Source organism: Lepisma saccharinum, chromosome 12, assembly GCF_977018435.1.
Source record: "Lepisma saccharinum chromosome 12, izLepSacc3.1, whole genome shotgun sequence".
NCBI lineage: Eukaryota > Metazoa > Arthropoda > Insecta > Zygentoma > Lepismatidae > Lepisma > Lepisma saccharinum.
The window spans coordinates 35,944,117-36,016,205 of NC_139240.1; the positions used below are offsets into that span (position 1 = coordinate 35,944,117).

General features: G+C 37.6%; 1 protein-coding gene across 6 annotated transcripts; it reads left to right on the top strand.

Annotated features, from left to right (window-relative positions):
* Positions 1-207: 207 nt before the first annotated feature.
* On the top strand, positions 208-49,871 carry Rab7 (RAS oncogene family member Rab7). Of its 6 annotated transcripts, none has more exons than XM_083132088.1 (6): positions 208-313; positions 9,321-9,391; positions 35,795-35,996; positions 38,463-38,681; positions 41,727-41,959; positions 48,178-49,871. In XM_083132088.1, the coding sequence occupies exons 3-5, from the start codon at positions 35,817-35,819 to the stop codon at positions 41,946-41,948; spliced, it is 621 nt and encodes a 206-aa protein (XP_082988214.1). In that variant the 5' UTR covers positions 208-313; positions 9,321-9,391; positions 35,795-35,816; the 3' UTR covers positions 41,949-41,959; positions 48,178-49,871. The 6 variants fall into 6 exon arrangements, with proteins under 6 accessions (XP_082988214.1, XP_082988220.1, XP_082988215.1 ...); XM_083132089.1 differs by having other exon boundaries at positions 261-396; XM_083132090.1 differs by lacking the exon at positions 208-313 and adding an exon at positions 443-639.
* The last annotated feature ends 22,218 nt before the right edge of the window (positions 49,872-72,089 follow it).

A 72,089-nucleotide genomic window follows, 5' to 3' on the forward strand; every position in this document is an offset into this window, starting at 1 on the left:
TTACCGTAATTTTGTTGTCATTGTCGGAAAAATTAAAATACAAGACTTCTTGAAAAATATGTTTATGTACTACATAAAGATATAGTAGTTATTAAAGAGCTGCTCATAAAATACTTGTAGCTGAAAAAATGACATTACGTCTACCTTGTACTTTTTGTGACAGCTGTTTTCTGTTTACTATTTGCTTCACCCTCTTCAAATATTCTGAAATGTTGCATTCTGGGTACGATGATGTGAGATAAGTTCATCGATGACGTACGGAACTCGTGATTTGTGCTTAGAGTGCAAATACGCCATTTTTACTGCTTAGCAGGTGAGCGAAGCTTGGTGTTTATGTGCACACGTTGAAGTAAAGAGTGTGTAATTAAAATTTGACAGTTTATCCTAGTACAGCAGGTAATGTGCTACAATGAGGGAAGCCATTTCTTGCATGCGAACGTGAAGTTGAATGTCTGAAATCAATTTTTCATGTACACTGTGATGAATGTTGTTTTCATGTTATCGAGTTAGTTGTAGTATGGCTATTGTGCATTTTCAGTTTTTAAGAAACTCTTGCATGTTGTCCGGGATAATTAAAATAGTAATTACTTCTGTTCAGACCCTGACGTCCGTGGTTCGATGAGGGAAGATGTTTGAAGGGTATGAGTATAACTTGATTGACTTTCGCACTTATTGATAACCTTCGTCAGTATTTCCTTTATTAAATGTTTCTAATAATAGATTATTACTGAATGTTCTCTGTTCTTTTGCCAAGAGAGTGACACTTGTGCGTAGTTTTATTTTTTTTTCTTTGGTACGTATGTTACCCATGTGGAATTTTGATACAACAGTACAATTTGTGTAGAAGTCATTTGATTGAAGTTGTACGATTGAACAGAGGACTTCAAGCAGCTGATTTTAAGTTCATGGTGAGACTAGTATTATTGGCGAATAAAAAGAGATAGCGACATGTTCTATTTAAGCACCTTGGTTCGTTACGAGTTGGTACGCTATTGAAATTCATTCCTGGAAAGAATGAATCAAAAAGCGTAATGTTTGTTTTACCCTTTCGGGAGTTTCCCTTTACGATCATCACAGTATGAATTCATTTGATGAACTACGTGTAATGAAATAATTTGGAGACAAATAAGTTAAAGTTGTTCTTATGCACACACAAAATAATTTGCATGTAATTTATATGCCTAATATATAGCAACTATATTAGGGGCCCAGGTACTATTATCGTATGGGTGAAACACCTACGAATCATATATTTCGGACTTCTTTACATTGCTAACGCGTTGCGGAACATTTCTTAAGGCGAAATAATGCATTTCTAACTAAGATAATGTTTATTTTCTCTATTTACGAGTACTTACTTTTACTTGTTGTTTCGAATCTGTAACACATATGGCGGGCGACCGCATACTGGTTGTAATGTTACCCAGACGCCTATAAATGATATATTTGGGACTTGTTTACATTGCTAACGTGTTATTTTCAATGCGGAACATTTCTTAACGTGAAATAATGCATTTGTAACTAAGATAATGTCTATTTATTCTATGTACGAGTACTTACTGTTACTTGTTGTTTCGAATCTGTAACACATTATGGTCGTGAGAGCGTACAGGTTTAGGGTGCGTTCTGAGAGTGTTTTGTCGATTTATGAAGTGTTGCAATCTCGTTTACCGAAAAATCTCATTATGCTAATACCTCGCAAAATAAGAAAATATAAAAAATAAAAACACATCATGACATTAAAATTCACTTCTTTACTTACTTATATCACTTCACTTTTTTTTAAAAAAATGAAAAATTACAAACACTTTATGAAATTCAAATTCAATTTTTTTTTATATGACTTAAGTTTCATCACAATCACAATATAAATCGTGTTCAAATTCACTTTCTTCTTTTAATTATATGACTTCAGTTTCAAATCGTGTTCAAATTCACTTTCTTTTTTAATTATATGACTTCAGTTTGATCATAATCACAATATAAATCGTGATTCAACATTCTTGTATATTTAAATATACTTCATTTTACCGGCTTGTTTAAAAAATTCATGCATTCTTCTGTCCAGTGGAAAATTGCTCTTGAAGATGTACTCAGATAAGTAGCCCGTGAAATGATATTTCTTCCGTCCGAAGACTGGGATTGAATGTCGAACATTACGCCACGCTCTCTCTATATTCTGAGAGTGAACAGGAATGTCTTCGTTCATCATTCGCTGCAGGTTCTCTTGATGTATTTGTCCACTTGCCGCTGTATCGATGAACTCCACACTATGGTTAACTCTCAGATGTCTGTAGCCGGCTCCTTGTAAGTTCACATATGCCTTCCAGCAATCGGATATGATAGTTGTTCCAGGAAGGATGAACTTCCGGACGACTTCAAGCAGAGTTTCTTCGCTTCGGTTTTCTACAGGAACCATGAAAAAACGTTTAACGTTCCCCCTCTCTATCCCTCCAAAAACCCACTGTCCGTCAAGAGGACGTGCACATCTATTCATACATTTCTTCGATTTTCCAAATTTGGCTTCATCAATTTCTACAATGACTCCGTGACCTCCTATTGGGGATGAATTAGCAATTACCCATTCCTCACACACTTGCCTACAGTGGTTCGACCAGTCCACAACTGTGTTTGGCCCCATGTCTAATTCATATCGTATGATGTCACATCTTGGGTAAGGCAAAAATAGCCACATATTACAAAAGACTATAATCTTCGATACAGGAAGTTTACTTCCTCCCAAAAATGTGCCCTTTCGAGCAAATTGTTTAAATCCACAGGGTAATCTTTTGAATTTTAACCTTCCACGTCCGTGTCCGTAGACTCTCTTTGTACACATATATATCCACTTCCGATTTTGTCCAATGTGTAGTTTGCATATACTCCCACATCTTCCACATTCCATTTCTTCCTTCAAAATGCCGTGTTGAATTACAAAGTCAAGAACAACTTCACCGTGCATCCTCTACACGTCATTTTGAAGCGACACTCGCTACGGGGTTCACATCATCTTACCCAGGGAACAATGTGCTCTCGTGCTAGTGAAAACACGGCGAACCTTGAATATTGACGTCAGACGAGGAATGCCTACGTGGTTAGGTTAGGCCTGTTGGGTTAGGTTCCATTAGCATAGATACAAAGAAAAATTATTATTTTCGCTAAGAGACGCGTTAGCTTGTATTGCCTAACATGAAAAAGATCTTTCCTGTGACGTCAGAACACAATGTTGCTACAGTGTTGTGCGATAAGTGACACCCATTCGGGTAGGAACCATCTTTCTTTCGTAATTCTCTTCCTTCCAAACTTGAATATTGACGTCAGACGAGGAATGCCTACGTGGTTAGGTTAGGCCTGTTAGGTTAGGTTCCATTAGCATAAATACAAAGAAAAATTATAAAAACAGCTCTCTCCTGTGACGTCGGAACACATTGTTGCTACAATGTTGTGCGATAAGTGACACCCATTCGGAAAAAATGGCTTGTTCCGAACTCGACAGGTGGTTCTAGTGAAAACACTGCGAGGCTGAAACACTGGCTACGGGGTTGCATCGTCTTAACACACGGAACATTGCACTCTCATGCAAAAAGCAAATGGCGTGAGGAGAAACAGCGTGTCGGACAGAGATTTTCGCAGAAAACAACACGCTTTCACATTAAAATGGATCAAATCTACATTCAGGAACTTCCAAAACGCTCAAGATAATGATTTCCGTAAGTACTTTCTCCTGTAAATTTGAAGGAAATTTGAAGGAATCCATTTTACCCATACGATAATGTTACCGGGGCCCAATTCTAGTTGTACGTAATTGTCATACAAGGCTGAAATATTCTTACAATGTAAAAGACTCGTACGAGTGGTTTTGCACACGTACATTTCCAGTAATGTAAAAATAACTTAAAATTCAACCGTACATTAATGAAATGGTAACACTTCGTTATATCAGAGACACATTTCTTCTTTTTTACATAAGAAACCACGGTACTATTATAGTATATGGGAGACACCTATAAATCATATATTTCGCACTTTTTTACAATGCTAACGTACTATTTTGGAATGCGGAACATTTCCTAAGGTGAAATAATGAATTTCTAACTAAGATAATGTCTATTTCTTACATTTACGAGTACTTACTGTTACTTGTTATTTCGATTCTGTATCACATTATGGCAGGCGATAGCATACTGGTTCAGGGCACGTTGTGCGAGTGTTTTGTCAATTTTTGCAATGTTGTAACTCGTTCACCAGAAAATACCTACTTCCGTGTCCGGATTTGAAATTATGCTAATACCTCGCAAACCATTGACGTTAGGGTAAGAATTTACAATATAGAGACATTGTGTAATTACTTTACTAGTTGGTATACTCACTAAATATGCAGTCGTACTCACTACTTACGTATATGCACATAATATTTGGGGGTAGCGTGTTTAAATTGCACATTGAGTTGTAGAACTTGTAAAATAACGTTGTTAATTATCGCGATGATTCCCCATAAACAAACATAGCAAGCATGTTTGATGATGTGAAGAAATGACGATCAACGTCCGTTCCCCTGTTTATAGCGTTGTGACGCTGTTCAGAGCGATTCTCTTTGGTTCATAGCATTGGTTGTGGAAGAGTGGCGGAGAGAAATGAAAAGATTGTTAATGTGCTACAGTTATATAAGTGGAGTATAGAAGAGGGTGGTCGTGGTTTGGTTAACAAATTGATGGAATTTGGTGTTCTGCGTACTAGTTTACTATCCTTCGGACATATTTCTTCATTTCTACAGAATAACCGTAATGAGTTCCTGTAGTATTGTCTAACATTGGGAAGGTGTTTTGTGTGAAATTCAGGTAAGTTTTCCGTATCCTGGAAAATGATTTCTTCAAATTTAAAAGTTTGGGTGCAGGTGACTCCGGCCAATTTCTAACATGCCTTTAACAGGGAGTCTATAGAAAAAGGTTGGGAGCCGGAGCGGAGGTGGGGCCATGTTAGCGGTTGGGGGCGGTAGGTCAATTACCCCAGGGGCGGAGCCCGGAATCGGTGGAAAATTCGGACTCAGAAATTTCAAAATAATTTTTTAGTTTAAATTTTCCACAGATTCCAGGATGGATAGCCCCAAAAACCAGTTGCAGTTGTGTAAGGCAAACATAGTTAACATTTGTGGTTGTAGTATATAAGAAATATGTATATTTCGTTGTGAAACGATAGATCTTGCGATAAATAATGAGCAATTCTACATCGTTGGTTGAGATCATGGACCCCCATATTTTCAGATTTCTAGACATGACCCCCAAATTTTAATTTCAGATTTGTGGTTGTGAGGCCTAAATTAGTGAGTATGCGAAATATTAACAAAATTGGAGAATATCTCTATTGTAAATTCGCTCCGGTTAGGTTAAGTTAGGTTAGGCAAGCATAGTTAAAAAAATATATAAAAAATTTAAAATATTTGACACGTCATGTTCTAGTGAAAACACTTGAGAGTTTGAAAACTGACTATGGGGTTACGTCATCTTAACATTGTACTCTTGTGCAGAAAGCAAATGACGGCAGCAGAAACAGCATGTCGAACAGAGATGTTCGCAGAAAACAACATGTATTCGCATTAAAATGGATCAAAACTACATTCATGAACTTCCACACTACAGAAAATGATTTCCGTAAGTACTTTCTCCTGTAAATTTGAAGAAATCTGTCACCCTACTATAATGTTACCAAAACTACTTACATAAATGGTATTCTCCAAGGTTTCCAACATTCGTCGAGGTATTTTCTTTCATTGTGGAATATAATTCACCAGGAGATGTTGTATTTTTCAAGAGAAATATCTCACCGACACACAATGGCCATTGCTTTCGCTACGTGAACTGCATGCTGCATACGTTTGATGACGTAAGCCCCTGTCAGTGTTTCCAACCCCCCTTTTTTTTTCACTATGCTTGCCTAAGCTAATCAAACCTAACCTTATCGGAAATGGTTTGTGGGGCTATCCGTCAGCTACCGTGCATTATGGTTCATGGGACTATCCGTGAATGGTTCGTGTGGCTATCCGTGAATGGTTCATGGGACACTTGAGTCAAAATGTGCCCGCCATATTGTGCGTTGTAGAAGCGAAGAAAGGAATAAAAAAAATGACACTGTATGTGAAAAATTGTTTGTTTTCGTGTAAAATGCATAATGGCACCTTGAACTATGTTCCACAATACACAATTGGTAAGTACGAACCATGCGATACACAAAATATCCGATTTTAATGTGTGTCCGATATAACTGAACTTTTACCAAGATATTGAAATTTCAATCTCCGTGAAACGTCTCAAATTTGTTTATTTTGTTATTTTTCACATTCGTACTTAGTATTCTGCATTGCTAAGGATTCTTGAAGGTAGGATTTCGCTTTTTTCATGATAACAATTTGAATTTTCTTCACCGAAAAATCCCTACTGTGGTGTTACTGATTTTGTTCACGTAGTGGAAGGACATAGAGCAACATCTTTTCTGCTTCGGAGGGACATTAATGTGGAAAAATACATGATTTACCGGCCAAATAAATTGAACGAAGGGAGAAAACACTTCCACGACCTTTCAAAAGTCTACAGAAACTCTGTTCCGTAAGTACTTCCTCCTGTAAAATGGAAGACATATGTTTCCCGGAGATTGAAATTTTACCAGTTAATTGTTTTGTCTGTTCTGTTAGACCTATTTGTAGAGCAGTGCGTAAGCATGGCCAAGAAGCGCACATGCAGTTTTATTATGGATTTGCAACAAGAATGTAAATTAATGCATCTTGAAACAAACTCCAAAGACAAATTTCACGTTGTGTCAGATATGGAGGGGTTAATTTTTTGGGGAGTGAAGTACAAAGCTGTTCTCATTCACTGCTACACAAATAATCAAATAATAAATACTACTGACATTTCTCATCAGCATAGCACAAATGTAAAAGCTGTTCAGAAGGGACCAGTTATACAGAGATTATTATAATTAATATCTTTTGACATTAGGAGATCGTGTTTTATTTTATTGTATGCATCATTTATGAGACCCATGCTATAGATAAAAATAATAATATGTTAATGATAATAATATAATTAGGCCTAACCAAATTTTCAAGAGGGATTAAACTGACCTTTGGATGTCCCATTTTTTGGTCAAAATATTAATGTGATAAATAATTAGGAAAATGTAGCATGTCTTGTGCATAGAATGAATGAATGCTTTGTTGTTGTTAAGTAACCTCAAGTTGCAATAGACAGTTTAATACAAATTTAATATTGTGCACGATACATTGTTAGTACAAATCAAATTTACACCATAGCTCAATAATATAAATTGTTCAGTGAGTTAGGTTTATCACAAACTGTCATGCTGCATACCTCATCTAACTTGGTCTGGAACTAAACTTTCTCCTAAGTTAATGTGCTTGATAACAAGGAGTGACGTGACGTGGACAAATGTATAAGAGAATTCGGTAACAGTTTCATAGATTGGAGACACATTAACATAGGATATTTTGTGTATCGCATGGTTCGTATTTACCAATTGTGTATTGCGAAACATAGTTCAAGGTGCCATTATGCTTTTTACACGAAAACTAAACGCTTTTTCTGCTAAAACAACTCATTTTTCTAAGTGCTACCGAATGCACGTAACGGTGCGATATCGCTTACTTTGCGAATATCGCTTCCTTTGTTTTCGAATATCATTGTTTCCAACCTTGTTCACCGAAAAATACCTGCTATCGTGTTCGTCAAGTGTGCAAATTGTACATTATGCATGGCTTGCTGATGGATAGCCCCACGAACCATTTCCGATAAGGTTAGGTTAGGTTTGGTTAGGTTAGGCAAACATAGTTAAAAATATATATATATTGAAAACACTGACATGATTTCCCGGTCAAATAGATATCACGATGAGAGAAAATACCTCGACTAACGTTGGAAACCTTAGAGAAACTAATTTCCGTAAGTAGTTTCTTCTGTAAAAATGAAGAAATGTGTCTCCGATGTATGAAACTGTTACCGAGAATTCTAGTTTGAGAATATCTCACTAGGTGAGGTGGGCCAGTTTTTTATGTCCAACCCTGTACATGATGTGCTGTTGGACTGTAAGATCTTTTTACTGTAGTGTTCTACATCTGTCTGATTCTGACTTCTAAATTGCATCCACTGCCACCCACTTGACTGTTCCACCTCTTGGTTCAAGAATCCTTACAGGCAACTCATTAAGCAACTTTGTAGGCAAGAGTTGGAACCTGCTGAAAGTCCAAACCCTAACGCCTGCATTGATAAGTTCCTGATTGGAGGGTAAGGCAAATGGTTTTCATAACTTGGATAAATTAATTTCACTGCCTCTCATGTCACTGTTTTAAAGTCACTGTTACAGTGTTGTTTTAAAACATTTGTAAACTACATTGTGTCGGTAGTAATTAAGTAAATTAGTAAAAGAAATGTTGACTTGAAATCTGGTTTCAAATTATGTGAATGGAGTGAAGATTTAAATTTGTTCTTTCCTCCCAGAAAATAAGTTTAATGTAAAAATAGCACCAAATTACCTTACCTTACCCTACATGTAAAGTCCATCCAGGACATCATTTAGTTCATTGGCATATATACGCTAATAGGCATATTTTATTCTAAATCACAATACAAATACTGGTTACAAACACAAATTAATTTATTGTATATAATGAACAATAAATTGTTGTATTCAGTACTTCTCTGCTAGCAAGACACCTATACATCATATTGAGTTCTTTTGACTTCTAACCACTGTTTTAAATCTTTCTGTACCTACATTTTGGAGAATGATTCTGTCTCCATCTTCAGGGTGGTGTGCTGTAATCAGTTGTTCAATCCCTGGACACATGAGTTTGGGAACAGCATCTATATGATGAAATATTATAAAATCTACTGCCTTGTTAAATTATTTGCGGTGTCCCAGGCTTAACCTTGTCTGAAGGTTGTGGGTTGATAATATTTGTAATCAACCTGAAAATTTTATTGGCAATCTCCTTCAGTGCCGCTTATGTGCAACTGTCTTCCCTAAATGGTTGTGGGCATACAATTCTCCCAGTCTGTGCGCTACACTGATCCTCATTTGTATGCTGACTGGCCAATGCAGGGTTGAAGATGTGTGTGTAAAGTGATGTAGAGCTAGTTAAGTGTTTTGTGTATATAAATAATATATAGAAACTGTTTGTGGGATCTTAGGTGTATGGGTCCAGTACATCATATTTCACTGTGAGACATTTTTTTTTAAAAAAAATATATGTCAGAACTTCATGTGCCAAATGGAACAACTGATATTTTTTTATTTTGGTAATTTTTCAGGAATGAATATCTGAGGAATAACCCAGTGTGTCACTATTCTGTAACAGCAGCTTTAGTTTATCAGCATTAAGGTAATGTAATATTTTGTCTGTAAAGTTGAAATACTTTGAAACTATTTATACTGTTGATCTTTGCTGATTATACCTTGTTATGTGAGGATATGACCCTAGCAGTCCCAATACCATTATCTGAAACATAGTGTGTGGGGAGGTACAAGTAATGCTTTTTTTCCATTGTATAGTTTTATTGACTATTCTGGCGTTCATCCACTGTACCCCCTCAAGAATTATGTTGACTTCTTTTTAAACAACAGATTTCGATGTTTTACTAAATATGAAATTGGTTTTACAGTGTGCGGAAAACACAAATAACAGATATTTGATCCAAAAGTATGGCCGGGTAAGTAAAAACTGTATGTACACTCAATAGCGAAAGAACACATCGAAAATAACTGTCATAAACTGATATAAAATTATAGCTGCTTCTGCTATATTCACTTGCACGAAGACTTCAGGCTGTTTTTCTTCATGGTAAGGTAACAAACACATATTACTTCACAATTACACATTTTCATGAGCTAAAAACGTTCAAAATTTTCGTAAACGATGCAAAATATTTCACTTTCTCAAGGGCATACAGAGGGTTAAAGGTACTCAAATTTGTTAGATTATGTAAACATAAAGTTCATTTATGCATGTTGGTGTATTTTTTAATTTTTAAAAAAAATTCAATGTGAACTAAATTATGAACACTCTTAGAGTAATGTTCCATTTATATGATGTTTTATTTATTATCTCTATAGACATGCATATTTCATTTTTGACAACCATGGACTGTGAAATTTCACACTGTAATGTTAATTTTGTGAGGTACATTTTCCTATCATGTTTTGTCATAGAATAATGCAAAATGAACTGTAAAATTCGAAATAAACTCAAGCACAAAATTCAAAATTTAGTACATTTAGGATTGTATGAAGCCTTACATGCTTTCACGGTTGCTGCATTCAAGGTCTTCAGTGCATTACAAGCAGCCAATCCCAACTTCACTTTTAGACAAGGAAAGCAAATAATTTTTTCTTTGTTCAGTGTTTAACATTCCATGATCTCTTTACATTTTTGTGTGGTATATTCTGCAGGGTTCTTTGGGTAGCCTAGTGGTTAATGCTTTTGTGTGTCTTCTAGGCTGGCCTATGTGCCAGAGTAATTTTCACTCCATGGTAGGAGACAAAGCCAGGGGTAGACAAAACTTAAATTGATTCAGGAGCCAGTTCTTTGTATTTTTTATTTTTTCATTTATTTTTGCAAATACAGTCTAAGAAAATTCAAACTAAGATAATGCTACACATTTGAAATGAGACCGTAAAACATCTTCTAATTTATGAATTAATACCAGATTGGATAAAAAGTAATTATTTTCTTAAGGAGCTGGTATTGAAATAGTCATGAAAACTATGACTTGTTAGTGATACGAGGGTCACTATTTATATTTTGAGCCTAACAATGAAAAAACAGGAATTTGGCATTGAAAACTGCTTTATTGTTTTTCGAAGTATTCTCCTTTATGGTCAATACACTTTTGCATTCGTTCGAACCATTTGCCAAAGCAGTTTTTCCAATCTTCTTGAGACACCTCCATAATATGGTTTTTGAACGCATCAACGGCGTTTTGACCGAAGACCTCTGGCAAACAAATTGTTGTGTACCATTCAGAGTTGACCGTTCTACGTTCCTCTAAAGGCACAGTTGCCACATGATCAGTTTTCCCTAAAAAACAGGCGACCATTTGTTTCGATGTGCTTCGAGCACGAACAACTTTTGTTGGATTGGGTTTATCTTGAAACACCCATACAGTCGACTGCTGTTTATGTTCCGGCTCATATGCATATATCCATGATTCGTCACCTGTTACAATCTTATATACGTCTTTTGAAGCACCACGATTGTATTTATTGAGCATTTGTTTGCACCAATTGACGCGAGCATCTTTTTGAGTTTTTGTCAAATTGTGTGGGATCCAACGAGAACATACCTTTCTCACAGCTAAATGATCATGTAATATTTTATATATGCTGGTGGAGCTAATGCCTATGGTTGCCTCAATCTCACATTATGTCACATGACGATCTTGCAGTATTAGGTTTTTTCACAGCATCAATGTTTTCTTGAACAACAACTGATTTTGGACGACCTTCGCGAATCTTGTCGGTGAGGGAATGGCGGCCACGATTAAATTTGTTATACCAGCATTTCGCAGTGGCAAAGGATGGGGCTTCATCGCCAAATGTGGAAGTAAGTTGATCGGTGCACTCTTGTCTTGATAATCCACGTCGAAAATCGTAAAAAATCATCGGACAAAAATGTTCACGAGTTAATTCCATTTTATTGTTGTCGCGCAATCTCCAAGGCAACATAAACAACACAAATGAAGCTATTGACAAAACATTTGAAGTACGTTATGGTCAATAATGCCAGACGATTCCGTGCAAACGTCAAATCGCGCCTAACTTCAATCAGTGTTGCCAAGGCTCAAAATATAAATAGTGGCCCTCGTATGTAGAAAAAGAAAACACAAGAATGTTGTATATAAAAGGGTTTTTGGAGGCAAGTCATTTAGGTGACATTTTTATAAGTTAGTTTGATACATGTCGTACAGACTAACTTATAAACTTTCCTTTCAATACATGTCATACACCTTTCCCTTCATGAGGCATTTAAGATGTTTTGCATGTTCTTCAGCTGATAAAAGTATGAAAATAACTTTTTAAAAAATATTTAATGAAATTGCCTAGTGTGATAGAATTCCTGAAAGGATATGCAACAGGGTGTCTACCAAAGAATATTAAGAAGTAGTCAAGAAATTAAGCTTTTGGACAAGAATGTTTCCTATTTTTTTTTTCAGTAAAGTGAATTTATATTGTTATGTACCTGTACTGGGAATTGGTAAAATTGAATATTTGGAAATCTAAAATTGTAGAGTTGTGGTTGATTTGTTCACCTTTGTTTCTTAAGAATTACATTCTTGTAAGAATATGAAATAAAGTAACGTGGCCATTCTCCATCCAGGATGAAGTCCGAAGCATACATTTTTAAAGCAACTCTCAAAAATCTCTTGTTAAAGTATAGCTTCAGTTTTCATCTTAACCATCCGTGTGGTAAGAGTTTTTCATTGATTGAAAATATCTATTTTCCTAATTTCCAACTACACCTTAGTAGGGGGGCGATTAAATAAATTTTAAGAAAAAGTAAAAGAAAGGTCAAGAATTTTGGATTTGTTATTTTGGTAGACACTCTGTGTAAGGAGACCTGCTCTTCTCAATCTCCTGAGAGAAGCTGGTCATAATGATTCCATGAAATAGACAAAATGGCCTTACCAGAACCAGAATCCATAGCAGCAAGGTTCTTGAGTTGAGAACTTAACATGTTGGTCCACAGAGGGTACTTATTAATGAATTAGAAATTATGGATACTAGAGTTTGGACTCCAATAAAAAAAAAAGTAGCTGCTAGACCTACATAAAAACAAATTAGATCAAAATTTAGCTTATTTAAATCTGCATTATGCTATGGTAATGGTAACCAAATTCTTTTCGGATATGCCTTCGATTTTTTATCGTTGTGACAACAAAAAAAAAGGTGCCAGTTTTTGGTGTTTTGGAATTCTATAAATCAAAAACTTATGGTCCGATCGTGATGTAATTTAAATACAGTGTGGGTAGAAAGGTTTTAGATACAATACTAAATTTTCAATTTTTTTAAACCCGAAAAAGAAACGTTCTTGTGAATTTTGTGAAACAACTTTTTCTTAGCATTGGATAGGCTTTAAAATACGATCTTGGTCTTATTTTGAAGCTCTTTGTGGCTGTTTTAAGAATATGTGTCAATTCACATTGTGAAACCGATTGTATAGATTTTTATTCAGTGGGGTAAACATGTTTGATGAATGTGGCAACACTGCATGTGTTATCACTACAGCAATGTCCATTGAACTGTAGAAATAGAGCTGTCACTGCATGCAGTGTTGCCACATTCAACACACACACCTTGCAAGCAGGGTGGATAGAAATCATGATTTTTATTTTAAAAAATCATTTATTTTTTTTTGGATTTTTTTAAAAAACACGCTTAAAATTGCTTGTGTAGTTTTTGGCACTGTGCATATACAGAGCACTCCCTGACATTCGCTACAAGACACTGTGGCAAGCGGCCTGGCATCACCACTAGTCTTTTCCGGTGAACGGGGTCTGCGACAGTCGCACGCTACCCTCTGTTTTTTTTCGCTCTCCCTTTCTGTTTATGTTGCAGAATGACGTCAGTATAATTCTCCCTTGGAAGTTGTGTTGTGTCCGTGTGTTGAAGATTGTGGCTTAATATGGCACCACAAAAAGTTTACATTACAACAAAGGATTTATCTTGTAGAGTGTTACTTTGGAAAGAGGAATTGTGGAGAAGTGCGACGACGTTTTGCAACGAAATTTCCTGGTGTTCCCATTCCACATAGGACCACTATATTAAACCTCGTAAGAAAGTTTAGAGTAACAGGGTCAGTTCTGAATAAATGTGGAAAGAAAAATGGGGAAATCTAAAAAAATAAAGTATACAAGGACAATCCGCACACCATCTGAGAGTTAAAAAAGAGTATTGTATTAGAAATCTGGAGAATTACAGTAGACGAACTTGCACTTGTAAATGCAAATTTCCTTCGGAGATGCCAGGAATGTGTTGCAGCAGAGGGACATGATTTTCAACACCTTCTGTAGTCAAGGTTAGTACACAATATGAAAACTGTAATTTTAATAGCCGACTCTAGCGACTGTCGTGAACCCGTTCACCGGGATAGACTAGCGCTGATGCCGGACCGCTTGCCACCCGAGTCTCGTAGCGAATGTCAGGGAATGCTCTGTAGATACATTTTTTTATGCATAGATAGGCTTTTTCTAGTAAATGACCCTGAGAAATATTTGAAGAATTTGATTAAAGCAAATAAAAAAAATACATGTAAATATACTGATTTCTGATCCTGATACGGTATGTGAATCTACTATGGAATTATTTGTTGACTGTGTTAATTGAACTATAATTTCAGTAACTATTCTTCCGGTGGAAATAAAACATTCTGGATGCACTCTATAATTGTAACTTAACCTTTTGGATCCCAAGCGTCTCGATCGAGATACCCAAATGTAAGCCTCACGGTCCCAAGCATCTCGATCGAGATGCTGCGTCAAGGTCGTAGTTTTTACGTTATAACTTTTCTATTTTTGGCTAGAATTTAGATTTTTTTTATATTGTTCCTAACACATGTATTTAACAGAAATGTTTTTTTGCATTTTTTTTGTCTTCATGAAAATGGAGGGGAAAAGGCGGGAAAAGGGACTTCTCTTTTGCGTCTCTTTTCAAGGTCAAATTTTTGCCAACAAAGGAACACTGGCCTTGTTGTTCTAAAGCAATGCTTTTCACTCCCGTCTGTTAACTGCTTTCGAAGGAGGCTTGTTTATCAGTATCCGATGTCAAAATAAAAGTTTTCCGTGAGGGCGCAAGCAGGGGGTGGGGGGAGGGGGAAGACTGGTTGCTGAATCTGCATTGTGAGAATGGAATTTCGAAGCGTGCTGAATGAAACTTTTTTTTTTTTTTTTTTAGCACAAGTGTCCACAAGTTGCGACAGGGGTTACCCTGCATTGTCTAAAAATAGAATTTCAAGCAGCTGCAAGAACCGGTGCTCATTTTTCACTGCTTTCTAGCTTTTCGTCCGTGAATGTTGTGCGTAGGTGTCGTTTTGTGCTCAAGTGAGAGGACATTTTTTGGGTGAAGTGACAATTTTTTAAAATAATTTTTGGGGGTTTTCTCCCTTCCCCCTCCATATATATGCCAAATTTGCATAAATTTTGCATTTTGTGCATTTTGACTTTTTTCGGGGGGGCAGGGGGAAACACCATTTTTTCAAGAAAAGTATTTTTATGGGGATTTCCCCCTTTCCCCTCCATGTGTACGCCGAATGTGCATAAATTATATATCATCTGAATCTGTGATTCATTCTGCGTACAACGGTATATCTTTCATATCTCCAGGGCAAATAGTCTCTGAGCTGTAGTCATTTCAAGGTACCGCTGCATTTTGAAGCTTGAATCAGTGGCGTCCCGACCATTTCTTTTGGGGGTACAACTCAAGTTACATTGGTCATACGACAATGATGCAAATATTTTTCTGTTTCTTACATGCCAGTGATAATTTCTATGTGCATTTTGAACTTTTCATATCCTTTTTTTCGGGGTGGCAGTGGGGAGGCAAAACCCCATTTTTTTAAAAAAAAAAGTATTTTCAGGGGATTTCCCCCCTTTCCCCCACCATATATACGCCGAATGTGCATAAATTATATATCATCTGAATCTGTGATTCATTCTGCGTACAACGGTATATCTTTCATATCTCTAGGGCATTTAGTTTCAGATCTATAGTCATTTCAAGGTACCGCTGCATTTTGAAGCTTGAATCAGTGGCGTGCCGACCATTCCTTTTGGGGGTTACATTGGTCATATGATGATAATGCAAATATTTTTGTGTTCCTTACATGTCAGCGATCATTTCCATGTGAATGTCGACACTGTCGTGTACTTTTTTCTTGGGGGAGGGTGGGGAACCAAATTTCCCCCCCGAAATTTTGGAATTTTGAGAGTTAGCCCCCTCCCCCACCACATATACGCCGAATTTGCATAAATTTCATATAGTCTGAATCTCTGGTTCATTCCGCGTACAACAGTATATCACTCATCTCTCTAGGGCAATTAGTCTCCGATCTACACTCATTTAATTGAAAATCTGCATTTTGCTCAAAATCGGTTCGGGACCGAGAGCCTTACTTATGAAAATGGCCTTGGGACTCAAAAGGTTAAAATATGTCTTATAATCTTTGTAGCTGAATGTTGTCTATTTTTTTAATGATAGCAAAATATCAGCTGCCATGTTTATTTACAGTTTAATGATAATAACAGTGTTTACAGTTGAACACACTGTTTACAGTTTAACATGATTAATAGTTTGTATATTTTTCTACACAAAAGGTTTGCTATTTTAGCCTACAAAAATTATTGCATTTTAAATCAATAGAAATTTAAGTGTGTTTACAGTTTAAATTTCCTTTATGTGAGCTTCGCCCCATCAGTACATATACTGTTTACTGTTTAACATGATTAATAGTTTGTATATTTTTCTACACAAAAGGTTTGCTATTTTTGCCTACAAAAATTATTGCATTTTAAATCAAGAGAAATTTAAGTGTGTTTACAGTTTAAATTTCCTTTATGTGAGCTTCGCCCCATCAGTACATATATTATGTTTCCTTTGTTTTTCGTTCTTAAAGCCTAATAAATACCCTTCAATAATTACGAGATTAATGTACTTTCACCAAAAGTGATTCTGAAATGTACAAAATCAGTAATTTTTTTTTATAAAAAAAGGAATCACCTGATTTAAATCAAACCACCTTGCTTGAATGCCAATGAGGCTCAGGTGTGTGGATCTAAAATCAGTATAGTACTCTGAAGACCTGTGTTCTGCTTTGTTAGGTCCTTGTATTTTCTGAGCACTCATTTAGACCTCAGTTTTTAACCTGAGTAAGGAGATTTTCGTCCTCTCGAGATCAGTGATAATTTTAGCTCCAGTCAGGGACTTGGTCACATAAAATTTTGATGGATTCAAATACTGTAGCCTCATTGCTGACATATCCACAATTTTAATTTCAATCAGTCAATCACTTAAAAACATCATGCTTGCCCCCCTCCTAAAATTAAATTGATAAGATAAATTAATTTATTTTTTTTAATTCCACTTTATGCACAGTAAGACTAATTGGTACCGGACGTACAGTTTAAAAGTGGAATCCAAACCACAAACCATTATATGCAGAGCATGTACCAGTCAAGGAAGTCAAGAAATTGAAAGTTAAGTCAGGGAAAATCAAGAAAAGGTCAAGAATTTTGTTGCTATTTTTTACATTATAGTGAATTTACATTGTTTTACCTGTACTGGGATTTGATAAAATTGAATATTTTGAAATCTAAAATTGTATTGAGTTGTGGTTAATATTTGTTCACTTTGTGTCTTAGGAATTACATTCTTGTATGCATGTAGTTTCGTAAAAATATTAAATAAAACATTGTGGCCATTCCCCATCCAGGATGAAGTCTGAAGCATTATTTTTACATGCATTAATAATTGAAACAAGTAAAGTACAGCTTCAGTTTTTTTCCTTGTGGTAGGGGTTTTTCGTTGAATAAAAATATATATTTTCTTAATTTTGCAACTATACCTAAGTAGGGGGCGATTAAATGAATGTTAAGAAAAAGGGAAAGAAAGGTCAAGGAAAAGTCAAGAATTTTGGATTTATTTTTGTAGACACCCTGTATATGCCTCCACTGGGTATTGAATCCATGACTCCTTGATTACAAGGCGATCATGTTACCACTATGCCATGGGGAGGCAGATGAGAAAAATGACTTAATAGCCAACATACAGGGTGATTTAAGAATAATATACATATTTCAAACCAGTATGCTGTCGAAACTACTGAACAGCAATTGCTGCTAGATTGCTCATGCAGCGCTGTTTGTCCTCACAATCCCACTACTTCACTCAGAGTGAAAATGGCGACTCAGCAGCAGAAAGCATTTTATGTCCTAGAGTTTACTAAGTGTCAAGGACATTTCCGTGTGAAGTACCAAATCGATCCTCCTAATGAATGGAACATTCGCAGATGGTATACACAGTTGATAGACATGGGTTGTTTATGTGAACGAAAGTGCCCTGGGAGGTCGCATGTATCTGGAGAAAATTTCACCAGAATCCAAGCTGCTTTCCAATGCAGCCCTTCAAAATTAACTCGTTGTGCAAGTCTGGAGTTACAACTGATTGAAACTAGACGTCTTCCGTCAGGGAGTGCCGTGCTGTTCAGTGATCAGTAGTTTTGACAGCATACTGGTTTGAAATACATATATTCTTTTTGAATCACCCTGTGTATTACACAAAGAAGAAACAAAATTAGAACAGTTAAATTGGAAATAGTGCATTGGAGACTTGCATAAAGGCAAGAGAACTTAAAATCAAAAAGTGTTAGTGCAGTAAAGAGAGCTCCAACCAGTTTCCTTTTTTTTTTGAAGGACATTGTCTGCATATCATAATGATGAAAGTAGAAGCAGATAAAACTAGAGTCGTTAACCTTCAACAGGTCTTAAGGGGAAGCTGTGTTGATGTTCTGAAGGATTTCTTGTATTTCTCTTTTGTTGATGCTGAAGGAAAGGAACATTGATAATTGTTATCTTGACACCAGACAGTTGTGAAATACACAATCAAGGTCATTGTAATCGTATCTTGCCTGTGCTACAAAAAAATGGGCAAAACATGTCTGAGTCATTGCATGACGTCACATGGCTATGACTTAATAATGGTTGAGAGAGGAATAGGTTTACTCATAAGCATGAAGTTTGTGAATCATTTGCAGATGTTGACACGACTTGTGAATACTTCGATTTCACAGTTAGAACTTATGAAATGTTGACATTAGCTTTTAGAACTGCAATTTTGTTTGCATTTGCCATTTGTTCGTGCATTTATTGCTCTGGATATGCTAGCTAGTCGGCTAGCATATTCTGCTCACCCTCTCTTATGATTCTGGTTTTGAGTCATGATCTTGGCATCTGTGTTTCTTTGCGAGCACCTTTTTGTCGTTTAATGTATTCGCCATTCACCATCAGTGTGACAACCTAAAGAGGTATCAAAGTAAGATGAGGAAAATACGCAGTAATCTGGTCAAAAGAAATTGTCTAAATAGGTCTTATGTGTCAGACAGTGTAGGTAATGAGTAGTATAATTGATACTACGGACAGTGCCACTTACAAGTGTAGAAAAGGCGAGGCTATTTGATTGAACAATCAGATTTGCTTACACTTAAAACAATGCCAAGATGGGGCCTGTACCCCAATTCTTCAGGTGTGATATGCTCTGATTTTTAAGAAATTCTGAGTTTCTAGTGTAGAAAAGGCGAGGGCTCAACAGATAGATTTACTTATACTTAAGACAATGGCAAGAGGGGCTTATACCCTAATTTTTCAGGTGTGGAGGTTTGGGTTTAAGTCCTCATAAAATATGAAGCCTCCCCTGATGGCAAAATGATAATATTGTTGTCTTGTAAACAAAAGACTTAGAAAATATTATGGCAGTTCAAAATCCAATTTTGTCTGCATTAAGGTCTCAGAACCCAGTAAAATGTGGGCATATTCCATATTGAGAAGTGTTAATAGTGTTGCATTGTAATCAGGGGCTTTGGGTTTGAGTCCTGATAAAAGATTGAAATATATACAACTGCCCACACATAAGATATTCACTGCTAGCTGATAATACAGTTGAGGTTTCAAAGCTGGTAGAGTGTCTGGGGCCTCTCTGACAGCAAAGTGTTGGTATTATTGCTTTGTAATCAAGGGCCTCTGTGTTTGAATCGTGCTTCTAGAACTGCTCTGTGACTCTCTCATTTCTCACATCATAAATATATGATTTTTCACCTATGAGAATGACGCTACAAATGGTGTCTTCAGGTAATGCCTCGTGGAATTCACAGATAATTTTAATGTTTGTTCTGTCATTAACCACAACTTGTTTTCTTTTTGAAGTGTTGATTACAAACATGGGTCTCTGTGTTTTGAATTCATCTGGTGTGTAATACATGTCAGTACTGCCAATAGTGACACGCTTGAAAGCCGAAAAAGCCTCATATAATTTGAGGAAATCATCCTTGGACATGTCTAAATTATAATTTTCTCTAGGAAATACCTCATTTCTGCCATTTTTAAGATAAATGTTCTTGATGTTGCAGTTATCAAATTTGCTTGAATTTTTTTCCTGATTATTGTGTCTTCCAGTCTGAAACAATACCACCACAAAATCAGGCATGTCGTATTGAATACTGGAGAATGAATTTGTAGCATCAAACTCATAATAGGTACCAGATGCGGGCTTCTGTACGCATTGATATGTATAAAATTGCAGAGGAATTTGCGGATTTTTTAGGATATCAGCTTTGTATTTGAGAGCATAACTGGCTTCATATTCAACAACTGGGATTCTTAGCTCCATAGTCTGAATAATGCATTTGCCTGCATCTGGTAGGGTATTGGGCAGAGCTTCCCCTGTGGGGTTTATTGCACTGTACCTCATCAAAGCATTATTATCATTGGCAGCTCTTCTAAATGTAATTCTTAAACCACCCTTCCACATAATATCTTTGTAATCCGAGAAGAATCCTGGCAACAGGCGCATGGGAAATAGCACTGTGTGATTTTTAGATAATATCTTATCACCAGCTTCAAATCCCCCTATTTTGTAGTATGAAGCCTCGGTTTTGGATAATTTTAGAGTGGTCAAAGCTGTAGAGGTAATGCCTGGATAATCCACTCTGTTTATAACAACGCCATGCTTTCTGATCTCAATTTCAGAGAACAGATGCGGCACAAAATTATCTACCAATCTTATATTTGAATTTGCCGGATAATCTGTTCCATCGAGCTTTACAACATCAAATTTGATGTATAGATCTGCTCTGTGGGGGTGTATAAAGCCATCCCCTACATCAAGATCAACCTCGATCTCTGTGTTGGGTTGATTTAAATTTGCAAATGTTCTCCTGTTTGGGGGGAATGATTGTAGCTCATAACTCTCAATATTTTCCATTGTATGTATTTTTATTTAAATGTTAATCTCTATGATTGCAGTTGTTGTGGCTCCAGCAAAATCAACTAATTCTTCTTTTTCATTAGTGACCATCAACTCAATGTAATCTATTCTATTATGGCACACAGGAAAATATAATGTTGGGGATGGATTGTAGATGATGGGCTCCATGAATTCGGAATTAGGTTTGAATGTTGCAATGATGCCGGTTTGTTTGTGAGTGCCTATGCCATTTGATTTGGTGATCATACCCTCAGCCACATTACAGTGAATATTCAGAGTCTCTATGGCTAAGAATTTGGGTATATTCATAGCAGTGTGTTTGATGCCTGCTTCAAGTTTTGTGTTGTTCTCAAAGCCTAACAGCTCTCCTATAGTACCCAGATCCACTGTCTCCGTAGCAGATACAATCTCTACTCTGTGAGTGACAGAATTTTGACTTAACACTATACCTCTGGGTAATTGAGCATTTAGAGTGGACAGATTATATTGCCCTGGAGTGATGACAATTTTTTGATCCCCAACTGCAATTGTATTGTTGTGGTGTGTAATATTAGGTATCAAGTACATGCCGTAAAATGCCCTGAGAGCTATTGTTTTGGGATACACTATGTCATCATGCAATTTGAGTTTCAATATTGAATTTTGGCTGGTGAGATGGAATACCCCCATGATGTTTTAAATACCACAAGGCCTTTTGAAAATTTTCAATTGATGGTTTATTTATTTGAGACATATATCTGAGAACAGATAAACACAAATGTCCGCAATTAACATCTTTGAAGTTTTGAACACGGGCATTATTGTAATAAAGATTAGCTGATTTTAGATATTGTACTAAATTTTCAGGAGGAACACCTCCAAATGAATCAAACACAAATGCCTCATCTTTTAAATATTTAAGATAACAGATCCAGTGAGTGCCCTGATTTTTGTACTCATCCAAATTAACAATGCCACACTCTTTGTTGAGTGGTTGTTCCGGTAAAGAATCAGACATGTACACACCTCTAAAATGTTTGATGCCCAATGGCTTGATCAAAGCTTCAATATCTTGGTTTGTAAGCGGCTCTTGTTTTTTTTAAACTTACTCATGGCTCTCTTAACACCTTTGCCTTTTTTCTCCATGGCCAGGTTATGGCGCCTCTGCTCATCTAATTCTGCCTTATTTTTCTTGGCATCTATTACTGTTTTTGCTATGGCAGCTGATCCCCCAGCCAAGCTCCCCACAGCCCCGAGAGCAGCTAAGATGGCCGGGATAGTAAATATGAATCCCCCCACATGTGATTTTTTTTCTGGATTGTTGTATTTTTTTTAATTGGGGGGTACTAAGCAACAATTTCATACCATGGCCCTTGGCAATACAAGAATTTTTTTTCTTGCCCTGCTTTTGGTTAAAAGACTGTCAATAGTTTTAAGAGATTTAAGACCTGCATAAGGTATTTGATACATAACACCCTTGGCCTTCATTGTAGGTTTATTATATACATATTCACAGCCCCCACCCCAGTTTTTGTTTGGTGCTCATAGCTATGGTGGTCCCCAATGCTGCTATTTTTTCACTCAAAGAAGCATCTTTGCTTACAAATCTACCAAATGCAGCCTCTTCTAATTTCTTGTCTGCAACATGTCTCTTGTCTAGATCAGAATGTGTGTTGTATGCTATGTCATGGTCTCTACAAGCAGCATCTAAAGGATTAACACCAGGGTCCCCTCTGTTTAATCTATGGTCCAATTTTGTACCGGGACCACAATACTGATAGCCTGGAATGTGTAGTTCAAATGGCAGCTTGTTTATAATATCATTAACCAGGCCCCGACCCTCAGAAACATTCCAAAATTTGGGTGGTAGAGTATTAATAATTTTTATGAGATATCCAATCCCCTTAGGGTTATTCACTATAAAATTAGACAATTTGGTGCTTATCATGTCCATAATTCCAACCTTTTCATTGTAAAAATTGTGGTTGCCAGCATTTTCCTCCCCAGCTATCACCAATAACCTATCTACAAGTTTCCTGACATCATCAACCCAGACAAATTCTTTAGGCAGGGTGTTGTATTGTTTGATTCCACTGCCAGTCTTGATCTGTGACCATATGGGCTTGATTAAATTGTTGTATTTTGCCCCACTGCTAGACTTGACTCTTTTTTGTGTGGGATCGTTGTTCTGGTATAGAGCATCTGATTTTATTAATATTTCTTTGTAATCCTCATAATCTTGATCTGTATAGCTGCCAGGCTTTTTCCTAGTTATCAGTTCCCACAATCCAGGTGTGCCGGTGTACTTAACAAAAGCACCTTTTTCTCCGAGACGAGATTCTGAATAAACAATGATATCATCCCCCATAAATGTTACTCTGAAATTACCGATTCTATGAATGATGCTGCCATCAAGCTCTGTGTCGGCATATAAGCCAAACACCTCATCTTTGTTGTCTTTAGGTGTGGTTAAATATTTTTGAGCAAGAAGACCCAATTCAATAGGATCCTGACTAGCTTCGATTCTTCTAGGAGCAACAGGACTAGGTGTATGAATACTGGAAAGTGGGGTGAATGGATAATCTAATATGTTCCTTGCAGCTACAGGTACAAGCTCTGTGATCAAATCTTGATTTTGCTCTGTAACAGTTTTGATATTCTTACCTAAATTATTAATAGCATCAATTACAGGCTGTTCTGTTTGCTTGTGTTTTTCATAAATTCCACGGTTCTCTGATTTCCATCCCTTAAATCTTTTTACAAGATAATCTCTTAACTTAAGATCATCAATGACTGGTCGTTTCATGGTTGTTTATTTATGTCTCAACGTCTAGAAAATCGTTGCTTTTATTTCTGTATTTGCCAGTGTTAGGTGTTCTTGTCATATCAATTGTGACAAACCCATAACTGTCCTGGTTCCAGCACTTGCTGCAAAATTTGGAAAAATTATTGTAGCTCAAGTCCCCACCTACATATTCATCATGTATGTGTTTGAGGTTGGTATGATCTTGATGAAACACACATATAAAATTGCTGTTGTCTCGGATCAGTTGCTTCGGAATTTTAGAAAAAGTCTGTGCCAGGTAGAAGCAGTCAATGTTTTTGTGCCGGCCCTGTGTAAAGAAATTCCTAACCTTGTTTTGATTATCCAGTATAATGTCATCAAACACAACAACAGAATTATCGAGACATTCATCAAGTGGCTTAACATCTGATTCAAAAGTGGCAATATCCAATCCATCATATAGCTTCATCAGCTGCTGATATTTTAATTGTTCCAAGCTCTTTGAGAAAACATACAAGTGCCTGTTTTTCCAGTCTAACCAGTTGGGTGCCAATAAAAAATTATCAACTATTAGTGTAGTTTTACCACAAGCAGATGGCCCAACAATAAGACATCTAATATTATCAGGCAGCAAGTTGCCATTTCTCTTATTCTGTTGTTCAGGTTCTGGCAGCCTTTTTATAACATCCCAGGTGCTCATATTATCACTTTGTCTGCATCGATCCAGCTGTTTTCCGGATGACCCAGCCATTTGACAAATAACTTGTTGCCTTTTCTGCGGATGATTTTTTCTATGAGATATGTGTCAGGCTGTTTAGTTTTGTTGAGTTCTTGTTCATAGAATCGGCCTTTGAGAATTTCTCCTCGGTGATCTTTTATTATATATGTGTTAAGGGTCCCGGGTTTAACTTGAACCACTGTAAATAATTCAGTGCTCCAGTTTCTTGTAAAGCCTCTTTTGAATAAGTGCTTATATTTGCTGATTCTTACTTGGTCGCCCACCCTGTATTTGGCCCTTCTTGTTGTTGGCTGGTATCTAGGATAATAAACAGTCCTGATCAATTTTTGCTCATCAGATGAAGTTACTTCAGAGGGTTTCATGTTGATTGTGGAATGGACCGAGTTGTTATATTTATGTAGAAGTTCTGGAAGGATTGTAACCCATTTATAATTACCTTGAAGTGTAAATTGTTTATACATAAGATTTTTTAGGGTTCTGTTGAATCTTTCTACAATTGAGGCTTTGAGATCACTGTAACTCGAGTAATGTTTTATTGACCGGCTTTTAATAAATTGTTGAAACACTGAATTATAAAATTCTTTGCCATTATCTGTTTGCAAATAGCGCGGTGATCTTCCTGAATGATTGATGATTGTCCTGAGGGCTTCTGTAACACATTTTCCAGTCTTGGATTTGAGTGGCACAGCCCAGGCAAATTTTGAAAATGTGTCTATGACAGTGAGTAGATACTTGTAGCCCTTGTTGATTTTGTCTAAGTTTTTCAACTGCCCACTTGCCATTTCAATCAAGTCGCTCTGCCATAAATCATCTATGCCCTTTGTGACTACTGGAAGTCTCTTATAATTATGTCGGGCTTGTCTGTGTAATTCATCAACAACTAGACATAATATGTAAACAAGAATATTGCAACTATGGGGTGTTCAGCAGCTGAGACTACAGGATTTTCTAAATACAGTTTGTCCCCTATTTGTATTTTAAATTCCAGAGATCCATCATCTTCAGCATAGGCTGTTTCTAATGTATTGGGATCTGTAAAATCCTCCAACTCTACACTGGTGATTTTCATTTTGTTGTCAGCATTTGTTATTGATAAGGTAGGGTAGTGGTGTGCCTGTGGCTGATGCCAATATTTGATCTTGATTGGTCTCAATGTGCCCCCAACAAAAAACTGGTAATAAAATTGTGCAGGGGACAGCATATATATTTTGCCACCTGGTGTAAATGGTGAATCATATTCTTTGTTGGGGATGCTGTACAATTCAAGAATTACTGTATGTTTTGGATTCTCGATTATGCCCGTTATTTCCTTTTCTGCTGTGAGCAATCTGCTTGTTACAGATTCAAGGTGCTCATTGATGGTCCTAACAACATCGTCATGGCCTGGCTTGATCTTTATGTCCACAACAAGTTTCTTGTATTGTTGCACAATCTCTTGAAGCTGGGTGGCAAAAACAGACAGAGCATTTGCTTGATTGGATTCCATGGTCCCTAGCTGTTGCTTGATATTAGCTACAATTTGTTGCAAATTTTCAACAACTGCCAATTTTGAATTTTGAGCAGTAAGATCATGGACCTGTCTTCTGATATCCTCAAACAGGGCATGCAATTCATTAATATGTTGATTGGTTGGTAGAGTGGCCACTGTCTGAGTGAGTTGTTTGATCTCTGCTTGGATATTCTTGATATCTTCTGATTTCAATATCCTATTCACTGCTCTCTTAATATTTTTAAGTTCCTGTGATGTGGGAAGATTTGATACTGTATTTTGCAAAAATTCAAGTGCCAATTTTACATTGTTTAATTCAGAAGCATCAGCCACATTTTGCATAGCATCTTGGAGCAGGGCTATATCTGCCTGAGAGGGTGTGGATTGTTGTAAAATTTCAAGCTTTGTTTGGATATCATCGATCAAGTGATGAAAATGAGATAGTTCAGATTCAGTGTTGAGGTTTTCAAGCTTTGTGATCTGTTGCTGGACACTGACAAGTGTATCTACAATCCCAGGCAGGCGAGTTTCTTGTACATTTGCCAAATCACTTTGCACTGCTGCTATTGTACCCTCAAGATGGGTTATGGTACTTTGAATTTTTCCAAAATCTTCATATGTTTCAAGTTGCAGCTTAATATTTGCTACACTCCGAGTTATTGCATTCAAAGCATCAGAAGATGGCAAGTTGTTCATAAAATTTTCAAGTGTCTCAATTTTTTCTTTAACCTCGGCTATGGCATTGTGCAGAGGATCCAGATTAGGTATCTGGAGTGACTGAATCTGTTCTTTTAGAGTGGAAATCACTAGATCAAAATCTTCTTGTGATTTTATGCTTTTGACAATTGTTTGGAGCTGTGCCTGGACATTATTTATCTGCTCTTCCAATTGCTGTTTCAATTGCTCGGAGTTGTTAGCCTGGGTCTTAAATTTGGCTTGAAGAGCTGCTACAGCTTCTTCTAAACTTTGAAAATTATCTAATGTGGCCAAATCAGTATATTTCTGAAGCAGCACTTTGAGTTCAGAATCAATTTTAAGAAGAGGGTCCATGCATTGTGATTGCAAATTTGTAATTTCTAATTGAAGACTGGCATTGAGTGTGGTTTGCAAAGCTTGTAAATCACTTCTTAATTTCTTGACTCTGACATCAAGCATCAGAATCTCATCACTGTGATCTTCATGTCTTGTATGGCCAAATATATCATTAGGCATTTTGTTTTAGTGGTTATTTATTATAGAGTATCTGATTCTTAATTCTATAAAAAAGGGTATAAGCTTGTCATAGGATCCAGGGACCTCAATATATAAGCAGTCACCAGCAGAAACAGTATATACAGTGCCAGAAACCATGTTTGAGTGCTTAATTCTATAAATATTTCTCCCTACTGAAATCTTGACATCACCCTCAGGGGTTGTAATAAATTGCAATTGACCACCTACAGGTAATTGGTAATGATTTAAATTATTGTTAAATATGTACAATATTTTGCCTGTTTCTTCATCATTATCTGTAAGTATGCTGTTCAGATGAATAATTAACAAGCCACTCAGTTTAGACATTACAGATTGTAAATCAGAAGAGGGTTGTGGTGTGGGCAGGTCCATAATAGCCTGTTTTTTGAACCCAAATAAGTTCATAGGCATGTTTATTTATTTCAAATCGTGCTCTGTAATTGGGCATTGATTTCCATTTTTCAAATCACAATGCCCCCAAGGTAGAGTATGTATGTTACATGACAAAATGCATCTCTTGTCATCATGTGGGTCCAGGGCCACTTTTCTTACAACATTTGAAGTCAACAAGTGATCCTCACTCTGAATTCTATTTTCTGATGTTCTGATTGAACTCTGTGATTTGAGGCAATTTTCATAATCTTCAAATTGGAGCTCTTTTTCAACAGTTACTCTGCCAATGCCCTTGGCCTTTTTGGCAACAGCGCCACTACATGTTTCAAAACTGTACATCTTGGCTCTTAACCCAGCAAATGCCACAATAACATCACCAAGTGTCTCATCTTTTAACTTGCCAGGCACCTTTTTGTTGTGGGGTTGAATTCTTGTATGTTCACTGGTATCAAAGTATTGAAACAATTCAGGCTGTGACATATCTTGATAAACATCTTCTGTTTGAATTTCAAGAATAAAACTATCCGTGTCCATGTACAATAATTTTACACGATCACCGTAAAAAGGTTTCAGCACGTCATAATATAATATTAACATATGTAATTTGGACAATTCCAATATCACAGCCCCTACATAAATAGGTTTATCAAACTTGATCTTTGTTTTCATCATGTTGAAAAGTGCCATGTACTCATCATAAATTCTTCTGTAATTGAAGTTGGGCTTTGCAACCAATTTTTTGCTCCGGCTGGGGTCAGTAATTATTTTAACATCGGTATGTTTCCTGACATTTTCAATTGTTTTGCCATACACTGAATTCACCATCAATTTAAACAAGGCCTTATCAAATTGGCTCTTTGCAGATGTTCGAAGCTCCGTGTTTGTATCAATGTATGGTTTCAACCATCTTGAGTGCCTGAACCTCAAGACTTTGCCAACTTTGGTTACTTGAACACCATGTTTCATCAGGAACTGGAGGTTTTTGTAATATAAGACACAACCCTGTTTCGGCTCTAGAGTCATCATGAGCTTCTTCTGTTTAGAGCCAGGTGAGCACTGAACCTCGGGAATTGGGGGCAGATCAGAAAATTTATTGTGCAAATGATCTGGAAATATCAGATCAGCCTCTATGAAGAGGCCACTGTCACTGTCATCAAAATTCTTAAGATCTTCAATATTGAAATTTTCAACCCACTCAAGCCCTGCATATGGCAGTTTTTGCATCATGGCGTGACCATAGAGGTTGTTTGCATCCACATAAAGTATATAATTTGATGGCCGTGCTGGATCATAATCAGGCATGTATTTGTTATTTGCTCTGGCATATCTCTGAGAACATTGCACCACCCCCCCTCTTATACATTGCTCCATAAACAGATACTTATCTTGATCTGGGATCAGATCTAATTGCTTTTTGGTATTGAAAAACATTGCAGACCATGCTAGGCCCGGGGCACTGTAAAAATATATTGGATCCAGTTTATAATTTTGCATGGAAGATTTTCTGAATGCCTGCAATATATCAGCTAAGAGGGTGACATCAAGTTTCAAATAAGCCTTGTGATAATCACCAAATGTCTGGCAATTTAAATTGTTCCACATCAATTGGGCATGGTGATAATCTTCATCAGTGATTCCAGATCCTCTGATTTTGCTGTAAAACTCTTCTTGTGGTGGCAGGGAACACTCATCAAATTTAGAAAAATCTGTAACATAATCATATGGATATACACCCTTCCGCCTAATTAATTTCAGGTCCAGATTTGGAAACATGGCACGTGTGATTTTGAATTGATCATCAGGTAATTGAGTGGCCAGTGTAGCCAGGCTAGCAGGTAAAAATCTGTAAGAATCAAGAAATCTTATGTGAATAGGAACACCATCAACTTTAATTATCTTGCTAATAGATATATATTTTTCATCATTTTCAGCTAAAATGTTTAAATTCTGCTTCTCAAACCCCTCGTACCTGATCAGATGATGGAAATCATAATTGGATGCTCCATGGCAGAATATGGGGATAAATCTTGGTCTCTTGATCTTAATATTACAGCTATTACACAGGGCCATTAAGAATTTACCATCTGTATGAGAATGGTGTTTCACCTTGATATTTGTATCTGAAAATTCAGAATCACATACCGGGCATTTTTCTGCATTGTTGAAATCCTCAATCTGTTTCTCTGTTAAAGGCAGCATGGGTTTTGATATTAATAAGATGTTAGATGCTATGTCACGGCACACATTTTCTATTCTATGTGCAAATTCTTTGATGGCATTTGGTCCCTTGTATGAATATTCTTTAATAACAACACCATCCCGTATAACCACACAACAAAAGCTGGAAGGTTCATGCAGCTGGTATGGTGTAATTGAAGATTCTTCTGGATCTGGGCTACAGAATGCAAGAGATTTGAGGTTCGATTCGAAATCACAGACAATATATACAGGGTGTTCCAACAAGGCTTCATACTTTTTGAATTTGCAATTTTCACTTGGATTGGGCATCACCATATGAACAGGTTTATGGTTGCCACAATATTTCAGATGCTCAATTAACTTGTTTTTTGCAATTTCTGCATTTTTTTCACGAATCCCATTTACCATTTTTTGACCATCAAATACAGTTAAACATCTTCTGCACAACTTGAATATTGTATTGGATTTGTCTAGTTGTGTTCTCACTAAAGCTTGAAGATTATGTATTAGAGTGTAATGATATGTGCCGTCCCCTTCAATTAGGAGCAGATCAATCGGAATTGCAGATTCATCATCAAGTGTACTGATTCTGAGAGGTGCTATCGGGCAATTGCCAGTGGAACAAATAAATACATTAATAGATAATTGTTTGCCATTGATGTGCCTGGCCCTTTTTTCAAATTTATCAATATTCTGAACTGACATTGGATATTCCAAACCCTCCATTACATCGTCAAAAAGATGTTCATGTTGTTTGTAATAACTTATTCTCTCAGGATTCCTTGAAACTGGATACAAAGCAGCTAATATACACCACAAAAAGCATTTCTGGTCGGCATTTTTTATATTGACTACGGCTCTTTTGTTTTTGATATTAGCAGGCAATGGTACATAAGTAGATCCTTGTAATGGGCTGAATTCAGAAATATTAACATATAACTTGTGTGATGAACCGCATAGGCTCCATCCTGATTCTTTTGCCGCAAATTCAGAGTGTTTAATGTTCAGTTGATTTATCAAGCTGCTTATTATTGTGTCTGAATTTGCGTTTGAATATACCGGTACAGTTTCTGTTACGTGGGGGTGTGTAAATTTTGTGCCGTTTGGTTTCTTATATTGTACAAACAATTTGAGGGAGAGCTTATAAGAGCCATTTTGTTTATTTAGAATTGCCTGCAGATTAGAATTTATACTGTTCAAGAAATTCTCAATGCCACATCTTGGCTCTGATACAAACCGGTGATCCCTTAATTGGCCGTTAAAACTGCTACGGATGGGTTCATAGCGTGGCTGCTTTGCTGCTCTAGCATTAAGAGGTGCTTCATGCTTCCTTTTCAGACCAGATGTGGATGGTTGTGAGGGCAATGCTGATGACTGTACATAAGAATTACACTTATGCCATTTGTAATATGCATTGCTTAATATTTTATGGCATCTTGGACACATTTTTGTGGCTTTTCTGCATTTCTTAGAGTTACAAATACGGCAATGCCTAGCCCAATGAGAACTAGATATATTTTTATTGCATTGGTCACAATATTTTTGATTCGGCATTTTTTTTTCTTGTTGTTTATTATATACAATTTCCTGGGCTTCAATTCAAAACTTTATACTTAATAAAAAATATCAGTTGGGTTCAGCAGTTAGTGGCTGAGCTGGTGCTTTTATACCCAAACAACAGCAGTAACTAGGTTTTGGTGATAGTTTTGCTGTTATACAACACACAAACCTCAACTGTTTATCAACTAGCAGTTAATATCTTATGCGTGGGCAGTTGTATATATTTCAATCTTATATCAGGACTCGAACCCAGAGCCTCTTGCTTACAAAGCAACAATATTAACACGTCTCCAAATGGAATATATCCATATTTTACTGGGTTCTGAGACCCTTATACAGACAAAATTGGATTTTGAACTGTGATATTATTCTCCCAAGTCTTGCCTATGTTCATATTATCAGAATAGAATTGCTTTCAGCATGAAGGGGGTACAGTTCATTGCCACTGTGTGAAAATATGTTTTTATCTCAATAATCTTTGTTACACTTTTACATGTTGCATGTTGCATGTACATGGCCTCTTCAGTGAATCATACAGAAAAATCATTAATGCCCCCCTTCTAGCGTGTCTCTTGCGTGCCGGCAAGGCATGGAGGCAAAACATTAGTCTTTTGATAGATTCATGCATTTCCGAGCTATAATTGCTTACCCCAAGCAATAGAATTGATCAGAGATTGGAAAAAAGCAGGCAACAGCTCAAATTTGTATATTAAATTAGATCTGTAAGTTATAGAGCATAGAAATATTGCCAAAAAAGCCATATTTTTGACAAGTTTATAAACAACAATCACACAGATATAGCTTTTACACACATGGCCGAATCTGTCTGAGCAGAGGAGGGAGGGGGGGGTTTCAGATTTGGGGGCTATCAACTAGCAGTAATTATTCAAAATCTCACTTGTGGACATATTATTTTGCCACATGTATTTCAATCTATCAGGACTCGAACCCCGAGCCTTTTGTTTACAAGACAACAATATTATCATTTTGCCATCAGGGGAGGCTTCATATTTTATGAGGACTTAAACCCAAACCTCCACACCTGAAAAATTAGGGTATAAGCCCCTCTTGCCATTGTCTTAAGTATAAGTAAATCTATCTGTTGAGCCCTCGCCTTTTCTACACTAGAAACTCAGAATTTCTTAAAAATCAGAGCATATCACACCTGAAGAATTGGGGTACAGGCCCCATCTTGGCATTGTTTTAAGTGTAAGCAAATCTGATTGTTCAATCAAATAGCCTCGCCTTTTCTACACTTGTAAGTGGCACTGTCCGTAGTATCAATTATACTACTGTAATGTGAAGTTTCCTGTGCACTTTGCATCGTGCCCTGAAGACACATGTAGGGTAGGGGCCCACATATTTTCAATCTTGATCATTTTTAGACGTGATGTGATCAGCACCATGCTCTGGCTACCTTTATCTTCAGGTACTCATTTATTTGAGCCTGGGTGAACCCAAAAGCTGCTGTATACAGTTTAGTTCGTCTGAGGAAGACCCTGATACAGAGTTGAAATGTTACTTGTTAAGTGTTTTTATTTTTTAATAAATCTGCCTTGGTCAGCGACAATCAAAGAATGATTGCAACCTTGAGATATCATTTTTCTTGCTATTTCAACTGTGTTTAATATGGAAACAAGGCTTAATTATATTACTATTATGTATTTAATATTTCGAGGTTGTTTACAGAAATTTCAATTACTTTTTTTTTTAAATAGGTACAATATGTGTTTTTTAATGTTTGTGTGTTTTCTGTATCACATGCATCATTAAATCAGAATAATAAACATACCATTATACCATTAGAAATTTTGACACTGTTGCTAGCCAAATTTTAAAATCTGTGGCGATATGGTAGAGCCTTTTTTGAGAAGGTCACTCCAGGACAAGAATTAATTTCTTTTAATCCAATCTTGCATTAATCAGTAAATTAAGTGTTGTAAGATCATATTTCAAAATGTGTAGCTTTATGTTAGTCTGATTCATGGCTTTCTTAGACCATATTAAAAACAAAAAACCTGGCTCCTGAGAAAAAAGGGTCTAATGCCTGAATTTTGTTAAGTTTTCCTACCCCTGGATAAGACTGTCATGGTGTGATAAATATCCTGTTCCACTTGCATATGTTACTCATTACCAACTATTGATGAATTCTGAACTCTAAATTAGGAAATTGTGACTGGATGGGGTTGACTAGACAAGTACATATTTTCAATCATTACACACGTGTGATGAAATTTATCTAGATTTTTTTTGGTAGTTTTTAGAAACAAATTTATGCCAGTACTGGCTACATAGCTGTAATTCAGCCAGGAATCTTGTTCTATCTGCCTTTGACTACCCATTGCTTTGTAATCAATTAATCTTAGGTTCGGTTCCTGGTGAGGGCACAGTTTAGTGTTATAAGTGTTGGTTCATTGTCAGTAACCGCATAACAAAAACCTGATGCACATTTAATCATGGAACAATTTGTTCAAGCAAGTGAGGGTGCACATTCACTAGTTTAAGCAACCACTGCTCCTACATCCAAAACTTGGATTTCACTGTTGCTGTCTGTACCAAGTTAAAATACCCTTTTCACAGATTGATACCAGGTAGCGATCATTCATCCCCTACCCCTGTCTACCAAAACCTCAGTGGAAGACATGGGAGAGGCCCTAAATATAAGCCATTAATCAACTACACCCCCTAGACTCAATAAGGCCATTTAGTAACTTTCCTAACAATCTCTATACCCCTCCTTCTCATATGCCACCTTCCCCCCCCCAACACCACATCCTACCAGCCTCCCCGATGGCACAGTGGTAGCGTTGTCTCCTTGTAATCAAGGGGTCCTGGGTTCAGTACCCAGTGGAGGCACATAGTGGTTCCGATCCCATTTTAACCTGTAGGTCCAGTCTCGATTAGCCTTACTGTGCATAAAGTGGACTTAAAACAACAAATCACATCCTACCACTCAGGTTTTTACAAAATTCGCGAGAGAACAATATATATATAGAGAACTATATCTTCCATCTGGACCTTGCAACTATGTAGGTATAACAGTCGCTTCTGTTCTTGCCATCTCTTATTTCTGTGACTGAAAATGAGTGTTTCCTATTTCTGTCTCTCACATGCACACACACATGCAGGGGGCTGTATACTGAGGTGGTATGATTTAAATCTAGTGATTTTTTTAAAAAAAGAAAATCACTGATATAAATCCCTAAGAAATAATTTATAGAATAATGTACACAAGGAATTTGTAGATATCAGAATCACTTTTGGTGAAAGTACAGTTACCTTGTAATCATTAAATAGTGTTTATTAGGCTCTAAGAAAAAAAAGGATGGGGTGAAGCTCATAGGAAAGGAAATGTAAACTGTAGCCAAGTTTAAATTTCTCTTGATTTAGAATTCAAGAAATTGATAGGCAAAAATAGCAAAAATTTGTGTAGCATAATATAAAAAATACTAATCATGTTAAACCATAAAATATTGCCGTTATCATTAAGCTGTAAATAAACATGGGAGCTGATGTTTGCAAATTATCATTAAAAATTGCCAAAATGCAGCTACAAAAACTTAACAAATATTTTAAGTTACAATTATATAGTACATCCAAAATGCTTTATTTTCACAGAAAAAGAGCCTCCCCGATGGCGCAGTGGTAGCGTTGCCGCCTTGTAATGAAGGGGTCTCAGGTTCGATACCTGGTGGAGGCACATAGTGGTTCGGATCCCACTTCAAACTGTAGGTCCAGTCCCGATTAGCCTTACGCTGTGCATAAAGTTGGCTTAAAACACCAAATCATTAATTAATTCATTCATTCACAGAAAGAAAAGTTACTGCAATTATTATAGCTTCATTAACATACTCAACAAACATTCCCATAGTAGGTTTGGTTCATATATACATTATCAGAAACCTAAAAATGTATATTTTCATATAATTTTTTTTTTTGATTTAATCAAACTGTTCAAATATTTTACAGGGCCGTTTACCAGAAAAACTCTCTATAAAGATAGATATACAAGCAATTTTAAGTTTTTTTTGTAAATAAAATAATCGATTTAAATAATAAAAACTATGATTTTTATCCACGCTGTCATATACAAATCAACAAATGATTAGCCTAACCTGCATTCCTTGAAGGTAGTAGATTTCAGTTCGGCTGGTTCCACATATTCTCCGTAGAGGTCGATGCATTGTTGCAATCTCTCTGACAAAACCATTGTTTGCTAAGTGTCTTCCTCACTTCCTGACATCATCATGTAAAAAAATCTTGAGTAGGGTGCACTGAATACTAGCATCCAAATTAAGCTCTGATTTGACCAGTTTGGGGTAGCTTGCATAAGTGCCTGTTCTTTATGTGCATTTATAACAAGTGTGGAATTCTTTTGCAGGTTTGCTAGCAAGTATTGAATCATGGCATCCCGCAAGAAGTTGTTGCTAAAGGTGATAATCCTTGGAGACTCCGGTGTTGGCAAAACTTCCCTCATGAACCAGTATGTGAACAAGAAGTTCTCCAACCAATACAAGGCCACAATAGGAGCAGATTTTCTCACTAAAGAAGTTATGGTAGATGACCGAATAGTGACTATGCAGGTGAGTGGGATCCAAGGTTTTCATTGACAATGTTGGGATTACTGTTACAATTGCAATCATTGACTCTTGTCGAAAGACGTAGCAATGTAATGTCCAGAAAGTACACTAAAGCAGATTGCAATGTGTACGCACATTTTGAAATCTGCAAGAGAACAAGTCTCAAGATGAACAAGTGTTTCATTTCCACTTCCATATTCAGTTCTTGTGATTCCACTCTCCAAATAGATTCAGTTCAGAAACTTGTTCATCTCTCGTCCTTAAGATTCTCGGTCTGGTACAATTCCATCGAAATTTGTTGCTACATTGGTTGAGACATTCGTGATTTTATGTGGTATCAGTTATGACATGATGTTGTTATTCGAATGGGTTTTGTGCATGTAGGATGAAATTTGCTTTTGAAAAAATGGTACGAGGAATTAAATGTACGCTGTTGGCACATCAGTACTAAATATTGTGCTTATTCATTTTACTGTTTGGTTATTATTTAATTGAAAAACACAAGGTTCAAAGCAAAACTCATGATGATGATAAACATGTCTGGAAAAATTTATTTTTGAACTGAAAAACTTGTAAATGTTGGGGAATTTCATAATCAAAAAGTCGTAGCAACCCTGAATACGATTAAGACAAAATACTTGCAATGGTATTTCATTCGTCCTTGTTCAGGACGTAAGCAGCTACTCTGAATGCCAACCTCTCTTCCATGTAGTGCACCCTGGACGGAATTTTTCAGATTAATAAGGCTCTGGCATCTGCTCCCACAGTCAGTATAATCCTCTGTGAGTCTTCTGTGTGTTGGTCGTATCACAAATTTCATATTACCATTTATCCTCTTCACGATTTGCCAAAAGTGTCAGAAATAAGAACTAATAACACCATTAAACCTCGTTTCCATGATAACCAAAAACTCCTGTTTTGTACCTTATTTCATTTATATTTGGTACAGAGTCTAAAGAAGAAGACCTTTAACCCAGGTAAGAATATATCCTCCGATATTATAGTTATGTTATATTAATTATACAGTGTATTTCACTGTCAAGTTATCCGTGGAGCGGCAGCTTGCATGCCATGCAGTAAGAGGTAGTCTGTCGGCAAATTGGCTGCAACATCCACGTAACTGGAACCGCTAGCTATGTAATGAAATAACGTTGTACAATTACATTGACCACGTATCTTGTTACAAGAGGTGTTGGAAATTTCCTACTGCATACACACATATATGGCACCTTTTTAGGAAATTTTCACTAATGCGTAACAGTTCCTCTTCCAGAATTGCTTCAGTTTCTCTCCTGATATTTTCTTTCAATTCTTCTCATGTATGGCTTCAGGTTTAAAAGCTTGTTAGCTCACCATGCAGGCATCATGGAAATGTCTGTTTCTGTGCAAGGCGATGGAGAAATTTCATAATGACGTAAGAGTCATCCATAAAAATTTGTTGTTTTGAATTGTACGGATATCGTGGCATTATTAACCTGCAGGAAAGCACCAGCAATACGTAACTAAAACAAAACAATCTTAAACAGTTGTTAACACCTTAACACTTCACGAACGCGTGCAAACTGGACACTAGCTATCTGGATACTGAATCACTGATGCACCCAGTGCCAAGGTCTGCATACAGCTGTAGGTCTAAATGCCGGCAGATGCACTCTCACTGCCTTGTGTACTAGCTGCCTCTCTACAGATAACTCGACTGTGAAAAGCATTGTATTTTAGTTATGGTAAGGGGCTGGACCCCATAAAGTGTGACAGGTGTAAAATAGCCTAAGTACTGACGCACCAACAATTTCAAATCCAATCAATCAATTATTCTATTCGCACATAGGGTGGACTTAAACAGAAAATCCGAAAAAGAAAATCTCCAGGAGTCTCTCCGAGAGTTCGCTCAACCTGCGCACGCGCGCGCGTGTGTGTGTGTGTGTGTGTGTGTTGGGGGGGGGGGGTTAAAGGTGACCAGAGCATGGTGTGCTCATCACATTACCTCGACAAATGTCCTGGATTGTTAGTTTCGGCGCTATACCTGCATATGCTTTCAGGGCATGTTGCAATATACCTTTTTTTTTAGGATTGGTAATATTTTTCATCCAATCCTGCTTCAAGGTTGGTGGGGAAATTGGAAGAAAGGATTCAAATCATGGTGAAACCCTACGGAAGCTTCAGACCAAGGTAACAGGCAACAAACCGGGATTTCACACTGAAGTGACAAGTGACATTAGCCTCTTCAGTCTAAAGCAAAACATTCACTATGTATGTGCAAACAACAGACCAAGGTGACCCAATGCATGCATTGAAAAAAACACCCATTTGGAGCAACATGCAAGTGTTTCTAGTGGCTCCTGTCAGAAATTCCCTACAGGGTAGGATATAAAACCAGCCATGGTGGAAATATTAACATTAATGACCACAACACATCTGCAATTTCTATTACATGATATTTATGTGGTCATTTACGATTCCTCCTTTCAGATTTGGGACACGGCAGGCCAAGAGAGATTCCAGAGTCTCGGAGTCGCGTTCTACAGAGGTGCCGACTGCTGCGTGTTAGTGTTTGACGTCACAGCTCCCAACACCTTCAAGTCCTTGGACAGTTGGAGAGACGAATTCTTGATTCAGGCATCTCCTAGGGATCCTGAAAACTTCCCCTTTGTTGTGTTGGGTAACAAAGTAGATTTGGAGCATCGGGCGGTAAGTTCAATACTCATTATTTGTGATCCTGTATTGTGTTAAGCTAGAATTTAATCAATATAATAACCATGGCTAGACCCATACCACTTTGATCTAAGACCTGTATGAAAAATCATCGTAAGTGGTCAAGTTTAAATTTTTTTGCTAAAAAAAGACACTTTCATAGTAAGTTTCGTGCAAAATTAGTACCAGCCATGTTTTGCTTTGTATGTCTTATGCAGTACAAGGTTTGAGAATTGAATGAAAAGGTTTTTATCCATGGCGAAGTCACAATTTTTCTGTAACCTTGCTGTAAAGCTAACAACATTAATATTGAAAATCATCAGATGCAACTCGATACGTGCTGTATGGAAGAAAGGAATACCACCTGTAAAATAGTTCCAAATTTGCTATGCAAGAACTATATGCTGTAGTGCAAAATAAAGTACACAAGTATTGTGTAATAGCAGATCTAGACTTAAATTGCAGACTGAAACTTTTAGTTCACTACAGTTGTTCATGTTACTCTGCTTTCTGTTACTGTTAATTATGAAATAAAATCAACACTTTGTGGAAAGAAGTAAAAAAGAAAAATAAGAAAACTTTATCCTTATAACTTCCAAGCTAATGGATTCAAATCTGTGAAATTTGATATGGACATACCTTGATGTAGGACAGGCATGATGTTCACCAAAACAATAGGAGTCACTACTCAGTTTCCCTCTGAATGTTTTCTTGCAGTTTCAAGAGAATCTGTGGCTTGTTGTGGTACATTACCTTTTAGCATACCCCATAGGAAGTACACTGGTGAGGTGAGGTCAGGCAATCTTGATGGCCACAGTCTTTATATTTAGTTGTGTCACACTGTGTACTGCAGACAATGAACATGCAATCAGCCTTCACTTTGCTCAGGTGCAAGTAACACATGGGTTGGAGGGTAGCACTACCACTTGTGCCCTTCGGGAACCATGTTTGTTATACATCATAGTATGCCCATGTCAAATTCCACTGAATTACGTCTACTAGTTTGAGAGTTATAAGTGAAAATCCAGAAGAAAGGGCATTTGCAAGTGTTTTGTGGATGGAATTCAGCGTGAACAATGGCAAGGAAGAAATTTAGAATTGAATGTAGTCTATCTAAATTTGAGCGACATGCCATGGACCAGATTGGTTAACAGTATTGAATTTTAGGTGAAACTAAAAATTTGTAAAAAGTGGTGATAGCAGACAGGCTGTTTATTTCGGTAAAACAATGGAGTAGACTCAGCATACGCAGGGAACCCTTAGTGACTGTAGAAATGTGCCCAGAATAGGAGAGTTTCTCATCAAATATGACGTCCTGGTCCTTCTGTGTGGCAACTCTTTGAATGCAATTATATTTTTATGAAGTATTTTGTGTTTAATGTGTTTTCTATAAGGAGAAAGTCATTCTAATACATTTTTGAGGGTTAAGTTTTAAGTTCCATAATTCACTTCACTTTATTAGGGAATCTAAATAGTAATACCAGTGATATCAGCAGTGGAAAGTATTGTTTGGTATTTATTTACCAATACTGTTTGATACTTTTCCTTTAAAAACTGGATTTTGTGATTGCATCAATGTTGGTGATTGGGTATGAAAACAAGGGCAAGGACGGTTTACTTTCACTTGAGGCAAGGCTTACCATTAAAAGGCCATATTACAGGGCAAAAGTGAGAGTAGTCTACTGCCCTGTTCCCCTCAACCACCGCTACTCAGAGGCAGCTCCAGGGGGTCACGAAGGAATGCTTGTGCACCCCTTAAGTTTCTTCTGCACCCCTTTCAGCGCCCTTTTTCAAAATCTATTTTGAGCAGAAAATAATGTTAACTTTTTACAAAAAAGGAAACTTCAGAATAACCAAAATAGTTTCTGGTAACGCAACATCTGTTTAAATAGACTATAAACAAATGATCGTTCAACGAGTACTAAATGCTCTTTAGTAAATGAAAGAATTTGTTCAAAATTATTAACTTTAGTAAGTGCTACTATTTTTTTTTTTTTGACCAAACATGTTTTGTTAATTCAATCAAATCAATTTTTATCTGTGTTGCAGTGTCATTTACGTTGACTTATGCAAAGCATTGAGCGTATAATATTAAGTATTCAAGAGAGGCTACTATGATTGTATACTACAGCCATTGATATTAATCAGAAACTGTGGCCATGTGTACTTCTTTGTACATATTGTGGCCAAAGCATGCAAGCAGAAATGAATCAAGTCATCATCAGCATATTTTCATAGAAGCATACTGAAAGTTGATTGCTATTTGATGTAGTGGCTAAAGCATACATGAAGGTTTCATTTTTCCTTTATTTTGAGCATCGCACCCCCTAAATTTCATTCCGCACTCCCTCAGCACCCCTAGATGGTTAATCCTGGCACCACCACTGCCGATACTGCGTAACATGCATTTTAATATTCTGATGTAATTCTTTTATATTTTAAAGCAAAACTCTTGATAAATTGATGCATGTAATTGGGTAGAATACATTTAACTAATTTTAATCAATATTTTGAACAACTTTTTAATTTGAATTTTCAAGCATTTGTATCTGTATCACTTCAAAGTGGTTAGGGCCGAGTTGATACTACTTTGAACTGATACCTGTACCGATGCTTTAAAATGGTAGTTAAAAGTTGTTCAAAATTCCAGTCCATTAAAAATACCTGTTACGTAATCACACAGTTTTTTTCCACATGATATTGGTACAAAATCCATGTAAACTTTGAATTTTGCTAATTATATGCCGCGAATGTGTAGTGTGGCATTTTTGTGAGCCCTGCACATGATTAGAATGCCGGAAAAGTATCATTTGGTGTCAGTAAATAAAATCCAACCGACGGTTCATCTCAGCTCTATTTATAATTAAATGTTGTTTTTGTGATGAAACTTTTTCTCGACATTTAACACTTCCGTTGAACTGATTACAGGTACAACAACTGTACAACAGACAATTGTAAAGAATTTTATTAAAATATGTTTTTAACATTAATGTTATTAGTTACTGTCCAGAAAACTAAGTGGTGTCTGTTGGCTGCTTGCAGGTGTCTGCAAAGAGGGCCCAGCAGTGGTGCCAGAGTAAAAACAACATTCCATACTTTGAGACGAGTGCGAAAGAAGCAATCAACGTAGAACAAGCATTTCAGACCATAGCGAAGAATGCATTGGCCCAGGAGTCAGAGGTGGAACTCTACAATGAATTCCCAGACCAAATCAAGTTGACGAATGAACAGAAGGGGGCAAGGTCGGACGGATGCTCATGTTAATGGTGGAGTAGGTAAGTTTCCTTGTTATAATTTCTGGTTGAACTAAATGTCTTGAAGTGCTGGTTTTGAAGTAGCATAATATCTGAAACCTCTGGTAACACGTGAACTACATGCTTCCCTTCATTTTTCTTTCACTCGCTCCGTTCACTCTGGTGCAACAACCTTACCACCCCCCTTCAAATGAAATAAGGGAGGTTGAAAATTGTCAGTAAAATCGTAAAAGTTTTTTGTTTGTCACATCCTTTTGACCTTGCGTTTGAAACTTCCTCTATTAGTTGCACGTTCTGGATGTTGGCTGGGTGTAGCCACTGTCTAAGTTGTGAAAGAATTTTCATTTCTTATCATTTTTGAAGAACTGTGGATCATTGGGTTTTACAGCAGCGGGCTTCAACCTCCTGGCTCTGAGCATGAGGTATGACAGCGCCTCGCCTTAATTGTGCCAAGATCCACCAACTGTGAATATGGTTCCTTTATTTTGGCTGGAAAATGAGGTAAATAAATATCCTCATGTCTGTTAACAAACACTACAAAAGACTACTTTCCCCATCAACAACATATTACTTTTCACAGTATTCATCTCCAATAAGGATGCAAGAAAGAAACTTAAGGATTGGCGGACATCCATTCCCCCTGAATAAAGATGCATCACCTTCCTTGTGTGCTTTCCCCTTCCCAAGAGAAAAGAAAAAATGTCAAACTATTAACTCAAATATTACGTGTAACATACATATTCATAATTGGGAAAAGAGACACACAGTAGTATACAGGGTGGCTCAATAAGTCACTTAACACCCTCAGTACAAGGCCACTGCGGCATGGAATGTGAAAATGGCGATGACCAATCATTGCCTGGCCAAGGGGGAACCACATTGACGCCACCCACACGGTCGGCGGCCATCTTGATGTCCGCCATCTTGAATTCAACTTCAGAATTTTAAATGGGAAGGGGGTCGTGCGAATATCAAAATGGGCTAGAATTTCACGAGAAATGCAATGGTGAAGGTTTTTTCGACGTATCTTTAACCAGTAAAAAGTTATGACTGAATTCTTGTACCAATTTGCTCCTTTTCGAGTTGTTAGAAAAATGCCTTAAAATTTGTTTAGCGCATCGGTAATGCATCGAGATCAAAGTGACGTCTAGGGAGAGAAGTTCGCATGCCATTGCACACGATTTTAATCGGATACATCCATGAAGAGCTGCACATTATAAATGGTTGTCGCGAACAATTTACAGTGTGACGCTTGCATTGATTTAAAAGTCCTTCACAGTGACAAGGCTAATGTTTATGTTCATAAGGAAGTTGATAAACAGAATATTCGACCCTTGTCATCTGATAACTAACTTTGGACAAAAACAGGTTCATAACGTTCCCATAAGTGTTCTGGTGTTCTTCCCTATTGAAAAAACTCTGTAAAAAGTACCTTCTTCCATAAGCAAGGATGAAAAAAACTGTTTATTTAACAAATCCAAGTAGCCCTAAGCATTTAAGGTTCCGTTGATGGAAAATTGACTAACCAATCGTGTTCCACACAGCACGCCACACCATTAACTTACCAACACTAACCATTCAGCTTTGATCTGTCGAAAATGGGTTATCAGATAAAAAGCATTGAATATTCTGTTATGAACTTCCTTCTGAACATAAGCATTAGCCTTGTCACTGTGAAGGACTTTTAATTCAATGGAAGCGTCACACTGTAAATTGTTCGCGACAACCATTTATAATGGGCAGCTCTTCATGGATGTATCCGATTAAAATCGTGTGCAATGGCATGCGAACTTCTCTCCCTAGACGTCACTTTGATCTCGATGCATTACCGTTGCGCTAAACAAATTTTAAGGCATTTTTCTAACAACTCGAAAAGGAGCAAATTGGTACAAGAATTCAGTCATAACTTTTTACTGGTTAAAGATACGTCGAAAAAACCTTCACCATTGCATTTCTCGTAAAATTCTAGCCCATTTTGATATGTCGCACGACCCCCTTCCCATTTAAAATTCTCAAATTGAACTCAAGATGGCCGCCGACTGTGTGGGTGGCGTCAATGTGGTTCCCCCTTGGCCAGGCAATGATTGGTCATCGCCATTTTCACATTCCATGCCACAGTGGCCTTGTACTGAGAGTGTTAAGTGACTTATTGAGCCACCCTGTATAAATATGGAGAAACTAGTACTCACTTATCTCTGAAACTGTGTTCTCTTCGTTCTATCAATTTCAGTGGCCACTGCCACCATCTTCGCTGCAACTTGCTGTACTGTTGCTGGGCATGTGTCTTTTGTTTGTAGTTCTCCAGCTGCTGCTAGGTGCATTGTTGTTTACTGTACGTCTGCATCCGTGTCATCTGCTATTTCCCGACGTTAACTGTAGTAGCAGGGGAATCAAAGTGTGGTGTGCCTGTCCGCTACGACAGTGCATCTAGCGGCAGCCGGAGAACTACAAACAAAGGATGCACGCCAAGCAACAGTACAGCAAGTTCCAACGAGGATGGTGGCAGTGGCCACTGAAATTGATAGAACGAAGAAAAAACAGTTTCGTGGATAAGTGAGTACTAGTTTCTCCGTATTTATAAAATACATATTTGTGTAAATTAAATGGGATTGTCCATCACAAAATAATATTATCTTGTCATCCCTTTTCATATACACAAACTCAAAGGATGCAAGAAAAAATCAAATGACAGAAATGATCAACAAAAGGATTATACTGAAATAGAAAGGCACCAACCCATTAAGACAACGTGTCTTTGAATACTGTACAGCCAATGGCAAATGTTAATAGTAGAAAATTGTTCATCACCATTTCCATTCTCCTTTATTCTACACCCTGTGTGTCTAAGGTATGGGAATCGGATGATTCGTAGCACATGCTGTTGTCTGCTTATTGACGTTATTTTCATACATGTGGAAAACTGAATAGATTTGTTGCACAATTTGCAAACTACAAGGGGAGTCCAAGGTGAATTTAGATCCGAACGAGCTGTAAATTTCCCCAATTTCTGGTACTCTATCATTCCTGGAGGTTGTGGTAACTTTGAAAGTGAGCCATGTGAGTAATTCATGGCCAAACAACAGTTGAAGCATTGAGCAGTGATGGAGCTCTTGGTGCTGGAAGGGCTGTCACCCAAGGACATCCGTGCCCATGTTGTCAATGTGTACACAGACTCTTTACCTTCCCTTGCCACTGTGTACAATTGGGTTAATGAATTCAATTAGAAGAAGAAAGTACATTCAAGATGAACCATTTGATCACCACCCGGAACCATCCGAGCTCCAGAAAACCTTAAAAAAATAGAACCACATTGTGTTCAGAGATATCCATTTGGTGATTATGCAGGGAGAGGTAATCCATATTTAGGTCACAGTTGACACCTGTCTGGCACGGACTAACGGCTGGAAACATGCAGAAGTTCAGAATGATCAGCCACCTCCAGATCTGGCCTTCACTGATTCCTGTTTGCTTCGACTTTGGAAGGTCAAGTTATAAGAGAGAGCAATACAGGGTGATTTATAATTCCTCCAGGATTTTGAACGTTTATAGTACAAGATCTAGAACACATACAGCAAACAGGTGCATATCTGTACATAAAGAAGCTCTCCAAGTTTGGTATGTACCTTACAGATGCTGAATATGTGCACTTCTGGTGATGTGGCAGACATGAATCCTGAAATCAAGTTCCTGCCACACGTGTCCCAATACTAAAGACTGCATACATGATCCTTCTCACAGTTGTAATAAATCACGTGGCAAAGGGGCACGAATATACAATCTTTGATGTAACCCCATAAGAAAAAATCTTGTGGTTGTGAGGTGAGCATGGGTGCCCCGCAAGAAAAGGAGAGTCATCTCAAGAAGCACGCCCAGTCCAATGACCAGGACGTTAAGCATTGAGGTAAGCACGGATGCTCTCATGGAGATGTGGGAGAGCACCATCTATTGAAATAGTTGAAAAACGAGGTCCTCTCTATCTTGCTGTAATTATGGCAATAGCCACTGTTGCATCATGTCTAGGTACACTACACCAGTAACAGTTGGCTCCGCAAAGGAAAATGGCCCATACACTTTTGACGAAGAAACTGCACAAAACATATTCACTTTAGTCGAATCACTGATGTGTTGCACCACTACATGAGGGTTTTCCATGCCCCAAATGCATACATTATGACGGTTTATCTTTCCAGACAGATGAAACATGGGCTCGTCACCAAAAATCTTTTTCTCGACTTCTCTTTGAAATCCATGCAGAACTGGAACGGTGATGATGGGGCCTATTACGAGTGGAAACTTGAGAGATTGTTTATGTACTGATATGCACCCATTTGCTGAATGTATTTATAGTTCTTGTACTGTAGACATTCGAAACTCCAGGGGAAATTATGAATTACCCTGTATGATAATGACAAAAATATATTGTGCTGTGAACCCAATTTTTCAGTCTGGATATTCTACATTACTGGGATTATCAGATTCTCATCCAAATGGGGAAAATGTATTAATAGAGGTGCAGACTACATTGAAAAATATGCAAGATACTTTTGGCCTCATGCTGTTTTGTGTTTTTCTAAATTTGCCTTGCAGTCTCTTGTATTTGTTTTGCCTTTGGGTGTACAACGTACTTTCTGATTAAAAAAAACAACTACTTATATTTAATTAAAGAAATGATAATCCTAACATGCATTTTATATGCAAAATAAATCATGCTTCAATTTACTTACATTTTAGTAAAATGCAGAACAACACAATTATTTTTTATATATGCCTATTCACAGGGCTCGAAAAATCCCGGTCGCCAGATCGACATGGCGACTAAAAATTTCAGCCTGGCGACTGTGATCTTTTGCTGTAATATGTACGAAATTTTGATGATTCTAAGTTCAAATTGCAGTACAGCGTAAGTTAGCAAATATAATTTAGCGAATACCGTGATGCTCAATATCTTATACAGAGTATTACAAAAGTCGCACAACCCAAACTTTGGAAATGTATATCATGCAAACTGTAAGAGTTATTTACACCGGGTTTTCTGAATTATAAAGCCTCCATTGAGATATTTTTCAATGCTTATAATTATCAGTTCACTCCGTACAGAAAATTATATAAATTAATAGCTGACTGAAACCAGCATTCAAATTTTTCCAGAAATGAACTTCTAAGTGAGAAAAATATGCAAGAAATTATCGAAGGGTCATAATTAGACATTTGATGTCAGTCTGCCATGTGCGACCTCTATTGGTCATGTGCAACATTTGATGAATTTTTGACTGGCGATTTTATGGGTTGAGTGAAAAGTGCCATTTTTGGGACATATCTTCGTATATGGCAAAACTAGCAGGTCGAAATATTGCCAACAGTTGCATGCAACATGTCTAAATATTGGCTGTACATTTACGTAAAAAATCAAAATTTTGTGCAGAAATTGGACTCTTGAGAGAATCCTAGGCTGCCACTGGTTACATTGTTCTCTCACCTTCGCCGCTACTGTGCCTGTTTTTTAAATTCATTTAGCATGGCGTATTCATTGGAGCAGTGCGTGTGCATTGCTGAAGAGTATTTTACTACTCATTCTTACACTCATGTGCAAGAGGTTTTCCAATAAAAATGCCCTGCTTCTGCTGTACCTCACAAAGCAATGGTTTTACAACCAGTCAAACACAAACAGATGATCCCACAAATTGTTTAAGAGTTGGTATTTATTGTTGAAAATCAGTTCTCGGATGTTTTCAGCAAATTAACAATGTATTTGAAAATAATGTAATTGCTCTTATTTAGATAGATGCTAACATAAATTTATGAACCCAGTGATAGCCTACAGGATTAGTTTAGTGCATAAAACCTGGTGTAAATATCTCTAAGATTTTCATGATGTACATTTTCAAAGTTTGGATTGCGTGATTTTGAAACATACTGTAGTATGCACAATTGGTAGTAGGTGGTTTTCTGGTGCCTGATTTTCAGAGCTGGCGCCTAGCTTTGAAGAAAATTTTTCAAGCACTGCCTATTCATTAAAAATATGCATTTGCATATAACAGCTCAGTCAATAATAAGATTCAAATTACAAATAAATTAAGGCAGTGGTACATGGCAGATTTCTTATTGGAGAAAATGTTATTTTTTTTTTTTGTTAATAAATAATGACCACATGTAAAAACATTTTTAGAATAAATTTAGCTGTGTGTGTGTTATGATTAAAAGGAATTATTTGATATTTAATGTTTCTCTTTTGGTTACAGATTAACCCTGTCAAAAATGCTCTACAGACCCAGAATGCAAAGATTGAAAGTTTGTGTCTTTTAATCTAGAACGTTGAACTGCAAAATTTTCACACGGAAGTTTGTTGTGTGCAAGTTACATGGAGAAAAAAAGTAAGCTTTGTAACAGAGCTTGACTCAGCTGGGGACAACTTAAAAATAAAGAAAAAGTAAAAGAAGATAATATTGTGATACCTGATGTATTTTATCGTGCACCCTTTCAAATATATACCTAAAAATATATTAATATATATTAGGTTGAAGATTAATTTCCAGTGCGGCTGCTACTATTGGTAGAGTTTCAAAGTAATTTGCCGATTTGTGAAGATGAGGAAGAGTTGGTCGATACATCGGTGATACTTCCAATCGAGCGGCAACAGGATAGTAAATAATTTTTCTCCCCTTCTGCTATAACATCACATTGTTTACAGTCAATTGGCTACATTGTTTACACAAATTTGCATCTAATAGGTATAAATGATGAGAAAAAAATAAGCATTTTATATGCTTAATGAGTGTATAACTCATTTAATCCTAGGTACTTTGAGTTACACAAGGATCAAATTGTAATAAAAAAAAAGGAGGTGCCCTTTCCTTTTTTGTATAATATGCATATTGAATGTTATTTTATTATGGAGTTGGCAAGCTTAAAAATCCTTAGGCTTGTCTTTTCATATGTACGTAGTGCGTTTATTTCATTACCCAGGCTATCGATTATGTAATGATAAAATCAATAGTTTATTCCACCCATTGTATGTGTGAAATACTTGTTGATAACATTTATTTAAGGTAGTAAATATTTGTTTATTAATGTATTCTTTTTTATTGTGACAATACTAAGCATTTGTTAAATTTATTCTAAAGATTTGAATGGTGACCAGTTCCCTGCAAATATTGTTTATCTCAAACTGTGGTTTACATCTACAAATATTATTACAGTGTTCTTTTTTAAAATATTGATATGTATATGCATGTATAAAATGCTTTTTTCTGTTTGAAATTGTAAAACAAAATAGAATCAATTTGCCAATTTCTGCTTCTATTGTAGATTGATTTATTCCCATGACTTTGCAACAGTATCTTTTTGTTTGCACTTTTGTTTACAACCATGGAAGTATGGGAAAATAGAAAGCTAGTGTCAGATTTGCAAATTTCTCACGTCATGCTGCCATCAAATAGCATATAGTTAGTTTTTCCTGTGGATGAGTTTCCGTAGGCACATCTGATCTTTACCCTGTTTTCTGGCTTTACAAACCAACATTCAAGATTAAGAAAATGAATGAGTAATGCATTTTTTGGTATCTGTAATAAGATATGTGTGATTTTTTGTACATACAGATTGATGTGGACTGAGAATTTATCTTATCTTCAATGGATTTTTTTTCACCACAATCGTAATTCTTTTCGTTTTGTAGAAAATAAAGGAAGAAAAAACACTTGTGATAATTCACAGCTTAAAAGATTGTAAAACAAACTCTTTTGTGACAAAAAAAATGCACCGAAACTCAATTTGGGAGGGCCTAATGCATATAACGTTTTTAAGTGAATCGTAAGAAAATAAAGGGGAAACATAGAATATTAAAAAAAAATGAAATTTAATATTCTTAGGTTGCCTTGTCTATATTGCAAGACATATTGTATTATAACAGAAGTAATAAATAATATAAGTGATGCTATATTTGAAATATTTTTCTCCATTTGCACCTGTAGTATTCTGCAATGCATGTTGCAGAATAACTTCATTCAACATCCATACATGACGCTATGCAATTCAGTCTAGAATCTAGATGCTGTTATTGCTTGGGAACGGATTTCAACGTGCAGCACCTTTCCAAAGATATAGCTGTTTTCATACCGATCGTTTGAGATTTGTATTTTAGGATATGAAATTAAGTAAAATGAACACACTTCGTTGCACCTTTTCGTGAGTTTAGCTCATTCATCCCCTTTTTACCCCTCTTGGATGCTTCAGCACCTTTTTCCTTCCTTTCATGTTTTGTTAAAAAATTGGACAAAAAAAAAGATTTTTCACTCTTCTTGAGCAGCTACATAAAATCCTATAGTCTCACTTTGTAGAGCAGAACGAGAGCTATAAAATGGTATAATATAATCATTGCAGCCCCAATAGTTCCCAAGTTATATAGCAAAACCTGCGAGAAAAAACTCAAACTTCAACAAAACCTATTTGGCAAAACCACAGTTCTCTATGCGGTCCGCGTGCATTATATACAGAAGGTGTCTCCCCCCCCCCCCCCTGAAAGACTTACCAAGTTCTAAAATAATGAAAATATATTTTATAGCATTTTTTTGTATAATTGAGGGTTATTTTTGCCAAACTTACTGGAAGGCAAAGATGAGATGGAGACAGGGTTGTTAATGGTTCGGCAATCCATAAATTCTAATGGGTTCTATTGGGTTCCGCTGCAGGACCACAACAATTCTTCTCGCACAATTTAAATTTGGTCCAAGTTGCATATTGTTTCATTGGGAAAAGGTTCCTGGACCGTATTTAAATTATTCTGGAAGAAAAAAAGTGTTCTTGGACCGAATTTAAATCCATCTGATAAAATGGTTCCGTAACCGTATTTAAATTGATCCGGAAAAAAAAAGTTCCTGAACCGAATTGAAATGCTTTAAATATGAAAAGGTTCTACACTGTCTAGAACTCATTTACGTTTGTTGATTCTCTCTCCCGGTCTGGGATTGAATTTGTTCACAATTCCCGGACCAGGGTTGACCAATTGAAAGTTGCCTTCTAAAATTTGCAGTGAGGACGTTTTACATTGGAATGTCACACTGCGGTTGTAGAAACCGTAGTGCAGGAAATAAATCATAACACTGTTGTTCTCTCGTGGGCCATGTTCAAAAATGTTGCTACATCAAGGAAAATTGTCCTTTTTGCAAGGAAATTGGGAGCAAATGCTGCTGCACATTTCCAAACTTTTGTGGTGCCAGCGCCACCCATGTCGTGTCCCTAGGGAATTTTTGTTCGTCACTTGGTTGCTCCTAAGCTTTACATTACAGCACGATGGGATGGCTGGCTATTCAAATGTTCTTTTCAACGAAAGCAACAAGCAAGCGAACGAAAACAAGTGCCTGCACAATTAGTGACTTGAGAGGTGTCAACCAAGGGAAGGTACATGCAGGAGAGTATGGGGCTACATGGAGAGGGGTAACATGACTGCAGCGTTTGAGTTTCATCCATTTCTACCATTATGCATGGCCTTGTTCTTTAGTTTCTCGAGACAGCAAGCACCTGGATTAGTCTTTCATGCTCACAAGTGGATAATTGTTTTTCGTCAGGTCCGGCAAGAGAAGCAGGGTTGTTGAAGGTCCAAGAACTCGTATATTCTATTTGGTTCTTCAATAGGACCGGAACCTTTTCTCTCGTACAATTTTAAAATTCGATCCAAGTTGCATATTGTTTCATTTCAATTCTGAATTTAAACCATATTGAAACTGATTCGGAAAGATAGGTTTCTGGGACCATATTTAAATTAATCCAGAAAAAAGGTTCCTGGGCCCTATTTAATTTCATTCAGAAAAAAGGTTTCTGGACCGTATTTAAATACTTTACAGATAGAAAGGTTTTTTACGGTCCAGACCTCATTTAGGCTTGCTGATTTTCTGTCCTGGACCGGAATTGAATTTATTTAAAATTCCTGGACCTTTAACAACCCTGGATGGAGACCATACCACTTTGAATGAGAGTACCAAAGGAAATTTTTGATCAGAAACTTTGCTTTTCGTCAACTGGGTATAACAATCTTTTGTTATTGAATAAATATTCAATTTATGTATTTGACATTAATTTCCTTGCTAGGGCAGTTGTTTATATCATATTTTGGCAATCTTAACTACATATAAGCTAGATAATATGTGCGGTTATAAAGGGTGCAGCAAAAAGATCTGATGGTTTGTAAGTAAAAATAACGAACGTATTACACAACATTTGTACATGGTTATGTATTCAACAGTTTGGGGTACATGTGCCATTTAACAGGCAGTAGAAAAAAATCTGTACAACAAAGGCTTAGGTTTTGAAGATGGTCATCCAAGTGGTGTCCAGGTCTCTCCATGCATGCAGCAAAATGATCTGCCGGTTTTTCATTGGTGCGTAGCAATGTGAGAAGGGGGGGGGGGGCTTGATCAGCTGCATGGGATGCCAGGTCAGTAATGGTCACATTGCTTGGCCACCCCATTCCCTAGATCTGTCTGTGATTATTTCTTGTGGGGATACCTGAAATCGAGAGAGTACGTCAACAAACCACGCACATTGGACGAACTTAGAGGGGGTGGATTCCAGAGAACTGGGAGGGCGTTGTGAATCTCATCTGAGAAATACAACATGCGAGTTTTAACATTGAGAATTACCAGTGGTCATTCGTGGTGTCGTCGGTGAACTTGACACTGAGCGTTACAATTGGGAAATGACGTACAGTAACAAAAATAAAGTAGGATGCGGTGACCTAAATATACTTAGTAATTCAATGTGGGAAGACAGATTTTTCTTGTTATTTGTCTTATTTCTTTTTATTAGTCTGTTGTCTTAACATTTACAAATATTATCTTGTGCAATTAGCATTACAATAGTAAATAGTAAATTACAAAACATCACCTACTTTTACATTTTGTCATCCAGAACAAATTCCACAATGGCGAACCAAGAAAAATATTACAATTATTAAATTCAATAGAACACATCATGCAAAGCTTAAGATGGCATGAAGAATTTACAGCAATCTTATCCTGCGAGCTTTCTTCGTGGCATATAAATCTACCGTTTTCTCTAGAGAATCATCAGTTGGAATCTTGGGTCCCTCAATGCTTATTATCATGCAATGCATTAACGTTACGGGAATGGTTAGAAGTCATCACAGACAGAGTTTTATCAACTCTCACTATCCTACATCAGCTTCTAAGATTTTCAACAATGGATTGTCAACTTCTGTATATATATATATATATAGACACATAGACACTTCCGGTTCCGTCTCTTTCTCCTCACACCGATGATGCTACAAGTTAGCAAAAATTTTCAATTTTTCTACTGTCCGGTGAGTGTTTCCTTTTACCTTCTTTGATTTATATATATATATATATTCCATTATCAAACATCGACTTGACATATAATTTGTAGGACTTGAGGTCAGCAAGAACGCCTTCCACCTTAAGCATGGGAAAATTAGCACAAAACCTTTTGACTTCGGTGTCTTGCAAGTCTACTACTGACTGTCTCAAATTGACTTGCGAATCTCATGGTATCAATAGATTGATCCTTGGACCTGTTTTCCATTTCTTCAATTACACTTTCCGCGTATTCCTTCATCCCACAGAAACTTTTCCTAGCAGCTTCATCAGCAACCAGGTGCGCTTTAGATCTGATATTCTTCAGTTCCGTCGAAATACTTTTTTGCAGATCACTGTTGATGTTTTCACACTGATTTGCAATATCCTGCAAATACAATTTGGTTGAAGTAATTAGAGGGATGACTTTGGCCAGACTCAAATCCTTCTTTTGCAAAGCTTTACTGAGAATAGGAAGTGCACTGAGGATTTTATTCATCACATTTCAGGTAAAAATTAAAATTTTAATATTTATGATATCCAGCAAGACGCCTCCTGCCAGTGATGCAAGATCCATCCCTTCATACTCACAAACCATTAAAATTGACTTCAAACTTCTAGAGACAGCGTTGACTATTCTGTAGTGCGACAACCATCAGACTTCAATACATTCTGGAATCTTGGTAACTGGGTTATTGATTATTGCGTGAATATAGTGCAAAATATTTTCCTTTTTTGGCGACTTGCTAAACAGCTTGTAAATGGCTTTCCAAACATGAAAAAATCTTTTTACCTTTTGGTTTTTATTATGGCAGGAAGCTGCTGCAAGGGACAAAATGAGCGCTCTACAGTGCATATACAGAATCTCTTTGTGAGCCTTTTCCAAAAGCTTCTTTCTCACACTTCCAACATTCCCAACCATATTTGAGGCACCATGAAAGCCGAAAGCAACAATATCCTCGTATGTTAAATCAAGAGCAGCAACCACTTCGTCAATAGTATTTGCAATAGTTTTCTAACAATTGCATAAAGATTTTATTTTAACAACACTGGCGGCCCCCTTGGCGGAGTGGTGAGCACATTGCGCTACGGCGCCAGGGGTCCTGGGTTCGAATCCTGGCCTGGATGTTTGTGAGTGTCCATTCATCGATTTCATCATGTCATCACTCATCCCCATCTTCGCAAATTAGCCAAATGTGGCACAAAAAGCGAAGTAAAATAAATTAAATTAACTCAACACTTTTCAGTCAGTCCACCTTTAACTCAACAATCGATTTTCTTATCCTTTACAAATATACTGTTGTGTATCAATTGTAAAGAAAATACCGCGTCGGCTTTGATGACGAGTCGGCGCTTTTGGTGTGGAAAGCACTAATGCACATTCGAGATGGGAGGAGGAGATAAGGCTATTGCGTTCGCCAGTTTTATTCTGCTGCTTCTGTAAGATTTAACAAGTGTGGGTGTTGTTATTTACAGAGGGAAATATATAGGCAGGCCCGTAGCTAGAATTGATCTCCAGGTGGCGGGGGAGGGGGCTTTGAAAATCAAGTCCATTTTGTTAAAAGTTTGAGAGTATTAAATGAAGGTAAATTGTGTCGGGGGATCTAGAGGAGGTCATTATATTATTATAAAACATAAAATTTAGAAATGTCATGCAAATACTACAGTTTCTTCTATATCTTCTAAAACATATATTGAAGTGTTAATTGACTGCTACTGACACCATCCCTTAATACACACTCCATACTATTTCCGATGATACAGGTATTTATATCATACAAGTAAAAATGTACAATATTAATTTCAATCATAGTGCCTACCTTACCGCTGAAGCAATAAAACTTCTCTTCGTTCCCAAAACTTTGGATCTGTTGTCATTTGACGCAGCTGTGGAAGAAATGTGGATGATGACGTTAAAAGTCGCAGATATTTGTCAAACGAGAGGCTGCAACAGGGGCAGGGAAGTAACAGGTAAAGAAGTTCCCCCATGAAAGAACTTTCTAAAGTCTAGAGAATCTTCTAAACACTTCCCACAACTTAGACTTCTGCTCACAAACAAGATGAACAAATGTAATACGAGTAGCTGCTGTTCACATGTTCTGTGAATTTATTCTCGCGAACTTGTGAACAAAATAATATATGCTGTCTGTCTATATTCTCACTCTTCACCTCAAAGAAATTAGAATACAAAATAGTTTTACCTAATGTCAAGGGGGCTGGCGGCAGTGCCAAGGGGGTTGAGCCCCCCTGCATCCTGCCTGGCTACGGGCCTGTATAAGGGCAAAAATATTCGCCACACAAAGAAATGGAGTCCCAACGGAAAGGAAACAACGGTAGCAGAAAAGATTTATACTTTGGTTTTGTTGTACAATTTTGTCCGGGGGGCGGTAGATTCCCTCCGGGTGTGCTGTCACACAGTGGTTCGGCGCCCAGGCGGCGGACTTCTACATGTAAGGTTTAGTCTACAGTACACCAGTGGATTCCCAAGAAGAGTTGCGAGAGAGAATTGAGACATAAGAGACAGAGTGTCAACGCGAGTGATTGTGTCTGAAGTACGCCGCAGGATTTGTAGTTTTTGTAACAGTTAATTCTGACAACCTGGAATCATGTAAATGGTAAATAACATTATTATTTCACTCATTTTTGTTCCTTTATTTCTCACACACGACAACTTCTTTTCACTTTACAAAGAGTTCTACAACGCGCCTTCTCCGCTTTTTATTCAGATTTTTCCCCCCAACCCGTGTGTCAGTTGACAACATTTTTATCTTTTTGGAGAGCTTATGAAACGAGGAAGTTTTTTCCGTAATTTTTACGCCAAGTGTGTTACCAATTTTTGAGTAATCCTCTTCGATTTAAACGATAATTTCCAAATTTCTTCATGACGTTTGCACCAATGACTGTTTCTTTCTGTGGGTATGGGAATTTTGGACATGAATTTTTTCCCCAGTAGTCACTCATTCGTCAGCTGTTAGCAACATGTCGATTATATGCTCAGGGTGTAGTAGTTTTTTCAGAATTAGTAGCTTTTGGTCGCAAGTCGGAATATGTCACGAAAATCTACAAACTGCAATAACTCGAAACTCATTGATTTCCGACCCCCGGTGCATAGGGTCAAATTTGTTGCAAATGTGTTCTAGTATTACCCCTTTCCAGGAATAGGTCGAATTACCAATCACCCTGTATATGTATATTAGCAGATAACAATATATTATAAACACATTCTTACTTTCCAAAGAAGCGCATGTGAGATGGCAAAACGGATCCGGATCCGAAAGTACCGGATCCGGGTCTGAAAATTCCGGATCCGAAAAATTTTAGGATCCGGATCCTCCGGAACTAACCGGATCCGGATTTCTGATCCGCCAGGATCCGGATCTGGCCATCCCTAGTTCAGACGGCTGTCACACAGTGGTTCGGCGCCCAGGCGGCGGACTTCTACGACGCAGGTATACAGAAGTTGGTCCCACGCTATGACAAGTGCCTGAATCCGGCGGGAATTAATGTTGACAAGTAACTCGACAAGTGCTGTATCTGTGACAATAAATCATTGAATGAAATAATGTTTCCTTTTTGTGCACGACCCCAGGGAAACTTACTTTCTGAATGCGCCTAATAGTTTGTGTATTATAAAATAGTAAACATCAATTGCGGAGAAAGTAGAGGGAAATATTTTTTTGGAGGGCGTTTAAGTTTAAAACTTCATATAAGTTCATTTAATTAATTCTCTTTCTTGTCTATTTTGGAACAAAGACTTACTTACAGCAGGGCGCGACCACCCCTCTGGTGTTATCATAGGTGATGAACGTCACATAATGAAATTTTACTAAGGTCCCAATTTTACCTCTGTGTGTGTGTGTGTGGGGGGGGGGGGGGCTTGGAACACAAAAAATGCTTTTAACAAATGTTCCCGTGAAATGGAAATTGGTTGACTCGCATGCATGTAAGCAAGTGAATACAACATTATGGGAATACATTAATATATCTAAAACAAGTAGATCTTCTCTGGTACATATTAAGTACTTATTTATCTGCTGCGGTAGCTAAGTCGTTAGGGCATCTGACTGCCATATGCGAGACCCGGGTTTGATCCCTGGTGGGGAAGAACTGGGACCTTTCCCACCAGTTCAAGTGGCTGCGCCACCCACCCAGCATCATATAAAATGGGTACCTGGAGAAAATCTTGGGGGAGGAGGAGGGTGGTGAAGGCAGCCAGGGGCGTGGTGCTGATCACATCACACCCTCCCTCGGCCGTGATCAAGAAAGTATGGGGCCTAACTCCACAGCCCCTATATGCCTTCATGGCATGGTGCAAAGCACAGGAGAACAGTGGCGCAACCACAGGGGGCAGTCCCCCCCAACCTTCGACGATAGTCAATTCTATGGGGGCAAACATTGACGGCCAAGGGCACCTGCAGGGAGGGAGGCACGGAGGAGAATTGCCCCCTTCGTTTTCAAATTTTATGCAAATAAAAGTACATTTCGTAAAATTTTCTTGGTCGCTTCGCTCGCAATGTAATTCTTTTCTGTAATGTAATGTATTTAGATAAATAATATGTGTGTTGCATATATATATTGAATAAACTTTGAACACGTACACAATTAATGTTAGCATGTTGAATATGTATTTTCTTAATTATGCCGCTCTATGTTGCATATGTGTATAACGTATGTTGTAAATGAAAGTTATACATGTTATATGTACAAAAATACTTATCTTCGGAAAGCATTTATCATTCATTTTCTGCCATTCAAAAATACAGTTTGTGTCCTTGTCTTCCATTATTAGCTAATGTGAAATTGACTGTGTTGGAAAAATATTTCAAATCGTTTGTTCCAAACAAATGGTTTAGTACCGAGTTCTACCCCTCTTTGCGTAATTTATGAGAATGATAACGTCTCTGATACTACTACTACTACCACCACTAGTAATAATAATAATAATAATGTCATTATTATTGTTATTATTAGTAGTATTATTATTGTTGTTGGTACGTTTATCCTGGCACTTGCTTGTTCGTGGTTGCGCCTCTGCAGGAGAACACTTGACTTTTTACTTTGCATGTAATCAAATTGTCCTCCCCCGATGCTGGAGTGGTTAACGCTGCCACCTTTATAATTATGGCATAGTTTAAGTTCTATTCTCTGTGGGGGAAAAAATCTGGTTTCCATATATTTAAAAAGTAGGTGTAGTTCCGCAATAAAGCGGACTTGAAACTAAGATAGATACGAGGGTTGCTATTTATGTATCCGGAATAAGAAACAAAAAAAATATGTATCATTAAAAATGGTTTTATTGTTTTTCAAAATATTCTCCACGATGATTGATGCCCTTTTGCATACGTTTGAACCAATTCTCATAGCACTTTGTCCATTCCGATTGAGGTATCTCGAAAACATGCATTTTGGACGCATCAATCGCTTCTTCTGCCGTCGAAAATCGTTGACCACGTAGCTTATTCTTCACGTACGGGAACAAAAATAAATCATTGGGTGCTAAATCAGGGCTATACGGCGGATGACCCATCAATTCAATGGACGCTTTTCCAATCAAAACCAGAGGGGCAATTCACCCTCATCCACTCGTCAAATACCATCCTGGGTGACCCTGTTTGTCATTGGCATAGTGGCGAAATGTGCCGGTATTACTATTAAGCTGAATAACAAACAGGTCAAATTGTTTAGATTTTTCTATAAATGCTATTACTAGAGCCCGGATCTTTAGGTGCAAACTTTTGACCGTTTAGGTGCAAAAAAGGTTCCAAATAATAATAATAATAAATAAAAAAGAATAGCTGCATTTCAGGTGAAAAAATTAAGAAAACCTTAACTACATTCATGTATATCACATGATCTTTCATTTTAAACATTACAAAGAAAGTATCTTGAGAAATGAAGATATACTTCGATTGCATACACTCACCAGTAGAGAAACCTTGAGTCTTTGCCTTCACTCATCCCTGGCACTGGTTTCTGAATACAAAAGGAATGAGTTGTACTGAATTATATTTTAGCTTTCTATGTTAGTGAACTAAAAGCTTAATCGGTCAGGATGTGTTTGTTTGTAGAGAATAACCTCCCCACGCAACAGACACTAAGGGGGCAAACTTCAGAAAAATCCTCTCGTGATAATACGCTACCACTTACAACTCGTAACATGTCCGGATTTTTGGCCAAACTCTGTTCCAGTTTGTGAAGAGCAAATCCTTGAAGACTCCTTGGTTTCTGTGAAGATCCGCCATTGTCTCCTTCCTCCAGTTTCTTTATGGATGCACGAATTAGTTTTAAAGGAGTGAACACAAAATTCCCTCGATTTACAGAACGTCACATACATATAATCGTACATATTTACTTTAATTCGCTCACTGCAACCATGTTTTAAGGGCAGTCAGTGATGTGCCGTACACTAGAAGTTTACGTCTACATGCGTTGTCTACACGTAATCTACGCGTAGATTACATTGGATTATAGTTTACATAGACTACGTAGGGAATCTAAAGTACATTAAAATTAATTTTGAAGGCTTTCATGAAAGGAAAGTGACATTTTCAATTATATTGGTTCCTGACGAACTGACAAGAATCCTATTTACAACAATATTTCTCTTCTCTTCTATCATCAACTATGAAATAAGATATATCGTATGCAAAAAAAAAAAAAAAAAAAAAAAACATCAGATGGCAGTCGTGAGGCAAACGTGGTCATTTCCCATAAAAACACTAGAATATTTCCTATGTTAGGTTTTTCCTAGGTAAGAAATTGTTCGAATTTGCAAGGAAGAGAATGAAAGGTTCTTCTCACACATTGCCAACTGATACGCAGTATAATTTTCTTTTACTTCCACAGCGCTCTTTGCTAAGTTATCACCTTTTGCCATGTTGTTTACATAGATTACGTCGTCTACGTGTAGACGCACATCACTGGACAGAATAGGTGCAAAATTCATGTTTAGGTGTAAATTAGGGGGAATAATGTACCACGGAATGGATCTATTTGGCAATATATAAAATGTGTGACTCCATATATGGAAGCGCCCAACATTACTTTTTTTGAAGAGGTTTTCTCGGGCAATCAGCCAGGTGATTTCCGGAAATGCTACCGAGCTTTCGAGAGCTAACGCCACTCTCATCTTCAGGGAATGAAGTGCAGAGATGGATAAAAAATCTTTTCTTTCGAGCAGGCCCGTAGCCAGGAATTCTTTGTAGGGGGGGGGGCGAAGTCAATCCTAGAGGGGGCAATTTCTTAATATATTGTGTCGCATTGGCAGATATAGCAGGGTACACAGAGGCACTTGTCCCCTCCCCCAAAAGAGATAAGTGGATGATATCTTGAAACTGCAACGAACAATAAAACTTCGAGCAACATCAAATAGCAATATTTCGATAATTGATCTTTCCAGATTGCCAAAGAATCAGTGGCTTGCCCAAGGGGGTACTGGTGGGGGTTATACCCCCCCTTTGGTCCAATATTTTAAAACAATGAACGTCAAAGGCAGGAAAATATGGCAAAATGAGGACTGACTACTTAAAAATGTAGACATAACCCCTCCCTTTCGAAAATCCTTGGCGCGCCACTGCAAAGAATATAAAGTTAACATAAATAAGCTAATAGGGACTGTATCTACTTGATATTTACAGGTCGATAATGTTAATAGATGATTAATATGTAATTTGCCTCTCTGCCAAACTGATTAAGGGAGCCCTTTATAATTCATGCTTCATAATGATTCCCTCTAGTTTCCAGAATGCAAGATTTTTACGCACAAAGGAATCTAACGTGAATCCAACAACACCATCCATCGTGTTGTGTTACGCAAGAAAAATCGAATAAATTAAATAATAATGGTTACATATTATCTACACTTTGATGAATTGTGTAAAAATTTGTAATACATTTTATTGTACTTGCTAAAACATTGAAACATGCAGTGGCGTCTCGTCCCTTGGGGCTTCCGGGGCTTATCCCCTAAAGAAAAACGGACGTATTCACGTAATTATCAATCACCATAACGCATAACTATCACACAGTCTTTTAAAAGGCGATTTTTACCCACGTAAATTCATCGTCTCTTGGAATGGATACAACAGCGCTCCTAGCGGCATTGATGTTAATTATCGTTTTCCGGGGCACGTCGCAAAGGAAGGCGTGGCCTACACCCACCTACGCTACAGTGAAGTTCACATGCTAGCAGGGAGAGGAGGGGAGAGTGCAATGGATTTGAGTGCTGATTCGGGGCTAATTCCGTTGCGTCGCGTTCGATCTCGCGTGATTTTCTGTAGTGTTTTGGTGGCTTTCATTCGCTATGTTTGAGTGAGTTTGGCAGGGTTGATGTTCGAACACAAATTGATGAAGGACATAGGCTGTCAATTACAAGACAATGAATTTGTCCGGAAAAATAGGCATATATTAAATAGAATTTTCGATTGCTTAAAATTCTGTGGTCGACATGAACTTGCTCTACGAGGACATAATGAAAGAGAACAATCTTTAAACAGAGGCATCTTCCCAGATTTATTATCCCTTCATAGAAGAGGGAAAACTAAAGAGGGAACTTCATGTTCTTTATTGTAGTGAAGAGTTGAAAAACATAAACTCTATCAGTAGATTGCATTCATTTTTTATTTAAAATTATTTAGAGGGTACCTTTTCAGAAACAGTAAAAATGACAAACATAGTTTTAATAACTCCAGTGGCAACAGCTGAATCTGAACGATGTTTCAGCACATTGAAGCGTATTAAAACCTGCTTAAGAAATGCAATGGGACAAGACAGACCAAATGCCTTGGCACTTGCTTACAATAGAGATAGAATACATTTCAAATATAGAGGGCTTCAACGAAAAAGTAATAACAAAATTTGCTGAGCAGAAGAACAGGAGTCAACGTTCGTAGAAATGTATGTTTCACAACAATACCTGTTTCTTTTGTAATCATGTGAATTGTCATTATATTTTAAATTCTTTAAAAAAATAAGTCCAGTTTTGTAGTTTAGAAGAAGATAAATACCCGTTTTTTTGTAATTTATGTAATTTGTCATTACATTTTAAATTCTTTCAAAAAAGTAAGTCCAGTTTTGTAGTCTAGAAGAAAAAAATTCCTATTTTTTGTAATTCATGTGAATTGTCATTATATTTTAAATTCTTTAACAAATAAGCCCCGGCCAAATTTGAGGCCACGAGCCGCCACTGGAAACATGGGTCCCTTAGTCCACCACGGATTCTATTTCCTTCAAAGGGGAGACTCTTGCATCACTACAGACAATGTTTGCCTACTGGTTACGTTAACCATTTTCCAAAATATTGTGTGAATTGTATTATAATTAGAAATACATGTTTTGACACCTGACAAACAAATAGGAATCCCTTGATTGATCCATGACTTCTTGGATTACAGTGTCATCATTAATATTTCGTATTCAGTTTCATAGAAATAAATTGTGTTAATAGGGCGCAAATAACTTGACGGGGCGCCATGGCATTCTCTTTAACATTTTTTTTTACTATAGATCGTTTGGCTCCCAGGGCCGATTCCCACCACCCCATAGCTATGGCTCTGAACTTGGACTATAAGAGTAGCAGATGTTGCGAGCAAAGCGAGCAAGAAAATTTTACGAAATGTATTTTTATTTGTAAAAAAATTGAAATGGAGGGGGGCAATTGCCCCTCTGTGCCCCTTGCAAGTGTCCTTGGCCGTCTGGAAGAAAAATGCAAGGAACACGTAAAAACTAATTCCATCATGAGTATCCAATTGCCCTGCTATTCCTAGATTCTCCTAATCTGTTTTTTTTTTACTTCAATGTTTGCTTCCCCTAGAATCGACTTCCGTCCAAGGTTGGGGGGACAATGCCCCCTGCCCCCATGTGGTTGCGGCACTGTTTATGAGTGTATCTTCATCAATTTCACGTCATCACTCATTGTTGCGATTAGCTAGAAGTGGCAGAAAAGCAACGATAAGTTACAAAAATCAAATATCCACTCCCTCTCTCTACCACATGAATCACTATTACCAAAAGGTAGACTTGGGAAACAAAAATTTAAGCAGTTTCAAGTTCATAGAAACACATCCAAGAAAAACATCCGACACCTTTAGGCACCTTTAATGCAAGACTACTCAAAATGTCACAACTGTTCTAGATACTGAAAATTGCGAAATCATTTTCCGAAGTCTGAATCTGGAAGGGAATTCCCCCCTCCCCCCAATCATGATACGACATTATACGGAATCCCATACACCCTAATAAATCACAAAATCAATAAGTGTCTTTGTTATGTTGCTAGAGTAACACATGATATAATTGTAAAGATCATTGAGAGAATTTCAGGTAGGAATGTGTTCTGTATTTTTCACAGGGGGGGCAAAGGAGGCTCTCAGGGGGGGCAGTTGCCCCCCCTGCCCCCCTCTAGCTACGGGCCTGCTTTTGAGCAAGGCCCCATCTCCAGGAAGCTATCAACTCGCGGCAAGCCACGGCACCTAGCGACCTGTTGAGTGAGATGAGTCAAGGCAAAATGGATAATAAACCTTTTCCTGCTCCCACAAAAATAGGCAATAATTAGGCTGGAGAGTTCAATGAACTAACCGATCTCTAACTACGCACTGGTAATGATCAGGCTGGAAAGTTCATACGAAGTGGTACCTAATTTCAACTAATGAAGTGCAGAGATAAGTCAGGGTGACGTTATATGTATTTGGTGTGTGTGTGTGTGTGTGTGTGTGGTGGTCCGGTGTAGGTGGCGGGCCAATCAGGTGGCGGGCCAATCAGGTGGCGTTTCTCCGACGTCCGCGCTCCCAGTCGACCATCGCTAACCAGGCTGGGTCCAGTTCGAGTCCCGTGTCCCTGTTGAGGTTGTCCTTTTCCCCGTGTATGGCTATTGCTTCTTTGATGAGACGGTCCAGTACTTTGATGATTTATTTATTGATGACCTCGGTGGTTGTGAAATCAATTCTATGACCCTCCTGGATTGAATGTTCTGCTAACCCTGAATTTTCGGGATAAAATTCCTTATGTAGCTGGCGTGTTCTTTGCAGCGCTGTTCGATTGTCCTCCCCGTTTGTCCCCCCCCCCCGATACGGTAACCCCCCCAGTGTCTTCTGTCCTAGGTTGTCGAAGTCTGCTTCTGACTTTCGATGGCGGTTTGTGGATCGTCTTGATGTTGTGTTTTGAAACAATGCGACTGATGACTGCAGAGAGGTTACCGGTGTATGGGACGATGGCTATCTTCTTGTCTTCTTGGTCATCAGGTGGATCCGGGTTTGTTCGTTGGTTGTTCTTGTGTGTTACTTTCTTTAGCGCCTTGTTGATAATGCCTTCACTGTATCCATTCTGTCTGAAGACTGTGCGTAGGTGTCTTATTTCCTCTTGAAGGTGCTCTGCGTCGCTGATGGCGATGGCTCGGTGAAACCATGTCGAGAGTACTGTTGACCGTTGCGCTGGATGGTGAAAACTCTTGGCGTTGAGGTATAGGTCGGTGTGAGTAGGTTTCCTGTATACGTTGTGTCCTAGGGTCCCGTCCGGTTTGCGTGTGATGAGGTTGTCCAGGAATGGAAGGCTGCCGTTGATCTCTGTCTCCATGGTGAATTTGATGTTCTGGTGCTGGTTGTTGAGGTGATTCAGGAATGTTTGTAGCGCTGCTTCACCGTGCGGTCAGATGACAAAGGTGTCGTCTACATATCTGTAGAATGCGGAAGGTTTCTGTGGAGCTGAACGGAGTGCCTCGTGTTCGAAGTTCTGCATGAAGAAATTGGCTATTGCTGGTGAGAGCGGGGATCCCATTGCCACTCCGTCGGTCTGTTCATAGTACTTGTCCTTGTAGCTGAAGTATGTTGAAGTCAGGGTATGTTTGAAAAGGCTAATGATATCTGGTGCGAAATGTTGCTCCAACAGTGTTAAAGAATCTTGAAGCGGCACACTGACTTGTCTCTACGCTTCATACCCTGAAGATGAGAGTGACGTTAGCTCTCGAAAGCTCGGAAGCCTTCACCTGGCTGATTTCCCGAGAAAGCCTCTTCAATATTCGCCGCCAGGAAAGCTTCAAGATTTTTTTTTTTTGTAGGTGCAACACCTAATAAATAAATAAAGGTCCGGGCTCTAGCTATTACTAATGTTTGCATTAGGTTTTAAGTAAGTGAAAATAAAAATATCTCCAGATCAGTATATCTATTTTAGCTGCGGATTTGTTTAACACAAATGAAAATATACCGACCGGGACAAGTTCCCCTGCCATGGTCTATCCTCTTGACATCTTTTCTCAATGTAGCTCCATCGTAAATTCCACACCCTCAAATTTGGGTTGTCCCGGCTGCAAGGCAAAGGATCACGACAATGCGTGTGCTCTCTCGAACAATGGAGTTTATGACAGGAAATCGGTAGAAGATTGAGGTCACAAACCAGAAATTCAACTGTTAGAAACTTAGATTTTCTTTTTCTACAGTACGTTTGCTAATTACAAATAGAACTGTATCGTTAATGTAAGTTTCCTTCCATTTATTTTCTCTATTGTAATGTGTTCGCGTTTCCACAAGAATCTGAACAAAATACTCAATATAATAAATATTTCGATGCGCGAGGCAGGCCCGTAACTAGAACCGATCTCTAAAAGGGGGGGGGGGGCTCACGTGTTATCAGGGGCTTTGTAAACCAAGTCAATTTTCCAAAAGTTTAACAGTATTAAATGAAGGTAAATTATGTGCGTGGGGTTGAGGGTCATTACGTTATATGAAATTTAGAAATATCATACAAATACTACATTTTTCTGTATCTTTTAAAACATCGCTTGAAGTGTTAATTAACTGCTACTGAAATCATCCCTTACTACACACTCCTCTACTACTATTGACGACACAGATATTTATATCACAGAAGCAAAAAATCACAATATTCAATCATAGTGCCTACCCCTCGCCGGAGCAATGAAACTCTCCTTCGTTCTCAAAACTGCAGATGCGGAGGGAATTTACATGGTGACGTCAAAGTCAGAGATTTCTGTCTGAACGGGAGGTCGCAACATGGGCAGCGAAGGTACAGATAAAGAAGCTCCCCCATGGAAGAGCTTTCTAAAGTCTAGAGAAGAGAATCTTATGAATATTTGCCGCTACTTACACTTCTTCTCTCTCATAAATAAGATGAATGAATAATAGTTGCTGTTCATGTTCTGTGAATTTATCCTTCACTAAAGTTGTGAGCAAAATAATATCTGCTGTCTACATTCTCACTCTTCATTTTAAACAAATTATACATAACTCGTATAAATGGGGGGGGGGGGGGGTGAAGTAAGGCCGCCTCCACCCGCATACATTCGAGGGTATATGCTTATAGTCCTGGTTCCTTAAAATGTACCAGGACGTCAGTTGCATGAATTTTTAACGGCCTTTACGTTTCTAATTTATTTGGTTCAAATTTACAATACATAATATATGATACATAGTAAACAATATATATAGATGATACAAATATTGTTAGCTTTTACATAATCAATTGTGGTTGATCTCGCTACTCTGGGGACCAAAACAGCGATATTAACTTCGTTTGTCATTTGTTCAGTTTGTATCTGCGACGGAGTATTTTGTTATGTATTCAATTTTGAACTGGAAAACCGAAGCTGATTAATGTTAATTCTGAGAACCTTAAATTCTTTATGAAGTGCAATTGCATCAATTACGCCAGCAATCTTCTGAATATTTGCCGCTTCTTAAACTTATTATCTCTCATAAATAAGACGAATTAATAACACTGTAGTTGGTGTTCATGTTCTGTGAATTTATCCTTCACGAAAGTTGTGAGCAAAATAATATCTGCTGTCTATATTCTCACTCTTCATTTTAATCACATTATACAATATAGTTTTACCCAATGTCAAGGGGACTGATGGCAGTTCCAGGGGGGCTCAGCCCCCGCTGGTTACGGGCTTGGCGCGAGGTCCTGTGCGGTGGCACGCGCTTCCATGCCTGGTGTCATGTGTGTTACCTAACTCTACGGTGATGGGCAAACTTTCTGTTGAATTGTTGCTACAATCGAAGTATTTATCGCCGTACAGTTATGCAACACACACAACACAACACCATGCAAGGAATTTCATTTTAATTGAAGGTAACTAAAGTGGATGCATAAGTATTACCAAGCACTATGTCAAGTATAGTATAGTATATACTATATACTATAGTATATACTATAGTATATACTATATATACTATATATACTATAGTATGACACATTAGTATATTTGTTTTATCCAATGGGAGCTTCAAAAGAATTGAAATAAAACCTAAACAAATTGTTGACAACCTGTGCACCAGCATACGTAAAAATCTATTTCTTAAAATCACATCGGATGCAATAGATGAATTAATAAAGATAATCATGGACAGTTTGCTGAGCAATGCTTGTGCATCCCACTGAATTTGGAGGGTATGACCACAAGATAATGGACAGTTGAAGTAAAGAGACTTCTTTTTTGCGCAGAAGGATGCGAAACAAAAAAGGGGAACGTTAGATTCTCATGTCGCGTAAGTGTGACGTACAAGAATCGATTTCTTACCACGCGCGGGAGATAGCATTGTCTTCAATTTCCAGAAGATGTCTCTCAGATCGCGATTATGTCAACATCCTTTGACACAACTGCTCAAGGAGATTTGAAATGGTCTGGAATTCAGCTCCTGTGAGTTTCTTTCTTCCTGACACCTGCTATTCATTTCGTGATAGGATTTTTTTTTCTCTCTCCATCTTTCTTGCCTCCTCCCTCCCCAAAAGGCAGCAACAAAGCGAACCTAGCTTGCCGCTTGAACAACTGCGATAATGAAACTATCAACCAAGAGGTGTTCCAAGTCCGGTATTTGATACCTTTCATCGATAAGTCCTTTGGAGGAAACACAGCGCGTCTATTATCAGTATTTCTCTCCATAAAGCAGTGTTATCAAATTATGTGTTCTCGCTAAACTCGTTGTTCAATGGTTTGTAAGAAAATGGCGACAAAGAATTCAGAAGTTTCACGAGATATCCGCCAGGATCTCTGAACGTACGACCAGTCAAAAGGCATGTGTACAGCACGTGCAATTGGCGATCCGGTTTGTTTTGAATCTTCGTATTTAATTTAATTTAATGTTATTAACATCCAGTTTCAACATGTGTCGAAATTAATGCCTAACCGTTATTCTCTCCCAAAAGGCTTGATTAAAAATCAGCATTGAAGAAAGGCATTTGATCTGAAAATTTTCTTCAACAAACTTTCCAAAATAAATTCGATTGATTGATTTGGTGTTTTAAGTCCACTTTATGCACAGTAAGGCTAATCGCGACTGGACCTACAGCTTAAAGTGGGATCCGAACTAGGGATGGCCAAATCGGATCTGGATCCAGAACTTTCGGATCCCGTTTGACCATCCCACATGAGCGCTTCTTTGTAAAGTAAGAATGTGTTTATAACATATTGTTACCTGCTAATACACACACACACACACACACACACACACCCCCCCCACACACACACACACACCCACACACAGGGAGGTTATTTCAGTCGTTTACCGTGAGAGCCACGGCCGCGCTGCGGCCCCTTCATGCAACAGGTCCCGGCAAATTGAGTTACAGGAAGTCCGTAACAGAAACTGCTCGTTTTCTAATGTTTCCACTTTTCACAATACAGTTACAATTACAATTGAAATAAGCACGTACCTTGTCGCAAGGATGCAGACGTAGTCAAAATGTCCCTACAAATGACCAAATGTCCCTACGCCAAGTAAAGCGACTAAAAAGAACACCTCATGAGCATGCAAAACAGAAGATCAAATATACACATTTACTTACCAAATCTTTCTGCTCGGTGCTTCCACAATTAATGAAGGAGCGAATTTACAATACAGGACCCCTCCTCGATTTTTGTAATATTTCTCATACTCACTAATTGAGGCCTCCTAATCACGAATTTGAAGTTAAAATTTGGGAGTCACGTGTAGAAATTGCAAATTAAGTGAAATTGAGTGGTCCGCGATCGGCACGATTGCTCATTAATTACCGGAAGATTTTGTGTTTCCAATACTTAAAAAACGAAATATACATTCCTGATATTACTACGACCCCAAATTTTAACTCTGTTTGCCTATCCTATCCTAACCTAACCTAACCTAACCTTAACTGAATGGTTCGTGGGGCTATCCGTCAATGGTTTGTGGGGCTACCCGTGCATGGTTTCTCGACCCCAAATTTTAACTATGTTTGCCTTGCCTAACCTAACTTAACCTAACCTTACCAAGAATGGTCAGTGGGGCTATCCGTGAATGGTTTTGCGCTAATTGTGATTACGAACCGATAAAAATCTTATTTTCGTAGCACTTTAACGGCAAACGTTCATCATCGAAGACGCCATTTTCGTATCCTGCAATTTTACGGTCGATGCACTGTTGCCAAACTTACCTGCAATCAAATCAGTCCACACTTCACATGTTCTTCTACATCGTGATTGTCGCTGTCACATGTAAGCACCTTCTTTGGGCAATATACTGAAATCCATAAGTTTATTAATTAGCCCACGGCCATCCTCCTGCACATTCCACCTAACAATATGTACAACATTAACAACTTTTTTTACTGTTCTCTTCCACCATTCTTACACAATCCATGCTCTCCAAGTATGAAATCAACAGTGTGGCAACGCTGTAGACAGCGTACCTAATTGCGAACGTCAATTGTTCATATCAACAAATATGGCTACCATACTTGTATACGGAGAATCATTGCGAGAATTGAAAAGCTTATTGTACAACTTCTACACGTTAATGAACATTTTTTTCACCTCACCCCAACATGTTAACTTGAGATAAATCATCACGACTAATTATTTCGTGAGTATAAGACGTAGCATAGAAACTACAGAAGGGTCCGGTATTGTAAATTCTTGCCTTAATGAATAATAGGGGTGTGCGGGACAGAATTTTTTGGGTCGGGACGGGAATTTTCTTTAAATCCCGACATTTGGGGCGGAAAAATTTGCAATTTTCCGCCCAAGTCTGAAAATTTTCGGGACGGGAAATGTTCGAAATTTCCCTAAGCTCTGGAAATCTCGAATTCTACACGTCATTTTCAATTTAAGTGATTGTTTTTGCATTTCTAGAATAAAAATTTACATTTTCCGATAAGTTCCAAAAACTTACAATGCAGAAAACGTCTAGAATTAACGACTTTTTAAAGTGACCATTCGCTATTTCCCGACTGCTCGGGATCCCGAAAAGTCTGGAAGTCATTTCCCGAAGTCGGGATCGGAACGGGAAATTTTTCTCCGATCCCGGTCCTGACTTTTCGGGATCCCGCACACCCCTAATGAATAACGTTGAGTCGTTTACTGTTGATTATGTTATTTGAAGTCATACATGTTGCTGTTGTGAAAAGATACAGGTTGGTTGGTGATGCTGTATTTCCTGCAGTCTTGAAAAATTCTGGTCCCATTTTATTTATCTTTTTTTGTTTTTGTATCACTTAACATTGAAAATATTCTTTCCGTTTTCGCGTTAGAATGTGGCAATGTTAGCACTATTTTCGCGAGAGTGGAAATGTTTTCAAAAAAGAACTTGCCTTGAAAGTTCTTGGTAAGCGATAACATGTTCCAAAATTCGATGGAGATTTGTTAGTTCTTTTTCTCCTCCTCGCTAAAGTATCGAGATAAACTAATCCATTCATTCCAAACCGAGCACGAAGAAACTGTCTGGCGAGTAAGCTTTGCACCTTTGCACAATAAAATGTTATTTTCCAAGATTGAAAAAAGTCCCTACGTTTTCCCTCATTTGGCAAAATCTGTCCCTACGTCCCTACGCGGGCGAAATATAGTGAAACTGTAGAACAATTGTATAATTTTTGTATAACATTTCTATCTTGTTAAATGTGTTAAAGGTTACATCCTGGAATGGAAATTCTCACATTTACAAAATCACCTCTGAAATTTTATGTTAAACAAGTAAGATTATTTTTGTGCACGAGAGTGTTAGCCGATGCGTGGCAAAGTATTTTAGGCACAGCAGTTGAAAAAAATCTTGTAGGACTAGCTAATGAAAAATTTCTTTGTAATCGAAGATCATAATACTTTTTAAGGTGTGGTAATATTATAATGAGATTGATATACGAAACTTTCGGATCCGGAACATTCGGATCCGGATCCGAAATTTTCGGGTCCGGATCCGTTTGGCCATCCCTAGTACCGTCTGTATCTCGTTAACTCTTGCATTATGGAGAGGGAATGGTTTAATGTAGAGTTAGATTGTTTTGTAAAATGAGCATTTTAAAATTACGTCCACGCATTTAAATATAAAAAAAGTTCAGGAAAGTATAGTCTTAGTCATTTCTTCTTTCCCACCCGATTCCAGGACATTTGTGCATCCCGAAGAAACTATTCGGAACACCAGGACAAATGATACCATTCCAGGGTTGCCCCTAAAAATCCGGGACGTATAGATTCTATAGGTATGATCCGACTATCAAAATCCACTCTGCCACCACATGAAAGGCTATAAATTTATTAAATTAAGTCTATCTACGAGCTTCTAACTTTTCTACATAAAATGAGCAGAAGATGCTTTTGAAAGAGCTAATCCCAGCTTCTCTTTTTAGAATTAGTCTCTTCCTCCTTGCTACAAAATTGAAAATAACATCATCGGTGTTATTTTAATATTCGTATGTATGCACACTTAACAATGCAGGGTCCATTAGTTGAGGATCTCCCGTTGAATTGCGAGGACATTATTTCAACCTCCTTAATGTTAAACACATCCTCTCGTTTGTTGAAGATGAAACTGACAGTGTAGCCAAGATCACCAACAATTTGTGCATATTTGAGTATGAGAGGTTGTCAC

Excerpts from the sequence above, each read along its gene's own strand:
- Rab7 (XM_083132088.1), top strand. The coding sequence starts at position 35,817 with ATGGCATCCCGCAAGAAGTTGTTGCTAAAGGTGATAATCCTTGGAGAC. Across the intron at positions 35,997-38,462 it reads ACCGAATAGTGACTATGCAG|ATTTGGGACACGGCAGGCCA; the intron begins GTGAGTGGGATC and ends TCCTCCTTTCAG. Across the intron at positions 38,682-41,726 it reads TAGATTTGGAGCATCGGGCG|GTGTCTGCAAAGAGGGCCCA; the intron begins GTAAGTTCAATA and ends GGCTGCTTGCAG.